This window comes from Oncorhynchus gorbuscha, linkage group LG04, assembly GCF_021184085.1.
Source record: "Oncorhynchus gorbuscha isolate QuinsamMale2020 ecotype Even-year linkage group LG04, OgorEven_v1.0, whole genome shotgun sequence".
Classification (NCBI taxonomy): Eukaryota; Metazoa; Chordata; class Actinopteri; order Salmoniformes; family Salmonidae; genus Oncorhynchus; species Oncorhynchus gorbuscha.
This window is the reverse complement of record NC_060176.1, coordinates 71,942,834-72,014,922: the sequence shown is the minus strand read 5'-3', so window position 1 is coordinate 72,014,922 and position 72,089 is coordinate 71,942,834. Positions and strand designations below refer to the sequence as shown.

The 72,089-nt window shown below is 41.0% G+C and overlaps 1 protein-coding gene across 3 annotated transcripts; it reads left to right on the top strand.

Annotated features, from left to right (window-relative positions):
* Positions 1-29,073: 29,073 nt before the first annotated feature.
* LOC124034601 (nuclear receptor subfamily 2 group F member 1-A) lies at positions 29,074-38,031 on the top strand. Of its 3 annotated transcripts, none has more exons than XM_046348004.1 (3): positions 29,074-29,381; positions 33,277-33,804; positions 36,860-38,031. In XM_046348004.1, the coding sequence occupies exons 2-3, from the start codon at positions 33,294-33,296 to the stop codon at positions 37,132-37,134; spliced, it is 786 nt and encodes a 261-aa protein (XP_046203960.1). In that variant the 5' UTR covers positions 29,074-29,381; positions 33,277-33,293; the 3' UTR covers positions 37,135-38,031. The 3 variants fall into 3 exon arrangements, with proteins under 3 accessions (XP_046203960.1, XP_046203959.1, XP_046203958.1); XM_046348003.1 differs by lacking the exon at positions 29,074-29,381 and adding an exon at positions 30,228-31,861 and having other exon boundaries at positions 33,280-33,804; XM_046348002.1 differs by lacking the exon at positions 29,074-29,381 and adding an exon at positions 30,233-31,861.
* Positions 38,032-72,089: the final 34,058 nt, after the last annotated feature.

Sequence of the window (72,089 nt, the reverse complement as noted above, 5' to 3'; positions counted from 1 at the left end):
TAATATGTTTAATATGTTTAATATGAGTCTGTTTAATATATGTTTAATATGTTTAATATGAGTCTGTTTAATATGTTTAATATGTTTAATATGAGTCTGTTTAATATGTTTAATATGTTTAATATGAGTCTGTTTAATATGTTTAATATGTTTAATATGTCTGTTTATGTTTAATATGTTTTTTGATATGTTTAATATGTTTAATATGTTTAATATGAGTCTGTTTAATATGTTTAATATGTTTAATATGTTTAATATGTTTAATATGTTTGTTTATATATGTTTAATATGTTTATATATGTTTAATATGTTTAATATGTTTGATATGTTTAATATGTTTAATATGTTTAATATGTTTAATATGAGTCTGTTTAATATGTTTAATATGTTTAATATGTTTAATATGAGTCTGTTTAATATGTTTAATATGTTTAATATGTTTAATATGAGTCTGTTTAATATGTTTAATATGTTTAATATGTTTAATATATGTTTAATATGTTTAATATGTTTAATATGAGTCTGTTTAATATGTTTAATATGAGTCTGTTTAATATGTTTAATATGAGTCTGTTTAATATGTTTAATATGAGTCTGTTTAATATGTTTAATATGTTTAATATGTTTAATATGAGTCTGTTTAATATGTTTAATATGAGTCTGTTTTTAATATGTTTAATATGTTTAATAGTCTGTTTAATATGTTTAATATGTTTAATATGAGTCTGTTTAATATAGTCTGTTTAATATGTTTAATATGAGTCTGTTTAATATGTTTGATATGTTTAATATGAGTCTGTTTAATATGTTTTTGTTTAATATGTTTAATATGAGTCTGTTTAATATGTTTAATATGTTTGATATGTTTGATATGTTTTAATAGTCTGTTTAATATGTTTAATATGTTTAATATGAGTCTGTTTAATATGTTTAATATGTTTAATATGAGTCTGTTTAATATGTTTTTATGAGTCTGTTTTTAATATGTTTAATATGAGTCTGTTTTAATATGTTTAATATGATGTTTAATATGTCTGTTTAATATGTTTATATGTTTAATATGAGTCTGTTTAATATGTTTAATATGTTTAATATGTTTAATATGTTTAATATAATATGTTTAATATGTTTAATATGAGTCTGTAATATGTTTAATATGTTTAATATGTTTAATATGAGTGTTTAATATGTTTAATATGTTTAATATGTTTAATATATGTTTAATATGTTTTATGTTTAATATGTTTAATAGTCTGTTTAATATGTTTAATATGTTTAATATGAGTCTGTTTAATATGTTTAATAGTCTGTTTAATATGATATATGTTTAATATGTTTAATATGTTTGATTGTTTAATAATGTTTAATATGTTTAATATTAGTCTGTTTAATATGTTTAATATGTTTAATATGAGTCTGTTTAATATGTTTAATATGTTTAATATGAGTCTGTTTAATATGTTTAATATGTTTAATATGAGTCTGTTTGTTTAATATGTTTAATATGTTTAATATGTTTAATATGTTTAATATGTTTAATATGTTTAATATGTTTATGAGTCTGTTTAAATATGTTTAATATGTTTAGTCTGTTTAATTGTTTGATATGTTTAATATGTTTAATATGAGTCTGTTTAATATGTTTATATATGTTTAATATGTTTATGTTTAATAGTCTGTTTAATATGTTTAATATGTTTAATATGTTTAATAGTCTGTTTGATATGTTTGATATGTTTAATATGAGTCTGTTCAATATGTTTAATATGTTTGATATGTTTAATATGTTTAATATGAGTCTGTTTAATATGTTTGATATGTTTAATATGAGTCTGTTTGTTTGATATGTTTAATATGTTTAGTCTGTTTAATATGTTTGATATGTTTAATATGAGTCTGTTTAATATGTTTAATATGAGTCTGTTTAATATGTTTAATATGAGTCTGTTTATATGTTTATATGAGTTGATATGTTTAATATGTTTAATATGAGTCTGTTTAATATGTTTATATGTTTAATATGTTTAATATGAGTCTGTTTAATATGTTTGATATGTTTAATATGTTTAATATGAGTCTGTTTAATATGTTTAATATGAGTCTGTTTGATATGTTTGATATGTTTAATATGAGTCTGTTTAATATGTTTAATATGAGTCTGTTTAATATGTTTAATATGAGTCTGTTTAATATGTTTAACATGTTTAATATGAGTCTGTTTAATATGTTTGATATGTTTAATATGAGTCTGTTTAATATGTTTGATATGTTTGATATGTTTTCAATATGAGTCTGTTCAATATGTTTAATATGTTTGATATGTTTAATATGTTTAATATGAGTCTGTTTAATATGTTTGATATATTTAATATGAGTCTGTTTCATATGTTTGCTATGTTTGATATGTTTGATATGTTTAATATGAGTCTGTTTAATATGTTTAATATGAGTCTGTTTAATATGTTTAATATGAGTCTGTTTAATATGTTTGATATGTTTAATATGTTTAATATGAGTCTGTTTAATATGTTTAATATGTTTAATATGAGTCTGTTTAATATGTTTGATATGTTTAATATGTTTAATATGAGTCTGTTTAATATGTTTAATATGAGTCTGTTTGATATGTTTGATATGTTTAATGAGTCTGTTTAATATGTTTAATATGAGTCTGTTTAATATGTTTAATATGAGTCTGTTTAATATGTTTAATATGAGTGTCATGCAGGTGAAAGAGGACCCAAAAGCGACTTGGCGAAAACAGAGTCTTTAATCCAGTAAAATGAATACAAACAAAAAAACACAACTTTCACTCGAAATGACGAGGACTAACTGGAGACTCGATCTTGAACAGCAGGTGAACAGCAGGTTGCCTCGGGAAGGCACTCGAACCAGACAGACTCAGACACCTGCTCACCACGCAGCATCTGAGGAAAACACGACACGACAGGGCGATACACAATCACAGCACGGTGAATTCTAAACAAGGAACCGACAGGACAGGAACGGAACACAAAGGAAGAAATAGGGACTCTAATCAGGGGAAAGGATCGGGAACAGGTGTGGGAAGACTAAATGATTGATTAGGGGAATAGGAACAGCTGGGAGCAGGAACGGAACGATAGAGAGAAGAGAGAGCGAGAGAGTGAGAGAGGGAGGGGAGAGTCTGTAGGGATAGAAAGAGGGAAAGAACCTAATAAGACCAGCAGAGGGAAACGAATAGAATGGGGAGCACAGGGACAAGACATGATAATAAATGACAAACATGACAGTACCCCCCACTCACCGAGCGCCTCCTGGCGCACTCGAGGAGGAATCCTGGCGGCAACGGAGGAAATCATCAATGAGTGAACGGTCCAGCACGTCCCGAGACGGAACCCAACTCCTCTCCTCAGGACCGTAACCCTCCCAATCCACTAAGTATTGGTGACCCCGTCCCCGAGAACGCATGTCCATGATCTTATGTACCTTGTAAATAGGTGCGCTCTCGACAAGGACGGGAGGGGGAGGGAAGACGAACGGGGGTGCGAAGAAAGGGCTTAACACAGGAGACATGGAAGACAGGATGGACGCGACGAAGATGTCGCGGAAGAAGCAGTCGCACAGCGACAGGATTGACGACCTGGGAAACACGGAACGGACCAATGAACCGCGGAGTCAACTTAATATGTTTAAAATGTCTTTAGAAGCTGTCGTAAGAGGAAGGTTCGAGTGGAAAGCCACACTCTCTGGCCGCAACAATACCTTGGACTCTTAATCCTGCGTTTATTGGCGGCTCTCACAGTCTGTGCCCTGTAACGGCAAAGTGCAGACCTCACCCTCCTCCAGGTGCGCTCACAACGTTGGACAAACGCTTGAGCGGAGGGAACGCTGGACTCGGCAAGCTGGGATGAGAACAGAGGAGGCTGGTAACCCAGACTACTCTGAAACGGAGATAACCCGGTAGCAGACGAAGGTTTAAAGCGTTTAATATGTGAGCGTATTCTGCCCAGGGGAGCTGTTCTGCCCAAGACGCAGGGTTTCTGAAAGAAAGGCTGCGTAGTATGCGACCAATCGTCTGATTGGCCCTCTCTGCTTGACCGTTAGACTGGGGATGAAACCCGGAAGAGAGACTGACGGACGCACCAATCAAACGACAGAACTCCCTCCAAAACTGTGACGTGAATTGTCGGGCCTCTGTCTGAAACGGCGTCTAACGGGAGGCCATGAATTCTGAATACATTCTCGATAATGATTTGTGCCGTCTCCTTAGCGGAAGGAAGTTTAGCGAGGGGAATGAAATGTGCCGCCTTAGAGAACCTATCGACAACCGTAAGAATCACAGTCTTCCCCGCAGACAAAGGCAGACCGGTAATGAAGTCTAGGGCGATGTGAGACCATGGTCGAGAAGGAATGGGGAGCGGTCTGAGACGACCGGCAGGAGGAGAGTTACCCGACTTAGTCTGCGCGCAGTCCGAACAAGCAGCCACGAAACGGCGCGTGTCACGCTCCTGAGTCGGCCACCAAAAGCGCTGGCGAATAGACGCAAGAGTGCCTCGAACACCGGGATGACCAGCTAACTTGGCAGAGTGAGCCCACTGAAGAACAGCCAGACGAGTGGAAACAGGAATGTTTGATAAAAGGAGGTTACTAGGACAAGCGCGCGGCTGCAGTGTGCGTGAGTGCTTGCTTAACCTGTCTCTCAATTCCCCAGACTGTTAACCCGACAACACGCCCATAAGGAAGAATCCCCTCGGGATCAGTAGAAGCCACAGAAGAACTAAACAGACGGGATAAGGCATCAGGCTTGGTGTTCTTGCTACCCGGACGGTAAGAAATCACAAACTCGAAACGAGCGTTTAAAAAACAACGCCCAACGAGCTTGACGGGCATTAAGTCGTTTGGCAGAACGGATGTACTCAAGGTTCTTATGGTCTGTCCAAACGACAAAAGGAACGTTTCATATGTTTCGCCCCCTCCAACCACTGTCGCCATTCGCCTAGGGCTAAGCGGATGGCGAGCAGTTCACGGTTACCCACATCATAGTTGCGTTTCAGATGGCGACAGGCGATGAGAAAAATAAGCGCAAGGATGAACCTTATCGTCAGACTGGAAGCGCTGGGATAGAATGGCTCCCACGCCTACCTCTGATATGCGTCAACCTCGACAATGAATTGTCTAGTGACGTCAGGAGTAACGAGGATAGGAGCGGACGTAAAACGTTCTTTTAGAAGATCAAAAGCCTGGGCGGAACCGGACCACTTAAAACACGTCTTGACAGAAGTAAGAGCTGTGAGAGGGGCAGCAACTTGACCGAAATTACGAATGAAACGCCGATAGAAATTAGCGAAACCTAAAAAGCGCTGCAACTCGACACGTGACCTTGGAACGGGCCAATCACTGACAGCTTGGACCTTAGCGGAATCCATCTGAATGCCTTCAGCGGAAATAACGGAACCGAGAAAAGTAACGGAGGAGACATGAAAAGAGCACTTCTCAGCCTTTACGTAGAGACAATTCTCTAAAAAGGCGCTGTAGAACACATCGAACGTGCTGAACATGAATCTCGAGTGACGGAGAAAAAATCAGGATATCGTCAAGATAGACAAAAACAAAGATGTTCAGCATGTCTCTCAGAACATCATTAACTAATGCCTGAAAAACAGCTGGCGCATTGGCGAGACCGAACGGCAGAACCCGGTACTCAAAATGCCCTAACGGAGTGTTAAACGCAGACGTTTTCCACTCGTCCCCCTCTCTGATGCGCACGAGATGGTAAGCGTTACGAAGGTCCAACTTAGTAAAGCACCTGGCTCCCTGCAGAATCTCGAAGGCTGATGACATAAGGGGAAGCGGATAACGATTCTTAACCGTTATGTCATTCAGCCTCGATAATCCACGCAGGGGCGCAGAGACGGAACCGTCCTTCTTCTTAACAAAAAAGAACCCCGCCCCGGCCGGAGAGGAAGAAGGCACTATGGTACCGGCGTCAAGAGACACAGACAAATAATCCTCGAGAGCCTTACGTTCGGGAGCCGACAGAGAGTATAGTCTACCCCGAGGAGGAGTGGTCCCCGGAAGGAGATCAATACTACAATCATACGACCGGTGAGGAGGAAGGGAGTTGGCTCGGGACCGACTGAAGACCGTGCGCAGATCATGATATTCCTCCGGCACTCCTGTCAAATCGCCAGGTTCCTCCTGAGAAGTAGGGACAGAAGAAACGGGAGGGATGGCAGACATTAAACACTTCACATGACAAGAAACGTTCCAGGATAGGATAGAATTACTAGACCAATTAATAGAAGGATTATGACATACTAGCCAGGGATGACCCAAAACAACAGGTGTAAACGGTGAACGGAAAATCAAAAAAGAAATAGTCTCACTGTGGTTACCAGATACTGTGAGGGTTAAAGGTAGTGTCTCAAATCTGATACTGGGAAGATGACTACCATCTAAGGCGAACATGGGCGTAGGCTTCTCTAACTCTCTGAAAGGAATGTCATGTTTCCGAACCCATGCTTCGTCCATGAAACAACCCTCAGCCCCAGAGTCTATCAAGGCACTACATGTAGCACCCGAACCGGTCCAGCGTAGATGGACCGACAAAGTAGTACAGGATTTTGATGGAGAGACTTGAGTAGTTGCGCTCACCTGTAGCCCTCCGCTTACAGATGAGCTCTGGCTTTTACTGGACATGAATTAACAAAATGTCCAGCAACTCCGCAATAGAGGCACAGGCGGTTGGTGATCCTCCGTTCCCTCTCCTTAGTCGAGATGCGAATCCCTCCCAGCTGCATGGGCTCAGTCTCTGAGCCAGAGGAGGGAGATGGTTGCGATGCGGAGCAGGGAAACACCGTTGATGCGAACTCTCTTCCACGAGCCCGGTGACGAAGATCTACCCGTCGTTCTATGCGGATGGCGAGAGCAATCAAAGAGTCCACATCTGAAGGAACCTCCCGGGAGAGAATCTCATCCTTAACCACTGCGTGGAGTCCCTCCAGAAAACGAGCGAGCAGCGCCGGCTCGTTCCACTCACTAGAGGCAGCAAGAGTGCGAAACTCAATAGAATAATCCGTTATGGACCGTTCACCTTGGCATAAGGAAGCCAGGGCCCTAGAAGCCTCCCTACCAAAAACTGAACGGTCAAAAACCCGAATCATCTCCTCTTTAAAGTTCTGGAACTTGTTAGAGCAATCAGCCCTTGCCTCCCAGATAGCTGTGCCCCATTCTCGAGCCCGGCCAGTAAGGAGTGAAATGACGTAAGCAACCCGAGCTCTCTCTCTAGAGTATGTGTTGGGTTGGAGAGAGAACACAATCTCACACTGCGTGAGAAAGGAGCGGCACTCAGTGGGCTGCCCGGAGTAGCAAGGTGGGTTATTAACCCTAGGTTCTGGAGGCTCGGCAGGCCAGGAAGTAACAGGTGGCACGAGACGTAGACTCTGGAACTGTCCAGAGAGGTCGGAAACCTGAGCGGCCAGGTTCTCCACGGCATGGCGAGCAGCAGACAATTCCTGCTCGTGTCTGCCGAGCATGGCTCCTTGGATCTCGACGGCAGTGTAACGAGCGTCTGAAGTCGCTGGGTCCATTCCTTGGTCGGTTCCTTCTGTCATGCAGGTGAAAGAGGACCCAAAAGCGACTTGGCGAAAACAGAGTCTTTAATCCAGTAAAATGAATACAAACAAAAAAACACAACTTTCACTCGAAATGACGAGGACTAACTGGAGACTCGATCTTGAACAGCAGGTGAACAGCAGGTTGCCTCGGGAAGGCACTCGAACCAGACAGACTCAGACACCTGCTCACCACGCAGCATCTGAGGAAAACACAACACGACAGGGCGATACACAATCACAGCACGGTGAATTCTAAACAAGGAACCGACAGGACAGGAACGGAACACAAAGGAAGAAATAGGGACTCTAATCAGGGGAAAGGATCGGGAACAGGTGTGGGAAGACTAAATGATTGATTAGGGGAATAGGAACAGCTGGGAGCAGGAACGGAACGATAGAGAGAAGAGAGAGCGAGAGAGTGAGAGAGGGAGGGGGAGAGAGAGGGATAGAAAGAGGGAAAGAACCTAATAAGACCAGCAGAGGGAAACGAATAGAATGGGGAGCACAGGGACAAGACATGATAATAAATGACAAACATGACAATGAGTCTGTTTAATATGTTTAATATGAGTCTGTTTAATATGTTTAATATGAGTCTGTTTAATATGTTTAATATGAGTCTGTTTAATATGTTTGATATGTTTAATATGTTTAATATGAGTCTGTTTAATATGTTTGATATGTTTAATATGTTTAATATGTTTAATATGAGTCTGTTTAATATGTTTAATATGTTTAATATGAGTCTGTTTAATATGTTTAACATGTTTAATCTGAGTCTGTTTAATATGTTTAACATGTTTAATATGTTTAATATGTTTGATATTTTTAATATGTTTAATATGTTTAATATGAGTCTGTTTAATTTGTAAGTCGCTCTGGATAAGAGCGTCTGCTAAATGACTTAAATGTAAATGTTAAATGTTTAATATGTTTGATATGTTTAATATGTTTAATATGTTTAATATGAGTCTGTTTAATATGTTTAACATGTTTAATATGAGTCTGTTTAATATGTTTAATATGTTTGATATGTTTAATATGTTTAATATGTTTAATATGTTTAACATGTTTAATATGTTTAATATGTTTGATATGTTTAATATGTTTAATATGTTTAATATGTTTAACATGTTTAATATGTTTAATATGTTTGATATGTTTAATATGTTTAATATGTTTGATATGTTTAATATGAGTCTGTTTAATATGTTTAATATGTTTGATATGTTTAATATGTTTAATATGAGTCTGTTTAATATGTTTAATATGTTTAATATGAGTCTGTTTAATATGTTTAATATGTTTGATATGTTTAACATGTTTAATATGAGTCTGTTTAATATGTTTAATATGTTTAATATGTTTAATATGAGTCTGTTTAATATGTTTAATATGTTTAATATGTTTAATATGAGTCTGTTTAATATGTTTAATATGTTTAATATGTTTAATATGAGTCTGTTTAATATGTTTAATATGAGTCTGTTTAATATGTTTAATATGAGTCTGTTTAATATGTTTAATATGAGTCTGTTTAATATGTTTAATATGAGTCTGTTTAATATGTTTAATATGAGTCTGTTTAATATGTTTGATGTGTTTAATATGTTTAATATGAGTCTGTTTAATATGTTTAATATGTTTAATATGTTTAATATGAGTCTGTTTAATATGTTTAATATGTTTAATATGTTTAATATGAGTCTGTTTAATATGTTTAATATGAGTCTGTTTAATATGTTTAATATGAGTCTGTTTAATATGTTTGATATGTTTAATATGTTTAATATGAGTCTGTTTAATATGTTTAATATGTTTAATATGTTTAATATGAGTCTGTTTAATATGTTTAATATGTTTAATATGTTTAATATGAGTCTGTTTAATATGTTTAATATGAGTCTGTTTAATATGTTTAATATGAGTCTGTTTAATATGTTTAATATGAGTCTGTTTAATATGTTTAATATGAGTCTGTTTAATATGTTTAATATGTTTAATATGTTTAATATGAGTCTGTTTAATATGTTTATTATGTTTAATATGTCTGTTTAATATGTTTAATATGTTTAATATGAGTCTGTTTAATATGTTCAATATGTTTAATATGAGTCTGTTTGATATGTTTAATATGTTTAATATGTTTAATCTGAGTCTGTTTAATATGTTTGATATGTTTAATATGTTTAATATGTTTAATATGAGTCTGTTTAATATGTTTAATATGTTTAATATGAGTCTGTTTAATATGTTTAATATGTTTAATATGTTTAATATGAGTCTGTTTAATATGTTTAATATGTTTAATATGTTTAATATGTTTAATATGTTTAACATGTTTAATATGAGTCTGTTTAATATGTTTAATATGTTTAATATGTTTAACATGTTTAATATGAGTCTGTTTAATATGTTTAATATGAGTCTGTTTAATATGTTTAATATGTTTAATATGTTTAACATGTTTAATATGAGTCTGTTTAATATGTTTAATATGAGTCTGTTTAATATGTTTAATATGAGTCTGTTTAATATGTTTAATATGAGTCTGTTTAATATGTTTAATATGAGTCTGTTTAATATGTTTAATATGAGTCTGTTTAATATGTTTAATATGTTTAATATGTTTAATGAGTCTGTTTAATATGTTTAATATGTTTAATATGAGTCTGTTTAATATGTTTATTATGTTTAATATGTCTGTTTAATATGTTTAATATGTTTAATATGAGTCTGTTTAATATGTTCAATATGTTTAATATGAGTCTGTTTGATATGTTTAATATGTTTAATCTGAGTCTGTTTAATATGTTTAATATGTTTAATATGAGTCTGTTTAATATGTTTAATATGTTTAATCTGAGTCTGTTTAATATGTTTAATATGTTTAATATGAGTCTGTTTAATATGTTTAATATGTTTAATCTGAGTCTGTTTAATATGTTTGATATGTTTAATATGTTTAACATGTTTGATATGTTTGATATGTTTAATATGTTTAATATGTTTAATTTGTTTAATATGAGTCTGTTTAATATGTTTAATATGTTTAATATGAGTCTGTTTAATATGTTTATTATGTTTAATATGTCTGTTTAATATGTTTAATATGTTTAATATGAGTCTGTTTAATATGTTTAATATGTTTAATATGTCTGTTTAATATGTTTAATATGTATGTTTAATATGTTTGATATGTTTAGTATGAGTCTGTTTAATATGTTTAATATGTTTAGTATGAGTCTGTTTAATATGTTTAATATGAGTCTGTTTAATAAGTTTAATATGTTTGATATGTTTAATATGTTTAATATGAGTCTGTTTAGTATATTTAATATGTTTAATATGAGTCTGTTTAATATGTTTAATATGTCTGTTTAATATGGTTAATATGTCTGTTTGATATGTTTAACATGCATGTTTAATATGTTTAATATGTCTGTTAAATATGTTAATTATGTTTAATATCTCTGTTTAATATGAGTCTGTTTAATATGTTTAATATGTTTAATATGAGTCTGTTTAATATGTTTAATATGTCTGTTTAATATTTTTAATATATATGTTTAATTAAGTCTGTTTAATATGTGAAATCATTAGAGAATAATCACACCAGTTGGTCATATCTACCAGACAATACCGGCAGAAGAAAGAAAAACATTCGTATCACAATTCCTGCTTTTGAAAATGCTAATATCAAGCCACAAAATGGCTACAATACCAGTTGTGTCGTCCCCTATGTAGAAAGGAGCTGGGGAATGAGACAAAGGCTGTTACTAATCTGGGCCGGAAGCATACAGTCAGTGGTGATTCAGTGTGACACAGTGATTGATATGAGTAAGTTGTGTATTTACACACGCATGGGAAAAGGAGCGTGTTTTCTTCCCATCCCTAAGTTTAACTCCAGCCATAAATCACTGCCAATGAGATGCATAAATGTGCCCAAGTCCCTTCGTATGGCTCCAACACAGGCAATTCCACTTTGACCTTTACATTTGGCATTGGTCACCCGTGCTAAATGAGTGCAGCAACCCCACTGACCTTGGCTATTCATATTTAATAGCCATACGGGCTGATGGTTCTTCACACAACATACACGCACACACACAGACACAAACACACACATAGGCCTAATGCCATGATTAAGATTGTCATGATGAGACGTGGTCACATTAGAAGTGTGCCTATTGATAAAGGTACAGGCTAAAGTGAGGAGAGGTCCATCTATTGTTACTGGTTAGTTCTTGTCCCTCTAGACGCAGCTCTTTGATTCCATTATGAGAGCCCAGCAGCACCTCATGTAGTCGTATGGGCATCTTAGCCTTTGACTTCACCGCTTTATAGCTTTAGCTATTTGTCTTCTCCCATTTGACCTGTCTGAAGTATACTGTACCTTAGTAATTGCAGCTATCGCTACCAAGTGCACATATGAGAGGACGGCAGGGTAAGGGCCAACGTCTGTCCAGTAACCTTTTGGCCTCTTGCTCTTCAATTGAGCCTGATGCAACCATGGGGTTTGTCCATCCCCCCTACTATTCCATGCTGTATTAGTCTGCATGTCACTGTTATTGATGGGCTGTTGGAAATATTTAATTGGTCAGAGTGACCTTTGTCTCGGGCCAACCAAACATACCCCCCCCCCCCCCCCCCCGCGCAAGCTGCTATTGACCTGAACATATTATCAGATAGATAGCTGGGAATTAGATTAGCGAAATGTACCCTGTAAAATAAATCCTGCTGTTTTTAGGGTAAATTACTGGCGAGCAGTTATCTGTAAGTTACTGTAAAAAATTTTTTTAAAGAACAGTATGTGAATGTCGACATTTGAATGTTGCACTTGTGGATGAAGCCGGTGACTGAGGTGGAATACTGGATGAATGCTAGTTGTACATTTATGAAACACAGACAGCTAGCACATAACAGTATAGGGCTAAAATGCTAATAGCGGTACCGCAATGCCGCTCGCGACAGAAACTGAACTGTAAATGAATGTTCCACCTCAGTCACCGGCTTCATCAATAAGTGCATTGACGACGTCGTCCCCACAGTGACCATATGTACATATCCCAACCAGAAGCCATGGATTACAGGCAACATCCACACCAAGCTAAAGGCTAGAGCTGCAGCTTTCAAGGATCGGGACACTAACTAGGACGCTTATAAGAAATCCCACTATGCCCTCAGACAAACCACCAAAAAGACAAAGGGTCAATACAGGAATAAGATTGAATCCTACTACACCGGGAGGGCTTGCAAATTATTACGGACTACAATAGGAAACCCAGTCATGAGCTGCCCAGTGAAGCGAGCCTAACAGATGAGCTAAATTCCTTTTATGCTCGCTTCGAGGCAAGCAACACTGAAGCATGCAAGAGAGCACCAGCTGTTCTGGACGAATATGTGATCACGCTCTCTCTAGCCGATGTGAACAAGACCTTTAAACAGGTCAACATTCACAAGGCCGCGGGGCCAGATGGATTACCAGGATGTGTACACAGAGCATGAGTGGGCCAACTGCAAGTGTCTTCACTGACATTTTCAACCTCTCCCTGACCGAGTCTGTAATAAGTACATTTCAAGCTGACCACCATAGAGTGGTACAGTGGTCTAAGGCACTACAGCAGTCTAAGCCACTGCATCTCACTGCTAGAGGCGTCACTTCAGACCCTGGTTTGATCCCAGGCTGTATCACAACCGGCCGTAAGAAAATAAGAATTTGTTCTTAACTGACTTGCTTAGTTAAAAAAGTTCAATAAAATTTGAATAGTCCCTGTGCCCAAGAATGCGATGGTAACCTACCTAAATGAGCACTCACGTCGGTAGCCATGAAGTGCTTTGAAAGGCTGGTCATGGTTCACATTAACACCATCATCCCGGAACCCTAGACCCACTCCAATTCGCATACTGCCCTAACAGTTCCACAGATGACACAATCTCAATCGCACTCTACACTGCCCTTTCCCACCTGGACAAAAGTAACACCTATGAGAGAATGTTGTTCATTGACTACAGTTCAACATTCAACACCATAGTGCCCACAAAGCTGATCACTAAGCTAAGGACCCTGGGATTAAACACTTCCCTCTGCAACTAAATCCTGGACTTCTTGACGGGCCGACCCCAGGTGGTAAGGGTAGGCAACAACACATCTGCAGCGCTGATCCTCAGCACCGGGGCCACTCAGGGGTGTGTGCTTAGTCCCCTCCTGTACTCCTTGTTCACCCACGACTGCGTGGCCAAGCATGACTCCAACACCATCATTAAGTGGGGCGGCAGCGTAGCCTAGTAGTTAGAGCGTTGGACTAGTAACCGGAAGGTTGCGAGTTCAAACCCCTGAGCTGACAAGGTACAAATCTGTCGTTCTGCCCCTGAACAGGCAGTTAACCCACTGTTCCCAGGCCGTCATTGAAAATAAGAATGTGTTCTTAACTGACTTGCCTGGTTAAATAAAGGTAAAATTAAAAAAAATAATAATAATAAAGTTTGCTGATGACACAACAGTGGTAGTCCTGATCACCGACAAAGATGAGACAGCTTACAGGGAGGAGGTCAGAGACCTGGCAGTGTGGTGCCAGGACAACAACCTAACCCTCAACGTGATCAAGACAAAGGAGATGATTGTGGACTGCAGGAAAGAAGGGCTGATCACTCTGTAGTAGAGCAGGTTGAGAGCTTCAAGTTCCTTAGTGTTCATATCACCAACAAACTATTGTGGTCCAAACATTTGGCATGGGTCCCCAGATCCTCAAAAAGTTCTACAGCTGCACCATTGAGAGCATCCTGACCAGTTGCGTCACCGCCTGGTATGGCAACTGCTCGGCATCTGACCATAAGGAGCTTCAGAGGGTAGTTTGTATGGCACAAAACATCACTGGGGCCAAGCTTCCTGCCATCAGGACCTACAGTGCCTTCAGAGAAATGTTCAAACCTCTTGATTTTTTCCACATTTTGTTACACAGCCTTATTCTAAAACGATTTTTTTTGCAAATGTATTAAAAAATAAAAACAGAAATAGCTTGTTTACATAAGTATTAAGCCCCTTTGCTATGAGACTCGAAATTGAGTTCAGGTGCATCCTGTTTCTATTGATCATTCTTGAGATGTTTCCACAACTTGATTGGAGTCCACCTGTGTTAAATTCAATTGATTGGACATGATTTGGAAAGGCACACATCTGTCTATACAAGGTCCCACAGTTGACAGTGCATTGTCTGTAGAGCTCCGAGACAGGATTGTGTAGATGCACAGATCTGGGGAAGGGTACCAAAACATTTCTGCAGCATTGAAGGTCCCCAGGAACACAGTGGCCTCCATCATCAGATGTTTGGAACCACCAAGACTATTAATAAAGCTGGCCACCTGGCAAAACTGAGTAATCAGGGGAAAAGGGCCTTCGTCAGGGAGGTGACCAAGAACCCGATGGTCACTCTAGAGTTCCTTTGTGGAGATGAGAGAACCTTCCAGAAGGACAACCATGTCTGCAGCACCACACCAATCAGGCCTTTATGGTAGAGTGGACCTCAGACTGGGGCGAAGGTTCACCTTCCAAGAGGACAATAACCTTAAGCACACAGCCAAGACAACACAGGAGTGGCTTCGGGACAAATCTCTGAATGTCCTGGAGTGGCCAAATCTCTGGAGAGATCTGAAAATAGCTGTGCAGCAACACTCCCCAACCAACCTTACAAAGCTTGAGAAGATCTGAAGAGAAGAATGGGAGAAACTCCCCAGATACAGGTGTACCAAGCTTGTAGCGTCATTCCCAAGAAGACTTGATGCTGTAATCTCTTCCAAAGGTTCTTCAACAAAGCACTGAGTAAAGGGTCTGAATACTTATGTACATGAGATATTTCCGTTTTTTATTTTTAAACAATCAGCTAAAAAAATAATTAACTGTTTTTGCTTTATGGGATATTGTGTGTAGAAATTGATGATCATTTATTTATATATTTTTACATTTTAGAATAAGGCTGTAATGTAACTAAATGTGGAAGAAGCCAAGAGGTCTGAATACTTTCCGAAGGCACAGTATATACTCAACGGTGTCAGTGGAAGGCCCAAAACATTGTTAAAGACTACAGTCACCCAAGTCGTTGACTGTTCTCTCTGCTACTACATGGCAAGAAGTACCAGAGCGCCAAGTCTAGGTCCAATAGGATCCTTAACATCTTCTACCCCCAGCTATAAGACTGCTGATCTATTCATAAAATGGCCACCCGGACTGTTTACATTGACCCACCCAAACTATTTACACTGCTACTACTCGCTGTTTATTATCTATTATATATTATACTTTACCCCAACCTACATGTTCAAAATACCTTGACTAATCTGTACCCCCATACATTGACTTGGTACCTCATACTCAAGTACAGCAAGATGTAAGATGTCTTTTGAATAATACACAATTTTGCAATGACAATGGAATACCTCTGCCCTAAAATGAGGTCCCTCCCACAAGATATGGGCCTAGTTCAACTGCAAGGTATGCTAGTCGCCATCAACACAAATGTAGCCTTATGTTGACATGTGTCGCTATGCATGTTTGTATGTTTTTATTGCTGAATGACTGACCATCAACATTTGTAGTGATGGTAATAACATTGGTGGACTTTGAAAACATTTTAAAAGATTGTGTTTAGGAGATATAATAAAAAATGATTGCAGAAATGATTGTATCAGGTTTTATACACCATTGGCTCAGAATCCTGTGTGACTGTTTTCAGGTAGATTTTTAGTTACATAATTTCTTCTCCAATAGTCTCAGTGTGACAGTTGCATCTACAAAATAGTTTAAATCGCCGTTGTCATATCATGGGGTCGTTAAAACCACAGTGTCAACCTAAAGAGCACTGTCATACCTACCAATGCTCAAAACATGTTATCCCTCTCTGCACCTCTCCATTCTCCTCCCTTCACTTGAAGTAAGCCTCTTCATCACAGGAAGTATAGCTTGTGTTGAAGCACCTACGATTAAGATAAGCCCGACCACAGCTGGACAATTACCTGCCAACTAACCTTTTCTGGAGGCACTTAAGGATGTAAGGACCCCTGAGGATAGCTCTGCCCTGAGTGGAACAGCCTGAGAGAGAGAGGGGTGAGTGACGGCAGGAGAGAGGTGAACCATGGAGAGAGAGAGAGAGAGAGAGAGAGAGAGAGAGAGAGAGAGAGAGAGAGAGAGAGAGAGAGAGAGAGAGAGAGAGAGGTGAACCATGGAGAGAGAGAGAGAGGGGTGAACCATGGAGAGAGAGAGAGAGAGAGAGAGAGAGAGAGAGAGAGAGAGAGAGAGAGAGAGAGAGAGAGAGAGAGAGAGAGAGAGAGAGAGATGAACCATGGAGAGAGAGAGAGGTTAGAAGGAACTGAGAGATGAGAGAGGAAGAGAGAGACGGTATCATGGTGAGATTACCTAATCCTCAGAGCATCCCAGTTGAAGGGCTTGTTCATGTCAGACGTGAAGGGGGCTTTGGCTAGGTTTACCCCAGAGAGGTGCACAGAGCACCAGTCTGTCTGTCCCATCCACATAACCTCACTGATGGCATGGTAAACTGTGTTAAATTGATTGCATGGAGCAGATGAGATTTCCAAGCACTTGCATTCATTAACAGAGTAGGTAGGGCCTTATTCCCCCACGCTGACTGCAGCATGGTCTGCCCTGGAGGTACTGCTCCCTCTGTGCACTGGATTAGGTTTCACAATGAAGGGTTATTGGAGAGGTAGACCTGAGGGGAAGCCACACAATCAGCAGTGAAATACCAGTTTTGTCAATGGTCAATCATCAAAAAGTGATGGATAACTATCACCTAGTAGCAGGATGCAGAATTGGTGAGGTTCCTTTCCTGGGCTGTCTAAGGCACTGCATCTCAGTGGAAAGGCGTCACTTCAGACTCTACTTAGATTCCAGGCTGTATCACAACCGGCGGTGATCGGGAGTCTCATAGGGCAGCGCACAATTGGCCCAGTGTCGTTAGGGGAGAGGTTGGCCAGGGTAGGCCGTCATTGTAAAATAAGAATATGTACTTAACTGACTTGCCTAGTTATAAAAAGGTTCAATAAAAAAATATAGAAATAGACATGGCACTGAGAGGGCACTGAGAGGGCACTGAGAGGCCACTGAGAGCATGACTGATGCTGCAGGGGCACAGGTACTTACACATAGTAAGTCAGATTGCTATGTTCCCAAAAGATTTCAGATTCGATGCTTTATATTCTGTGTTCTCTAACCACAACCATGTCCTACAGATCTCATTAGGAGGCAGATTTCTCTTTGATTGAGACATCGGTGAAAATCTCCCTTTGATTGGGACATCAGTGAAAATCTTCCTTTGATTGGGACATCCGTGAAGATCTTACTTTGATTGGGACATCAGTGAAGATCTTACTTTCATTGGGACATCAGGGAAGATCTTAATTTTATTGGGAAATCAGTGAAGATCTACCTTTAATTGTGACATCAGTGAAGATCTTACTTTGATTGGGACATCAGGCAAGATCTTACTTTGATTGTGACATCAGTGAAGATCTTACTTTGATTGTGACAACAGTGAAGATCTTACTTTGATTGTGACATCAGCGACACAGTCTCTTAGCCATATCACTAAATAGGTGTGTGCATATGCCGGAATTCAGGAAAACACTTTAATATAGAGTGTGAAATAACCTGAAATAACTTGAAATAACCCACTAAGAAGAATGTTGTTGTGAAGTGGTGTAGCAAGGCCTGCCATAGAGCATGTGGTTAGCAGTTAGCTGGTTCTACAGGTGTTTAGGGACTAGGGAAAAGCTGTAAATGCATCCATTACAGTAAGATTAGCCCACTCCCAGGGCCTCTCCAGACAGCCAGTCATTACCCATCCATTGTGAGACCTGAGATGGAGCTGTAAGTATGGAAGACTTATGGCTGTGAGAATGGGCCTGGATGATCTCCATGGGGTTAATACTACCAGGGTGTTGTGGCCAGCGCATAGAGCGGCTCTCCCCAATGTGCTCATGATTAGAGTCAGGGGTTATTTGGTGCTATTTTTACAAATATAGGGTTGATTTGTCTTAGGCCATTACCGTCTATTACAGCTAGAAGTCTTGGGGGAAAGGTGGGAAGCAGCAGACGCTGGCATTCTGCCTAAAGAGAAATCAATGAAACAAATTAATCCTTTGCAGGCTGCGGTGACACAGTCATCCATCATTCACGACCGCTTTTACACAGCGAATCAGGGAACAGGGAGAGAGCCCCAGGGGACGGGGCAGAAATCCACGCAATGCCAAGACCAGGGCAGCGGTGTTGTCTGTCTTCAGGGACCAGGGAGAGCAGAGAGCAGAGAGCAGAGCGCAGAGCGCAGAGCAGAGCAGAGCAGGGAGCAGAGCAGAGCAGGGATAAATACAGGAGGGCATTAGCATGAACAGCCATTATTACACAGTGTCTATCTCTCTTTCACAAACCAGTCTCTCCTCCTGTCTCCAGCTTGTTATGCCCCTCCAGGTTAATGGGAAGACTGATAGGTGATCTTGATCATTTATTTACGGTGGACATATAGCCTCTGTGTATTGCTAATTAATGCTAGGATAGAGCGGGCAGATTAGGGAGGGAGTGAGACAGGGAGGGAGGTAGGGAGGGCACATTGAGCACATTGAGCACATTGAGCACAACCTCACCATGTGACATCGCATTGTTCCAATTCCATCGGATTCTGTTGCATTGTTCCAATTCCATCGGATTCTGTTGCATTGTTCCAATTCCATCGGATTCTGTTGCATTGTTCCAATTCCATCGGATTCTGTTGCATTGTTCCAATGATGATGCATTCTGTTGCATTGTTCCAATGATGATGCATTCTGTTGCATTGTTCCAGTGATGATGCATTCTGTTGCATTGTTCCAATGATGATGCATTCTGTTGCATTGTTCCAATTCCATCGGATTCTGTTGCATTGTTCCAATGATGATGCATTCTGTTGCATTGTTCCAGTGATGATGCATTCTGTTGCATTGTTCCAATGATGATGCATTCTGTTGCATTGTTCCAATGATGATGCATTCTGTTGCATTGTTCCAATGATGATGCATTCTGTTGCATTGTTCCAATGATGATGCATTATGTTGCATTGTTCCAGTGATGATGCATTCTGTTGCATTGTTCCAGTGATGATGCATTCTGTTGCATTGTTCCAATGATGATGCATTCTGTTGCATTGTTCCAATGATGATGCATTCTGTTGCATTGTTCCAATGATGATGCATTCTGTTGCATTGTTCCAATGATGATGCATTCTGTTGCATTGTTCCAATGATGATGCATTCTGTTGCATTGTTCCAATGATGATGCATTCTGTTGCATTGTTCCAATGATGATGCATTCTGTTGCATTGTTCCAATGATGATGCATTCTGTTGCATTGTTCCAATGATGATGCATTCTGTTGCATTGTTCCAATGATGATGCATTCTGTTGCATTGTTCCAATGATGATGCATTCTGTTGCATTGTTCCAATGATGACGCATTCTGTTGCATTGCAGATTCCAATGGCTCGGTCCTAGGCCCACCCATGAAAAGGCCAGGTGTCACCACCCACAGAATTACAAGGACCCCCCCCCTCCACAAGTGAAAATGCAAACAACACTGCCATACAAAGATTAGAGCTCCATGCACATATGGCAGCTACAGTACATGTGCCATTGGTACACCTCAGTTCAGCCAACTAGAGACCTGAGATCAGGTCAAGCACATGACCCACACCAGGAATCATCCCTCCCTTCATAGATACATGCAGCTTTATTCTATTGCAGTGTGTAGCATCAGACAACAAAAGAAAATCTATTCAAATACCAACAAACAACAAAACATAGAAATAGAACTGATATTTATTGGTCCTTTTATTCAGACGTGTTGCTTTCTCTGACAGTAATGCTATTACACACAATCATGATTCATGTATCCCAGCACTGCATTGCATTAGTTCCTCTGTTCCCGTATGGATCTTCCTGTGACGTAGTGGTTCACCTGTGGCGACCTCATGTGTCCTTCAAAAATGTAGTGAGTAGTGGACATGACTGGGGTAGAGGAGATGGTAGGATAACTCCCTGGGGGACTCGCAAGACAAGAGGAACCTTTGCTCGCCTTGTCGTCGTAATGGGGGGTGCCACTTACCTTAATGAGCCTCTCAAAGAAGAATACCAATAGCCTGACACAGGTGACAGCAGCATGCTGGGAAATCAGAGAGAAACTGGGGAGAGAGCGAGAGATGGGGGGGGGTATGTTGCCAGAAATGCTACAGCCCTCACATCCTGTTTAAACACTACATCTTTTCTCAGCCTCTACATCACCGCCCACTTCTGAAGCCCCAAACACTGATAAAGAGTAGTTTAATACTAACATCCAATGGGTTTACTTTGCTTTTTTCGACTAACATCCCATTATTTTTCCTTATTCATTTGTAAACAAGACAGAACTTTGTAGAGCATTGCATAAAAGTAGTGCATTAAGGTTTGTCTTCCTCTGAAGTTCATGTTCTGGAACATTTCCACAACCTTCTGCCATCATGTTTACGTGTGATAAGCTCATTCTTACAACCTTTTGACGAGATAGATGTTCAGAGGAGAAGTATAGAGACAGATAGAGAGAAAGGGGGAGTTGTTGAGGAAGAACATGTTGTGGAATGTTTGCTGTTCTGCGCCTGAACTCATTTGTCAAGGCTTGACCTCCGCTGGGATGCCTCGGGTCAATGGGGGTCACCCGAGGTAAACTTGCCGTGTGGTCACACACACACAAACACAGAATCACAAACACATATACAAATGAAAAATCTAAGTGAAGGAGAGGCACAACTATGTCAAAATCATTTTGCCCAGCACAATATAATACAGCTGCACATTCATTTCTAAATATGACAATAAGAACATTGACAATAAAACACGAATGGCATCACAAATACATTAGGTCTTGAGAATGTTATTTCATGTATAGCTTCTTAAAAGCAACAACACCATCCTCATAATGAATCTACTCTGCTTCCACTGACCATCAGGGCTGTGTGAGCTGCTGGGTAGAAGGGGTCAAGGTTAACTGAGTGAGGTTAATACACTCTGTTAAGGATATGTCTTCTGGGTCCATACCAGTCCAGGGCAGTGAAGGCAGAAGAGCAGGCATAACTCATAACACAGTAGATATCTTCAACTGCAGACAGTACCTGTCTTTTAAGACCAAGACAGTCCAACGCAACTGTTGTCCATGTGCAGCTGGTGGCCTTCCTATCAGCTCTGACTACAGAACATCGGACATGTTCTGTTCATTTCAAGATGATTCTACATGTTGAATCGCCACTGTTCATTAACACCCAGCAGGTGATCTACCGCGCTCGGGCCGCTGTGCACGTTGGTCTGTCTAGCGCTTTACCTGCAGACACAAGCTACTACTAGCAATCCTTACCTTGTACACAATCCATAAATCACAGGTGTACCAACCTAACCTGGAGTTTTGATAAACAGTATTTTCTTCCTCTTTTATTATTTCTTAAGATGACATGAGGAGAAGACTTGTCGATTCTGACCGTGTGACACGGTGATGCTCTTTATTCCAAACGAAGGGGGACTTGCCACGACGTTCATTTAAATCTGAGAGAAAAAAAACAACACAGAGACGTTGATGATAAGAGCTAGCTGGAGGAAGTGTGGGAGCCTCTTGAGCAAACAGCCTTATCATTGGCCCTGCGTGATTCATGCTGCCTTTTGATTGGCTTCCTGAGTCTAAATGAGGACTGACTTTGGCCATGCCCTGTTCAAGGGATCAAGATGATATTACGGATCTAATTTCAGGGAGTGTTGAAGTTATACCAATATAATAAATGTATATTTTTGGTAAATTATTCCATCCATGAATCCATTAGTGCTAGTGAGATGTCTCAGTGAATTGGTGAACAGGGCCTGTGTAGCAGCAGTGGAACTTACATGGCACGATCATGTTGCACAGCCGCTCACTCCCTGTCAGGAAAAAACACAATTAGTTCCTTATTTGGTGATGAGAACACATACAGAAACATGCCGTATGACTAATGCAGTATAGTAATAACATATTGTCTGGTCCAAAGTTGACTTTGATTTTGAATTTAGATCTTTTCTTCATTTTGACCCCTCTGGCTTTCCTTGGGCAGAAACATCCAACAAACGTATTTTGAGTTTTATGGAGAGAGGGAACAACAGACGGTGAGCTTGAGAATAAAAAATATTGAGCAGCAAAGTTGTTTTTCAGTAGGTGTGTTCTGTATACAGCAGGCACTGGTCTGTTACGTTGCTTTAGTTATAATTAGTATTGAAGCGAAATGGTTAAACCCTTTTTACCCTATCTGTAAGGTGAGGAGATATCATGTTTAGATCAACAGCTGAGGTAAAACAGATTTATGTTCACCATCATTTGGCAGGAGAGACCTGACATTGGTTTTACTTGAGGCCAAAGGCCCTAGAAAGGGAAAGGGAGAGGGGGATACCTAGTACAACTGAATGCCTTCAACTGAAATGTGTCTTCTGCATTCAAGCCAACCCCTCTGAATCAGAGAGGTGCGGGGGGCTGCCTTTATCGACATCCATGTCTTGCTCAGAGTAGCAATATCAAAGATTCAATACAGTACAAGACAACTTTATTTTCCATTGGTTGCAGCAAACAACGTACATTTGTATTCTGCTCCCTTTTTAAGGATCGGAATACAGACATCACACATCACACATCACACAGCACACATCACACATCACACAGCACACATCACACAGCACACATCACACATCACACATCACACATCACACATCACACACAGCACACATCACACATCACACAGCACACATCACGCATCACACATCACACATCACACATCACACAGCACACATCACACAGCACACAGCACACATCACACATCACACAGCACACAGCACACATCACACATCACACAGCAGACAGCACACATCACACATCACACATCACACATCCAGTTGAGACGAGCAAAAGGTAAAACTGCCAAAACAGGCCAAAACAGTCTCTGTTTTGTGTCCTGCAAGCAATACAGCACTTGAAACAGGAATAGTACAGACTCTCTATCTTCATGTTCTTGATTCATCACTGGCCCAGCACTAGCCCATCACTGGCCCAGCACTAGCCCATCACTGGCCCAGCACTAGCCCATCACCTGCCCATCACTAGCCCATCACTGGCCCAGCACTAGCCCATCACTGGCCCAGCACTAGCCCATCACTGGCCCAGCACTAGCCCATCACCTGCCCATCCACTGGCCCAGCACTAGCCCATCACTGGCCCAGCACTAGCCCATCACTGGCCTAGCACTAGCCCATCACTGGCTCATCACTAGCCCATCACTGGCCTAGCACTAGCCCATTACTGGCCCACGACTATCCCATCACTAGCGCTGAACTTCAGGATGTTCAGATCCAGCTAACATCTCTGATCATTTCACAAACTTTGCAGGCATCCATTACTCTAATGATTACACCCCCCATATAAGATTCAAGATACCAAAGGCTGTGTGTGTGTGTGTGTGTGTGTGTGTGTGTGTGTGTGTGTGTGTGTGTGTGTGTGTGTGTGTGTGTGTGTGTGTGTGTGTGTGTGTGTGTGTGTGTGTGTGTGTGTGTGTGTGTGTGTGTGTGTGTGTGTGTGTGTGTGTGTGTGTTTGTGTTTGTGTGTGCGTGCGTGCGTGTCATATCTTGAGCCAGCTGGTGTGTGTGTGTGTGTGTGTGTGTGTGTGTGTGTGTGTGTGTGTGTGTGTGTGTGTGTGTGTGTGTGTGTGTGTGTGTGTGTGTGTGTGTGTGTGTGTGTGTGTGTGTGTGTGTGTGTGTGTGTGTGTGTGTGTGTGTGCGTGCGTGCGTGTCATATCTTGAGCCAGCTGGTGTGTGTGTGTGTGTGTGTGTGTGTGTGTGTGTGTGTGTGTGTGTGTGTGTGTGTGTGTGTGTGTGTGTGTGTGTGTGTGTGTGTGTGTGTGTGTGTGTGTGTGTGTGTGTGTGTGTGTGTGTGTGTGTGTGTGTGTGTGTGTGTGTGTGTGTGCTTGCGTGTGTTAAAAATACCTCAATGACATTATTTTAATATTATTATTATTTTTATTACACTCATCTGCATGATTAGTACATTCCCGCTGGGCACGGATGTCAATTCAACGTCTATTCCACGTTGGTTCGATGTAAATGGGGTGGGGTGTAATGATAGGTAGATACAGTCATCTTTTATACTGTTTGTGGATGCACTTTGCTATTTAACATGTCTCGTGTTCATACATGTTTGGTTTTCTAAAGGATATCGTTGATTTTCAAATTAATTTGTTCAGGATCTTACTTAACCTATGGCTCACTTAACGTTTACTGTTTGGAAACTGAATGTCTACATGCAAATTAGGCTATACACGCGTTTTAATACCGTGCCTTATAAAATATGAGAAATGATCACAATAAATGATATGTAACTAGAGAATGATTTTGTTCTGTCTTAATGTACCGTTAGTCTTAACGTGCTCAGTCACCCCCTATTAGGCTACAGCATGGTGGCGGTTCAGACAGACAACATTCTAATTGAGCGCGTGCTGTGTGTTGGTTTAAGAAAACCATTATGGATACTTGAGGTGATGCCACTCATTTAAATACAAAAGATGCGCAATGACGCAGGCAAGTTGGAGATGTCATGTTTTATTTCACCTCCCAGTTTCAGAGAGAACAAATGAGACACTTGAGCCACTTGTCTATGTTCTGTCTTTCCCTTTCTCTCTTTACTCCAGTTTCATAATAACCCTGCTCCTTAAACGGTTATGTGCGGATTGTATATTTGCACGGGAGATAATCTTGTTCTGACGTTTTGTCTTTGGTCTATCGACAGTGTGTTTTCGGATAATGTGGTGATAGGATGAAAAGTCATTCGCGTGCAGAAGCTCCTGTGTACTTGTTGAATTTCTCGAGAATTCCACCTTTGCCCTCCTGTTTCCCTGAAATAAATTACTGTTACAGGTGAAATGCTTTTATGCACTGCGTTTGGAACCTGTATTCGTGTTGCCTTGGTCCCTCTAGGTAGAATCGATGTAGTAGTCGAGTAGTAGAGAAAATTGAATTCTGCATTTAACCAGGCTAATTTCTAAAACTTTTAAGCACTTTAACGTGGGGTGAAGGGTTGTCCTCATATTATATGGATTGATGTGATTTAAAAAGTCTCAAGACATTGACAGTAGGCTATCACAAGTAGCCTATAAGTGCTTGGCCATTGGTTGCATTAGTTCATATGGTATCGTCTCCCATTCAAAATGATGATTTGGATGTGTTTTGCTAATGTCTTCTTTCTTCGCCACCATGGTATTAGGCGTATATAGGCGACCACATTAAGACACTATATGTGTTTTGAAGGATTTTGTCTGCCTTGAATGGCGTGATGCACACTTTATACTTCGTTATAGGCCTACCGTACGCATTCATTTGACCCCTTCTTATACAGAACCGCGTAATTCATGTCACTTTGACCGTCTTACCACGTTAACAGCTCAGAAAATGTGTTTACTTTGATGTCGCTACTGGTGCTTCCAGTTGGGTTTTTGGTGAACTACAATATTACAGCAGAAACATGAGTAGTTTCAGTGCTAATGGATTTATGATCTCGGTCTCTGACACCATTTAATGTAATTAGCACATATGCTCTAAATATATGATGGTTTTGTGAGCGATAAAGCCATTACCCATCGCATAAACTGACAGTCCCTCTAACTAAACTTCAACCACAAAGCTAATTGGAAAAGTCATTTCGGCTTCAATTGTCTACAATTCTAGCCGTGGCAGTAGCCTCAGAATCCTAGTGTGTGGTTCTTCATTCATCCTGGTGTATTTTGACCGGTGAACCAAACTCTGAAGAAACAATCCCAACTCAACCTGTTAGCTACTTTGATCTGTCTATAATGTTGTCGAAGCTGCCTGCGTTAAACATAGTGACCTTAAGTGGTGAGGCTCTAAAATATTTTCCCTATTTCTCACGAATAGCTTTTCCATTAAGAGCGATTAGATGATGTCTATTCAAAGTTGCTGATCCATAGAGAAAATGGCTGCGGATAAAATACGATTTCAAGTGACCTTTTCGTCCCTTTCACACCAATCTGAGCCCCCGAATAGTTAGGGATCAGATTGGGGAAAAACCTCCTCCTCCTCCTCTCTTTCAACCCGTAACGACTCAAAGCAGAGGGGGCTCTCAGCAAACCCTCCAACTCACACATTAAAGTATAACGCACAACTCGGGTCTGAAGAAAGCAGCAACACTGGCCATCTTCATTTTGTCTTTATGTAATTCATTATGCAACGTGTATTTTTCAAATGAATTTGTAAATGTGGTTCAAAGTTGAGAGCCAGTTATAACAAAACCAGGCTACACTGAACACATCAAAACAAATACAAATCTTACAATTAGCTATAGGCAATACTTGTTTCAAGTATACTATTGAATAGGTATATAGTAGTGATACACTATTGGGGAAAAGTTTGAATAGACGCAGATGAAGGATTTTTTGAACCATCTGCCTTCAGAGGTTTCTGTTATCTGTTAAAACATAGTTATGTTAATTTAAGTTATTTTCTCATTTGTAATTATTGGAACTCACTCAACAAATATATGTTTTGTTACATGTAGTTGCACATGTAATATTGGCTATTATGCATATTAAGTCAATAATTGACAGCAACACACCTCATTTGTTAATGAAACGTCTCTACACCTTTTCATAGTTATTTTACACTTGTATTTTTCTTGGTAGAAATATAGGCTAGTTATATATTTTTGGAACAACATACCACAGCCATTTCTTCTAGAAAGTTAGCTGTTCAGTTATGGGCAGATGCTCAAAGGTGCGCGTGGATGGGAAAAGCATAGATCGTTTCTTCCTCTCCTGAAGAAACGTAATACTTGTTTTTATAGGAGGCATTTCGACAGAGGCCTCTAAAAGCAATAGATGGAGCTGGAAGCTTTGAACGGTGTAGTGACTTTATAGATTCCCTATACTTATTAGCTTTTTCCTTCAACGTGTTTATTAATGATCTGAAATGCCGATGGGCTGATATTTGCCCCCGTGTTCACGAAGTAGGAGGTCAGACTATCATGGCCTTTTATTGGTTTCACAACTGGTCCAAGAATTCATAACGCTCGATTGACTGCTTGCAGAAGCGAAAACGTGTTTATGGGGTGCAGTTGCCCTGGCATGTATTTATTTATTTGTTATACAAACGGATAGAGAGAGACCGCATCACTTAGAAATTAGCCTAATTTAGCCTATGTTTTTAAATATATTTGAAGCCCACGTAGGCCTACATCTAATCTAGTTTAACCTCTAACTCACGGTAGATGCTCAGCAAACCATATGCATGATCTGATTCATATAGGCCACATGTGCAAATATAGCCTATACTGCACTGCGAATGGCATTTTATATTTTTGGTAATAACACATAATTATGTGACATACTTATATTTATATGCGTCTTGTTTTAGGGAATATGGGCTAACTCGAACTATAACATAGACATTAATAGTAAGTTCCTGCCATGTGGAACTTCAAGTGGCATTTATAGCATCAACTTAAAATCTGAGACACAAGGGAATCAAAGTTTAATATAGTCTCGCCAAAATCGTATTTCATATAGGCCTAGCCTATGCTTTTGTCAGTATTATCGCTCGATGTAAGTTGTGTGTATGCATCAATTACCTACAAAATAATCGTAAAAACTGCTTTTAAAATGACATAATATATTCTACTTATCTCACATGGTGGGGTTGTATCTGTATCTGCAAACTTTGCACTTAAATAATAATAATTTTGATTAAAATTCCCTACATTTTCATATGACTAAACAAAACAGCCAGAAAGTGTTCCAAGATCTATCGTCATGCCTGTACTATACCTCACCAGCTCGGTCGTATCGATGTCCTTTAATCCGTTGAAACTATCGATGAGAAACCGGCTGCTATCGATGTTTTCATTGTGTGATCATACAACAAATAGCCTTGCACAGGTGAGATGCTCATAACCTGGAAAGGGTTCCCTGAATTGCGGTAACAGCATCAACGATGTTCGTATATATTGCTGACGACCGTTTTAAACGGAGAAACGGGTTCCCAAATCAGTAAAGATGTCAAGGAAAGGATCCAAAGTTCGGTTCAAAAGTTTCGCCCTGGAATGTAGCCTAACAGTGGTTGACATTTAGACAGATAAACTAGATAACGGTTGCCTACATGGGTTGCATGGTAGTGTGGCGAGGCGAGAATGTATTGTTAATTTCTTTAGAGCTTCTTGTGAATAGGTGGAAGATAAATAAATGTTGTACTTGCCTGGCTGGTGATAGCCAAATTCAGGTACCGATGTTTCCCGTCCACTACAGCCTAATAGTTGTCGCTGAGTGCTTCTTCGTTTAATACCCTGCTGTCCACGTTCTCTTTTTCTCTCCTGTTTTCGTGCTATAGCCTTCTTCCCGCTGCCCTCATTCACTGTCACCCCTCTCTCTCTCTCTCTCTCTCCGTCCAGCTCTCTTCCCGATCTGTGGAGTCAAATCTTAATGATACACTTACAGAAAATGCTTTGTCCATTTTAATCTTATTCGTTTCACCTTTTCAAAGAGCTGGAAACATGACCGGGAGTCTCCGTGCAGTGTCCGAGACGGGGACGGGAAGAGTTCTGTTGTTGAATACTTAAAAACACCCATTCCTCCTATGCGTTAACAAGGGGGGTACTTGCATATTTGCGCTCCATTATCTTTAATAGCTGACTACACTCGGACAGACATAACAAAGGTAAACTATTCACTTTATTTTCACATACCCTACACTCTATTTAAGTTCGGCTATTATGTATGCATGTCGGCGCACCAGGCTTGTAAGCACACTGAATTACACTTCTGGTGGCTTTGGTTACCATGTGGGCGAAATGTTGTCATATTCAAACTACCCCGTGTCAATGTTATTTGTGCTAAGTTCCACTAATTTTTTAGTGATTTTACCCTGGAAGTTCTTTCCTAAATCTACAAAACAGGCACCAGCTGCTCCGTTTGAAATCTTCATCACAGGAACACAGTATCTGTAAAAATATAAATAAAAAGAAAGCAATTTTCATGAGATTATTTCTTGTCTTTATGATTATACACAGTTGATAAGAATACTACATGCATGATCACAGTGAGTTATGCATTACTATGTGGATGTAATTGTATACTGTACGCTAGATGGCAGACCGATCCAGACATTTTTGAGTTGGAGACGCATGCAGGCTTCAGTATCCACATACAAAAAGCCGGAATTCCCGTGCAATTTTCAAACAACTTGACATGATTTTGAATTATTGTCATTATAAAACATAATTTGACACCCGTTCAGTGATTGTGTGGGCCTTAAAACCTCAACTGTTATAGAGTATTTGTTATTTGTCGATGCAATTTTGAGATTCGCTGGCGCCATCGCACCCTGTCTGCCTATTCTAACACGAATGATCTATTATGCAGAATTTCTTACATTTTTTCCTAATTTGATCCAGTAACTTTGGACCCGAATTTTGACAATGTAAATGTAAAGTTGAAGCATATACAGTATTACACACCACCAAATGCTGTAGGCTATAATAAAACACACGATACATCAATAATAATGTCCCCCCGCATGTATAATGAATATGGTAGTCCCAAACAAACGATTTAAAACTTTGAGGAATTCTATGCCAGTCCCTTTCGCCTAGCACGTTTGTTTATTTCACGTGCACAAAGCTTTGTCCTCGCTTTTACCCTTATTTCGGCCATTCTATCCAGGGTTTCCTCATCTGTTTGTGACAATAGACTAATACTAATCAGGTTTCAAAGTAAATAGCAGCGCAGGGCGAGCTCAATGTAAATTGTGCTTGTCAGAGACCCCAGTCGTAGGTAGCAAGGAACGAGGACTCTAACCAATGGAGAGAAAGAGGCTTGGCTAACCTTAGCCTCCCATTTTCTCTCTCTCCCCTCAATGCAGGGCTCTGGCCAGTCAGTCGCCTTTGATTATCAGTTGCCAGCAGCCCCTCTCTTGGCTCCTTGACACGAGCACCATATAAGGCGTAGCGATCTCCATAGAAACGTGTCAGTTTCAATAGTAGTGTCAAAGTTCACTATATACAGACATTCGCGCAGATCCCCGTTTCGGAAACATTGCTCTGCTGGTCTTCCCGTTTAAACGCATTCAATTTTGGGTCTCTCCTTCTTGCATATTCTATTAGTTGTTGTTTGTTTTGTTTTTTTTATCTTTTCGCCTTCGCTCCATTGTACTGGAGAGGTGAAACTACACGGGCACTTCGGCGACGCGGTCTTTTTGCTGGTCGAAATGAAATGTATTTAAGAATATAGATGTAGAATTCCGCTCTTCAGTTTTTCCTCCCATCCAACAGCGAAGACGGGAGTAAGGAGCAAGGAAGAAAGGAGAAGGGAATTTATTTCTCGCAGTACTTTGGATCGCATCTATTTTATGTTCATTTCTACGCCCATGTGAATCGCTCCTGCCTCCTTTCTGGCTATTTTATAACGAACCGCATTTTTTTTGTTACGGCTGGCTCGCTTTTTCTTCAAGATTGGGTTCCTGAATGGCTGACTGTAATTTACATTGGAACTGGCCTCCCGATACTTGCATATCCTGATCGGGTGCCTATTCTATCGCCTCCTGTATTTTCAATGTATTGATCGTGTTCTGCTCCCTTCTTTCTCTTATGAGATTGTTTTCTTCCGATTTGACTTTGCACTGTTGTGTTTGAAATATTTTTGCTCCCCTTGCTTTATAAATCCCAGCGATCCGTTCGCTTTATAGCACTTTCCGGGCCCGAGATATGGCAATGGTAGTTAGCGTCTGGCGAGATCCGCAGGAAGACGTGGTCGGAGGACCTCCAAGCGGCCCCAACCCAGCAACTCAGCCGGCGAGGGAGCAACAGCAGGCGGCGTCGGCAGCACCGCACACTCCGCAGACCCCAAGTCAGCCAGGACCCCCGTCAACACCAGGGACTGCTGGAGACAAGGGGAGCCAGAATTCTGGACAGAGTGGCGCACAGCATATAGAATGTGTTGTTTGCGGAGACAAATCGAGCGGCAAGCACTATGGTCAGTTCACCTGCGAGGGATGCAAAAGTTTCTTCAAGAGGAGTGTCCGAAGGAACTTAACGTATACATGTCGTGCCAATAGGAACTGTCCCATTGACCAACACCACCGAAATCAGTGCCAATACTGCCGGCTGAAGAAATGTTTAAAAGTGGGAATGCGGCGGGAAGGTGAATATCTTTTTTTAATGGCACTTGGGATGATGCGTCCTACGTTTCATTGACAACTAGGGCTGCCATGATGCATAAAAGGTCACATACATACGGCTGAGCACATTGCACAACCATGTTTTTTGAGGGGATGTGTATGTGTGCGCATTTAGCTAATAGAGAGGGTCAAATGCAATGCAGCTACAAAAGATAGGGAACCGGTACGAGTCGTAGGCTAAAACAAAGCAGCTGTTTATTTGTGTGTGTGTGTGTGTGTGTGTGTGTGTGTGTGTGTGTGTGAGAGAGAGAGAGAGAGAGAGAGAGAGAGAGAGAGAGAGAGAGAGAGAGAGAGAGAGAGAGAGAGAGAGAGAGAGAGAGAGAGAGATAACATGCATGCTAATGCACGTCCTTACATGTGTAGTGATAGACTTGTGTTTGGTTTGTCTGTGCATTAAGACGAACAGACAACATAGCCACATCGTCTCCCTATTCCATATGCTGACTAGACAGATTAAGCAGCTTGAGCAGGCTGACGTTAATGCTAGAGAATTTGTGTGGTGCACATTTGTTTAGCCTCGTATTGTATGATAGGCCGTAACTTTCCCTCTCTTTGGAGCACAAATTATAGCAAAACACGTATTTTAAATTAACCACCAAATTACCATACATGTTATTTAATATTATCCCCCCAAAATATTGTCAACAAAAATACAATTAGACCAATTATACTTAATGCACATTGTTAAAAGATTCTTCCTCGACTGAACTATAGGCTTAGAAGGCGTTTACTCTTATTGTGCTTGATATATTTTCGCCACTCTTCTTCAATGCAGCATAACACATATGTAATGGAGGAATACATTAGACGAAATGAAACTGACACATGGGCTGCAGTGAACAACTACATGTAGCATAGGTCTAAATGGCATTGTAGGCCTGTATTAAAGCATCCGTTATGTTAGATATTTTAAGTGTGTGTGTGTGTGTGTGTGTGTGTGTGTGTGTGTGTGTGTGTGTGTGTGTGTGTGTGTGTGTGTGTGTGTGTGTGTGTGTGTGTGTGTGTGTGTGTGTGTGTGTGTGTGTGTGTGTGTGTGTGTGTGTGTGTGTGTGTGTGTGTGTGTGTGTGTGTGTGTGTGTGTGTGTGTGTGTTAATCTAGATGCGTGCCTAGTCGATACTTATGTAGAAAGTGCAACACTTAGCATGTAGGCTACGGTCACTCTTAGATATTGAAAATATTATTATTTATTTAAACAACACACAATCTTACACACTATGTAATGTACAGTTTGAACTAGATTGTGATGGGAAATGTTACTCCCTTATCTCAGAGCAGAAAACACTAGCTTGCCTAATGCTTCTGGGCATAGGTTGCACATGCAACAATGTTCCTCAGTTCTGGATGCACATTTCCTCTCCTTCTCTTTCTTTTTGTCAGCGGTTCAGCGAGGACGAATGCCTCCAACCCAGCCGAACCCAGGGCAGTACGGGCTGACGAACGGGGACCCTCTGAACGGCCATTGCTATCTCTCCGGATACATCTCGTTATTGCTTCGGGCCGAGCCTTACCCGACGTCCCGATATGGAAGCCAATGCATGCAGCCCAACAATATCATGGGTATTGAGAACATATGCGAGCTGGCAGCTCGCTTGCTCTTCAGCGCCGTGGAATGGGCGAGGAACATCCCTTTCTTTCCAGATCTGCAGATCACCGACCAGGTGTCCCTTCTCAGGCTGACGTGGAGCGAATTGTTTGTGCTAAACGCGGCTCAGTGCTCCATGCCTTTGCATGTGGCCCCTCTGCTCGCCGCGGCAGGCCTCCACGCTTCTCCAATGTCTGCGGACCGAGTCGTGGCTTTCATGGATCACATTCGAATCTTCCAGGAGCAGGTTGAGAAGCTCAAGGCCCTCCACGTTGACTCGGCAGAGTACAGCTGCATCAAGGCGATAGTACTCTTCACATCAGGTGAGTGTTTCCCATGCCGCTGCTGAGGCCTTCTCTCTAATAGGCGGGCAGTGAGGGGGTAGACAGGGAGAACAACACTGACACAGAGGCCATGGCTGTTTAGTGCAGGCTACTCCATGCTCTTTTGACAATGGCTTGCTGCAAATATCCACAGTGATACATTTCGTGTGTTACTCAGAGCGTAAGAGAAGTAAACAAACCGACTTTCAAAAACGTTATTTTTATGTGTATTTTACTCCCACGTAGGAATAGATTGAAAGACAATATACTATTTAATAACTGTGGGACAGTATAATAAGTGAATCGCATTACATTTTGTATAAGTCTGATAACTAGGTCTACAGAAGTGTTTGGTCCATGTAACAGGCGTTTTTTAAATACATATGATATGCATAAATAAAAGCAGAATTGCGGTGTGGCACCTGATGTAGGCTATGTACGAGTTGCGGCACATGTTTTCATGTTTTGTGCTCACAAATATGTGTCTTGGTAAAACAGGAAATAATCCCGAGCTGCCTATTCAAAGAAATACTGATTAAATAGCCTAATATGTCATTGTTTTACTCTGCTATACATTTATGTCAGAACAACGGTATGCTTGAGATATATTCGGAAAGTTTAAAGATATTTCCTCTCACAATTATTTTCTTGTAAAATATTAGAATCCCAAATTTGGAAAAGAAGGCATAGTCTACATATGACCGGTCATTACTAGATCTGGCAGAGCCAAGGTCACCGTTCCTGTCGCGTGTAATAATATAGATATTTTGGGTTTGATTGTGGACACTTGCTGCTATTACCATTTGCAAGCAGTCGCATAAGGATAATGGAGAATAAGTAGGCCTAGTGGATAAAGAAGCCTAAATCGACCGTGACTCAAAGAGCTCTTATGTGGCTCTTTTGAAGTGAACAAATTCTCATTAAATAGCATTATTTCAATCAATACATTTCACAATTAAGTACCATTTTGAACATCATTGTGTTTTGTAATATGTGTTTTTATCTTATTTTCTAGAACATATTTTCACTCTCGATGTTCTCAAAAAACACTATGCTTGATGACCACCTAAAGCCTAGCCTAAAGTAGCCTAGCATTAGCATCTTTACTGAATTATAGCCTATTAAATATATCCTATAGCCTACTCTGAATATCTAAATATATTTTCTTTCATATTATATTATATTATGCATATTATGTTATGTTATAGGCTATTATAATAATAGCCATATCCATATGAAGTATTTTGTACAGATTATTTTTTAAATCGTGAGGATTGTATAGCCTACAGACAGGTTGAGTGATCAGTAAACATGTTTTGACCATGGCCAATAAACCCCCTCTAGTCCTCTAGTTTGCCCTCCTTAGTGACATGAAGACTTTACCACTGCCTTTTCTGCCCGTGAGGACATTTATGTCCTTAGCATACAAACATTATATTCTCGTTTTGTAGGCCTACATGTGACTGTTCCCTTTTAGGCACATTTATATGACCTATCAAGCCCTCCTGGTTTACCTATAGCCTACCTTTAACCTTGGTTCTGTCCATTTTAGCAAGAGGCAACCATGCATAACAAACTATAGTTGTAGTCAAGGTTTACTGTGTTGACATTTATTTATTTATTTATTCAAAAATAAAACCCATAGGGGTAGCCTAGTTTAGGTCGTTGTGTTCTTATGATGAATATTATGTCCAGTTATGCATTGTATGATATCTTTCATAATCTGTTTTCACATACTTATTCAATGTGAATCTATGAAATAGATGTCTTTATGTGCAGATATTTTCAGGTTGTAGTATTATGACGCAAGGGTTAGTTCTATGTTTGGCGAACTATGGGGTGCCCTTTCACGAGCTTTCTTTTGGCTCATGCATTCGCTGCAGCTCAGTCGTCGATATGATTTGAACTTAATCATTGTATTTCACAAGTTTATATTTGCAAGATGTTTAAAACATAATTCATTTCGCCCTGATTAATTGTTTTATGTATTAAATATAGACTATCAAAGTTAATCCAAATGGATTTGCATACATGGGACTGTGTTGCCTCGTCTAAGATCATATAGTAAATCAACCCAAGATCTCGCGTTGGCCCCGCGCAGTCCGTGAGTTCATAAGGTTATTGTGTCTGGCCGTAGTGAGTTATCGCCCTGAGAAATCAAGATGAGGTTTAAAAGCCTCTCGGATACCATTGTCCGGTGTTTAATGTATTGTTACAAAGCAATGGCTTAATACAAAATCGTCAGGCCTATGCATAACGGTCCAAATGCTGTTATGCTTGGCCCTGCACAGCCGTTTAATGCAGATTTCTAGGCACAGCAGTATGCCGTGGCCTGTGCGATAAACACTTTCGCTTGTAGACTACTATGCACAAACATATCTGAAGACATTAACATTGAGTGCATTTCTCCATTTCGGCCAATGTGCAATGAACAACCCCCGACTATATAGGCTACGAACAAAACACATGTCGCATGTGTTGTTGTGCTGGCTCCTTTTCGTATTTTTACGTGTTTTTTGCGTGACTATTGACTTCACCCCTGCTAATACATTTGATTGCTTCCAGGGCCTTTACTAGGCTACATTGAAAAACAGGCCAAGCATGGTATATCAGCTTATCGAGAGTAACTTAACTAGGTCATATTATAACCATTGCAATTTCACTTTCATCAATGTATTTTATACGTTTCCATAGACTTGTTTCCCCTGAGTCAGAAAGCACGAGTGGGCCTACCTACCTTTCCCCCGCTCCCTCGATTGGAACTGCAAAACGCGATACAATAAATAGGCTTCTGTAGCACACCATTTCCCATGCCCGTTAGCTGCATATTCTCTGTTTTGATTGGTTTATGAACGTGTAGAGGTATCTGCCTTTATGTGGTGCGTTCCCCACTTCAACAGATCGCCCTTATTTATTCTATATGACAGTTCCTCTTACTCAAGGTGACGTAGCATGTTTGAGCAGTGTGTTTGTTAATTTCACTTTGTCAATAACACGTAACGTTGATGTTGAACGATAACCAGGGTTCTTTTGTGTTTCTCTTTTGCCTGCACAGACGCTTGCGGCCTGTCAGATGCGGCTCACATCGAAAGCCTGCAGGAGAAGTCTCAGTGCGCCCTGGAGGAATACGTGAGGAGCCAGTACCCTAACCAGCCCAGCCGCTTTGGCAAGCTCTTGCTGCGGCTTCCATCTCTCCGCACCGTCTCCTCGTCGGTAATTGAGCAGCTGTTCTTCGTCCGCTTGGTAGGTAAAACTCCTATTGAAACGCTCATCAGGGATATGCTATTATCCGGGAGCAGCTTCAACTGGCCTTACATGTCCATCCAATGATCCGAATGAGAGTGACAAAAAGAGAGAAAAAGGACCAAAATGCAGCATCCCGTACAAGAAGACTATATATAGGACATTTTCTGAACATATTGGAAGACATGACATGTTTTTTTTGATTTTTTTGTCTTCTGGGACTAAGATCTGAGATGGAATACGTTATGTACAGAAAATATGGAACTGGACTTACACCTGTTTAAATCCACTCTCATCTTCAAGAACAGTACTCTTCATTTTGTAAAATACTAGTCTTTATTTTCCTTTTTTGTAAAAAAAAAACCCAAACAAATAAAATTAAAAACAAGACTTAGCGGGAAAATAATGTTTCCAAGCAATTATAAGAAATGTCCTGTGTCTATGTACCCCTCTGTTTTGTATTTTTTTTCTGGTTCTAAACCAGCTTTTCTGTGATTCTATACTAATAATTTTTATATAACCTTTTGCTTCTTATTATGAGTGCGATATATATGTTGTCGAAGCTACATTCTCCGAGAATTAAAAGTTGAAGTGGGAATTTAAAACAGAAAAATAAAGAAATTTAGACAAATAAGATACAAGTCTAATCGCTATGACAATATCACTACTGATGGTTGAACTATGGACCTGCAACAGCAGACCGACCTCGTGGACATTTTGACGAGAGGACGTCTTGCTCCTGGTTATGAGTGTTTGAGGAGTCGATCATCAGTCAAAGAGGAGAGACGTGAAAATCAAAAGCACTTTTAATATATCATTTCAAATACATTTTCTTTGTTTAGTCTTGAAATTTTCATTGTTTCTTGAATTTTATTGGTTGTTGCCTTCAATTTGCTTACTTCATAATGCAGCTTTTGCAGAAGGGTCTGTTGATGAAGTTGTGTGATGGTGAGTGTACTATTAAAAAAGAAATAGGCAACAATGTCTCACTCTCAAGAATGTTCTTCTGAAGATCGAGATGCGCACTCATGCTTATTGTGTGGGATAGCATAATGCCACTCATCTTCATACACATGTTTAGGCTACGCTTGCCGTATATGTGCGTTTTCAAGTGTTGTCTTGCATACTACACTCCAAATTCTAATTCATTATAGGCATTTGGCCTCTATTCTTCCCAATGGAGCTTAGCGAACGATGGGAAAAGATAACAGTATCATGTTATGCTATAGGACAGGCGTTGTTTAGATTGGATGGCTGGTAGGCTACTCAATGCATACCTATATGTTACTGTTTCACCTAGTCGCTCACTCACGACTGAGTATAAACACAACGATGTGCGGAATTAGACAGTAGTGACGCTGCTCGCTGCCTGTGAGCGCATTAATGTTTCATACTTTCCCAGACAGCAATGAAAGCATGAGCTTCTCTTGCTTTCATTGCTTTCATTAAGCCACAAGCCTACCTTTTGTGGCTTAATCAAGGGGATTCTCAATTCAACTATGACTGTCTCCAAACATCTGCATTCGCCTGTTTAAAAACATGTACCCTTTGATAGAATTGTTTCAATATTGACATGCGTTTTAGCTAAGGATTGCACTCGCTGTAAAACAGATGTGATATGCATGATCAATCTGGAAAATGTGTTTTACAGCATGTAAGCCAGACGATAGAAACATCGAATGTGATGTATTGTGTTGGAATAGAGAGAGTGGAGGAGAGATAGAGAGACAGACGCGGAGTGCACAGTGACAAATGAGAGAGGAAATATGCGGAGGGAAATCAGTGTGTATGTAGCCTTGGCTTGCCTATAGCCTACATTTATAATGAATGCATCGACGAAGTCCTCAACGTGTTGGATTATGATGTTTGTCTGCACAGTGTATAGTAGCTTCGTGTACAGGGGCTGCATGTCTCTTGCGTGACAATGTCTGCTTACCCTTTACAAAGAATGTGGACCCGAGAGCAGATCTCTGACGTACAGAAATAACTCAGTATACTGTTCATATTCCTAATACGCATACTGTATCAGACTCAAATAAGGACATAAACTTGGGATATGTTGGGAGGAAGAAGACGGTGTCTTGTAGCCTTTGCCTTGCAGTCGATCTTGAGATAGTAGCATGATGAGGACATGTATAGACGTCCAATTTCTCGAACGATCTCCCTACGATGAAAGCTAGCGTGAGGATGGAAGCTGAACGGAGACAGCCACATGTCTTAATTGTATTTATATCACCATTTTCGGTTTGGGTGGGGGCATATCATGGCGGCGGTTGCTTTGATTGTATGTACCCTGATTAATTCATTTACGAGTAACTTGTTTTTTGCTTAAGCTAGTGATGTTGTGAAATGTCGTAAATGAGGGCCTATCTCTAATCGTCTTACAGATTTGAAAACAGGAGTAGAACTATTCGGTCTAGTTATCACGGTCTCATCTGGTCAAAAGATGAGCAGGCCTTAGTTGATCCCGGTCGACCTGTGGTCATGATTGAAGCAGTGTTCATCCCATAAAGCTTCTGGTAATACTTCAACACGGTATTTCTCAGATCAACGTAACCCTTAATTGTGTTATGTCCTCAATAATGTGTAATTAAATGGCATCAATAATTATGAACTAACAATGGCTTGAGCATGTTGGCCGGTTGGCAAGTTCACAGTTGGAGAATGAGCCCTTGTAGTTTTGCTTTAAATTAATAGGCTTAAACACATTTTTTTATATAGTTTAAACACTAATTCTAACACCTGCGAGCTAAATTGTACATATTATACCTTAGCATTTGACAAATGACCCATTTAATCTTATTGGAAAAAGAAATAGGCTTTTGGGCTCATTTGAAAGTTTAGCTCATATCCTAGGCCCACTCCACAACTTTTTCTTAGATTGTAGTCCCCCTAAATATTTTATTTTATAAATCTGGTTGTATGTGTTATATTTATTAGTTTTTTGGCTAATATCCTATATGTTTATGTTTACCCGCATATGAAGAGATGTTTAATTAGAAAAATATAACATTTACTGAAAATAGTGTCGTTGATGACGAGTCTCGATCAATTCCAGCCTATATGTACAGCCCTCGACTAAATTGTTTACCAGCATATTAAATGCAGCTTTTAACTGGTTGTTCTCACATAATGTATTCTAAACCCCTCTAGAATTCTAACTTTCATCCTTTGCTGAGCGCATTATGTTGTACAATCTCTACACTACGGGCTATATAAATCAATTCAAAATAACATAATTCGAGCCATGTGTTTCTAATTAATGAAGCAGTATGACTCACTACAAGCAGCAATGATAGGCTACAGTTTGGTAAACCTATAAGTGATATTTATTAATCGATGGTGTTGCTTTCATTTTCCAACAGTTAGGACAATTTAAAGAGGTTTGTTGTAATCCCACATATGCAACAATAAGATACAATCTCATACTAGTTTGGTATTCGGCTTTCCATTAACCCCATAGGTCTATAGTGTTTGGGATGATGTGTTTTCAGGCAGAAGTCTTTCATAGTTGTAGATCACTCAACGTTCAAATATGTTATACAAATGGTCTCTCTGGGTCTTGTATGCTGCTGGTATTTTAGCTGCTTTTCTGAAGAAGAAATAAACGTGTGACACGATTGGGATGTTCTATCATATCGTATTGTTGCACTTGACTGATGACAGTGGGTAAGGCAACGGGATCTGTAACACACTATAGGCCCCATTTGTGTCTCGGTCATTTCGGAAACTCTGGTTACCAAAGTGTTATTCCCAAATGAGTTAAATAACAATTTACCTTTGTCTGGTTTCATCCATCAAACCACAAGTGAATGACTCCTAACACGGGGCTATTTGTTTGCTTGCACAAGCAGCTGGGTGCGATTTCACGTTTGAGATATCTGTCTGAAAGCGAAACATTTATTATCCTAAGTTGTCAGCGACCCTATTTCCAAAACCTCATGCAACCAATGGTTCCACACGTCTTGAGCAGTCACACGGCAATAACAAGCTTGTGTGGGGTAACATCCGTTAATTTCGCCAATGTTAGGCCTACGTTAAGTCACTTTTGACAAACAGTTTGAGAAAATATTTTCAAATTGAATCTTTGGGATGCGTGAATGATCCTCTCAAGTATGGGCTATGACAATGTTATAAACTTCTATTTCAGGTATTGACTTATGCATAATGAATAGACATACACGATAATGGTCATCGCGTTTTTCATCATCGCTTGGCAATTCTAACACCTCTGGTGAATGGTTGAAAACAGCACAGTGGGAAATAGCCTAGCATTCTAAAAATAGTGCATGGATGTCTGCTTGTGTGTCATAAAATGGCTTGTTTGCTTTCTATGTGAAATGGTGATAATATGTTGTCGACCTGGAATGACGTACAATTGTTCCTAACAATCTCAATGATCGCAGTATAATTCTGCCGTCCGCAGACCTCATAGACAAGCTTTAAGCCATGGATCAAATCCAATACTACAGGGGTATAAAATATATACAGTTGTGAACGTAACATAAGGGGACGCCTGAGTGTGTGTGTGTGTGTGTGTGTGTGTGTGTGTGTGTGTGTGTGTGTGTGTGTGTGTGTGTGTGTGTGTGTGTGTGTGTGTGTGTGTGTGTGTGTGTGTGTGTGTGTGTGTGTGTGTGTGTGTGTGTGTGTGTGTGTGTGTGTGTGTGTGTGTGTGTGTGTGTGTGTGTGTGTGTGTGTGTGCAAGCTGGCGTGTGTGAGTGAGAGAGAGACAGCGAGGGAGTCGGTTGCGAGAACAGATCGCTGTGTAAGCGATCCCTTTGTGTTGATTTAGGAAGACGTTTGCTGTATATAACGTTCAAGGCTGATAATACCATTGCCTGGCCAGATAAATAAAGCATTGGCCAAACCATCAGGTCAGCTATCGATCCGCTGCTCTCCCCGAGCGAGAGAGAGCGAGAGGGAGCGAGGGGGGGTGGGAGCGAGCGAGCGAGCAAGGGAGGGGGTGAGACAGAGAGAGAGACCCTTTACTCATTAGCATTCCATACCCATGGACTAACGCTGACAACTAACAGAGATATCCAGCTCTACACCATGCACTCTCTCCTTTTGTCTCCATACCCTTCATTTCAACGGAAGGATTTCGTCACAGTGAACACATTCTAAGCATTTACCCTTGAACAGATTCCACATACAATAGAAGTCATTTTAACGATAGGCCTATAGAAAATAAGACGGTGAATTGTTATCTTTATCACTCATTAATGGGCCTAGTACTAAGGCATTTAATCTCTTGTAGCCTAGTTATAACCTATAAATCACAGCATTTGGATGTAGGCTAATTATGATTGTATAATTGTGTGCCTTTACAGTAACATGGTCAACTAAGTTGTCCAAACTCTCACATAGACTACTTTTGGTGTTTTTATAAGGAAACATATTTTTCTTGATTGGCACGTGAATTGTCAGAACGTTGAAGACAATTGTGGATTCACCAGGCTACGTCCTCAAGGGAAGATTCTACCCAGTTTTACGCAATGTAGGACATTGAGTTGCTGCTGAACATCAACCACCATGCATGGCACTGCTACAATGTATTGGGATTTTATATTATTAACTTATGCAAGCCTAATTGGCTAAACGTTGTGTTTACAACATGGTGGTGATATAAAGTGCCAATTATACGAAATAAAGGGTAATTGTGAAATACAAATATTGAAGCGTGAGATAAAAAATAATAATCGTCGAGGGGCAGTCGATGATAATTATTCGACATGGGCTTTGGGAATGTAGGCTATATCTTAATACCCGCTCGAGACCTGCCCAACAATGACAGCTGTTCATCAGATAGTAACTTCTTTCCGAGTTTTTTCCCCTCCCACCAGGAGCCCCGTCTCTATCTTGCTTTGTTGTTTTAAAATATGCATGTCCCTCCGGAATGCCAGTCACGAGTCCAAACTTTGTGTCCAACCTCCCACATGAAATGATCCTTTTAAAGCGGGCTCAATATGTCTCAATCTGCACTTCACTCTAAGCTTTTGGGTATAGTCTATGGGACAGAGCCCAGAAATATATTAATTAAAGCGAGATGTTGTGTCGAACTCAAATGTTTCAGACTTTACAGGCTGTGAAGAGAGACGGCTCAGAGAAGCTGGAACATCAAGGACTATGATGGAGATTCACGAAAAAAGTAAGACTTGTTTTGGTTTAGTCTCCCTTGCACAGTGTGTGTGTGTGTGTGTGTGTGTGCACGTTTGAGTGAAATGGATAAGCAAAGGGGAGAGGGGAGAAGGAGAGAGCGAGAGTGAGAGAAGGGGGAGGGATATGTGAGAAAGGGAAAGAGGAAAGGATGTGCCTATGCGTGTGTGTGTGTGACTCCAGCTGTCATTAACAACAAATTAATCAACACGTGACATTTAAACCCAAGAGTGCTATTTTTCAGTGTATGTATACGTTCCGGTAATCACAGTACCGGAAAAGAAACCCAGGAGATTGGAAAGGACAGTTTGATTTTGAAAGGGAAAGCGTACAACGAGTTAACCGAGTCGAGACAACGAGGAGAAGGGGCTGAGGTTTTGAGAAGAGAAGGCTATAGCTTAATTTCCTTTGAGAAGTTTATAGGGATGTTTGTGATTGTCAGTGGCAAATGTTGTCATTAAGGCCAAATTCAATTGTGTTTTGAGTCAGAGAAGAGTTAACCTGTTGCTTATGGACACTTAAAACTCTAGGTGCTGGCCGAAAAACTCCACAGTGGTCCAAACATAACGTCACCAGCATGCGTGCGCCAACTAATTCATTCCGTAATCCCTTCAAAAATGTTTACAAACAGAGTGACGTCAAGTCATCGGGAGATCTAGCCTACACCAACCAAATGAATGTAACTAATATGGTAATGTATTATTCTGAAATGTTTTAATGGACATCCCCACGGTGTAATATGTCAACATATGGGAGGCCAGCAAGGCCGGGCTTACCTGATAACACCCTGGCTTTTCACTAATATTTACGGCTTCTCTTTCTAATACACACCAGATGGTTTGTAACTGTGCCACCGCAGCCAGTGAGCTCCTCAATTTCACTCAGCTGCATTTTGTTGCAATTATACTTCATGCTGAGACCAAATTCATTGGTCACCTATATTTGCAGCATGTCTATGTAAATATAATTTTGATCACAACTAATGTTTCACTTCATCGTCAGGATTTTCACATTACCTTTATGAAGTAAATTTTTCGAATCGATTTTTTTGTTGTTGCTTAAATGCATATGTAGCCTATAGGCCTGGTACCCACGTTCAATGCATGGTGTATTAAAAATAAGAAAATACATAGCACTTCTTGAAGCTTTACCAAACTGGGTTGATAGTCCGCTCACTGCACGTTTCAGCCAATCACTCAATCAATCACAATGCTTATGAAGCAATTGATATTTTATCTAACTAGTCTCTATTTGTAGGCCTATATGCTACGTCTTCAAAATATTAAACTGGCCAGACGTAAAACAATATGTATTTATAGGCTATATGCCTATGCAATCGATATACACTCATTTGGGGAAAGAAAGGCCAGTTAGTCTCCTAGCTGAGTTTGAGTCGATTTGTTTCATTTCTGCTATGTTTATGAACAAACGAATAGGTCTATGTCTGAGCTATAATAGCCGTAATAACAGCCATTCTGGAGACGTTCCAACGTTATGTAGACCATGAATACATGAAAATGTTACGTCTGTTTTCTTGCTGTGAAGCGTGCCATAATATTTTTATGATCCAGGACTGTATTTGTGTTACACAAGCTCTTTAGTATTTATTTATGTAGTTGTTTATTTTGTTGCAATTTAGCCGTTATTTACCTAGCTGGCGCATGGGCTATGTTCTTGATAGACTGAAACGTTTCATAAAGGGCTTAAAAAAATCTATGCCATTGGTCAGAGGTATTGACAGTGGCAGGGCTTCCCCAAGGTTGGTGCATTCTCTCTCTCTCTCTCTCTCTCTCTCTCTCTCTCTCTCTCTCTCTCTCTCTCTCTCTCTCTCTCTCTCTCTCTCTCTCTCTCTCTCTCTCTCTCTCTCTCTCTCTCTCTCTCTCTCTCTCTCTCTCTCTCTCTCTCTCTCTCTCTCTCTCTCCAGCCTAGAGGAAAGGCAGACTGTTGATAAATACACGTCTTTTTTCGATCTTACTCAGCATCACCCATCAATATGTATGTCTCTGCTGTAGCATTGGTCTAAGCGAAGATAAGCTGCCAATAGCGATGTAACCACTGTAAAGTCGAGCGAGGATGAAACGCGAGACTGTCTTCACGTTAGACAATGACTAACATTTCTAATAGTGTCCATTATTATCCATTCTAATAGTGTCCATTATTACCTATATATTGCCTATATAGGCAGACATCACTTTTGAGATAGGCTGTACATGCATAAGTAGACTTATCTTTTGAAATGTCCAAAATATATTCTCTTTTAATAACGTATTGTGCTTTGATGATTGTAAAGCATTCGAGAAAACGTTTTGCTGCTCGCCTAAAGCGCTTGGACTGCTCCTCTCGCTATAGCTAGCTGCTAACACTTTGTGGCCTAGGCTACATACCTCCACTGTGATTACAGAAGTGCCTCCTCCTCTACTTGCTAGAGAAGCAAAGCTCTAATCTACCATCTGTGTAGCCTTAAACCCGCGTGATAGGCTATAGTCAAATTGTGTGCGCGCGCTCAGGTCTGTGCTAAGAAAAGGTGGGGCTCGGTCTGTGGGAGGGAGGGAGAGGGAGGAGTGTAAAGGGAAGGGTTAACGGAGTGGCCTTTCCTCGCTGACTGACTCGACCCCTCTCTCTTCAAAGGCCATGCAGAAATAAACGCATCTTATCTGAATGGCGAATTGGTTGGTGATATTTCAAAGTGCGAAATTCAGAAATTGGAAGGTCTATTTTCTCTGCAATTTTGAATTCAAGGTGGTTCGAACCATCCGATATTGGTGGGTATTCAATTATTCCATCCACACACGCGCATTCTCAACTAGTGTGGTATTTGTCCATGACTACCCACCCTCCTTCTCAGTGGTGGAAACAGTACCCAATTATCACACTTGAGTAAAAGTAAAGAATTTACTCAAGTAAAATTGAAAGTCACCCAGTAAAATATTATTTGAAGTCTAAAAGTCTTAAAGTATTGGGTTTTAAATATACTTAAGTAACAAAAGTAAAAGTGTAAATAATTTCAAATTCCTTATATTAAGCAAACCAGACGGCACAATTTGTGTTTTTTAAATTGATTTATGGATAGCCAGGGACACACTCCAACACTCAGGCATATTTTACAAACGAGGCATTTGTGTTTAGTGAGTCCGTCACATCAGAGGCAGTAGAGATGTCCAGGGAAGTTTTCTTGATAAGAGTGTAAATTGGACCACTGCCCTGTCCTGCTAAGCATTCAAAATGTAGCGAGTAAAAAGTACATTATTTCTTTCAGAATCTAGTGAAGTAAACGTTTAAAAAAAAAAAAATGTTAAGTACGGATTCCGTAAAATACGACTTAAGTAGTACTTTAAAGTATGTTTACTTAAGTACTATACACCACTACTCCTTCTCCTTCCATGCAGTCCCCCACGTCCAAATGATTTGCATTCGTTGATGATATCAGTGAAATATAGCTGGCATCCTAGATGAGGCAGGGTGGGGGAAGGAGGCTTATTTGGATAAAACTGGACGGAGAGTGGACACGGCCCGAAAGGTCAGCCGCCCATTCATGTCAAGGTGGCAGGGGGTGGCTGGGAGGCTTATTTGAAAGAGTATTTGAGGCAGGGGAATAAAAAGGAGTTGACCACAAAGCTCGTCATACTTCAAATACGCCCCGTCACATCTTCACTCTTTCCACTGCACGCATACGCGCCAAAAGGGGGGCTATCTCGTTTACCACAGAGCAGTCGACAGAAAATAGAGATGTGCCTGAAAATAATCAATACAGGGGTTCGAGCACGACATGGAACAGGACACTTTATCCTGAAAAAGAATAGCATAACATGTTAAGTGTTTAAAAAAAACTATAGCCTATATATTAATGACGAGTAGCCTACGACCACATTTGACAAAAATGCCTTCTCTTTGGAGAGACCATGTCTACAACAGGTTCATCGCATTTATAAATTGATTAGCAGGAGATTCAGGAATCTGGTTAGCCTACGCATCATATTTGATTAATTTTACGAGGATAACATTGGACTCTTTAGGTAATTGTTCACATAATAAATCAGCATTACTAGATTGACTGCATAGCATAGCCATAAGGGATATATCTGAGTTTTATATGAAATTACTTGACACTGCTCTGGATTATTTTGATGAGAAGATGCCCTACACACACGCGCGCACACACACACACCTGCAATGAGAACCATGATAAGTGTGTCTGTCATAAAAGCACAGTCACAAAAAAAGAGTAGCATATGCGCAAATGTTTTATCATTAATATCGATGTGTAGCACCCTATATGCATGAAACCAAAACCCATATATATATTTCGTACACCTTACTTTTAATCTAGAATGTTATTTTTTAAGTCCCTTGCAATTTGACATTAGCGCACGCGGCTCAATGAAAATGGTGACGTATTGCGGTTTGCGTTGAAGAAAGCAATAGCATCCGATTGTGCTATGTCTCCCTCTGAAAGCATATTGGTGCATATGTTCTCATCTAACGTCGACTCATTACAATTAATACAATTACTAATATTCCACTTGGACATCAGGATATATTGAAAGCATTAGAGAAAATTATTATTACAAATATTCTGATATTAATATTCTAGCATTCATAATAGGCCTATTTCTAATTATGTTAAATGTCCTTCCCAAATCAGAAAGGTCTTCTGTCTCTGTAGGCAGTGGCATGCACAGAAGGCTAGAGGCGTATATGGGTTGGTTATGAATTGAACTAAGACGCTGTAGTATTTGTCTTCATTTTAGATTAGGACTATACGCTTCGACTGCAATACTAATCATGGTTATTAGGCTATATAGTCTTATGATTATTAAGACAATCTCAATTAAGGTGGTTATGACGATGACTACTTGCTAAATGTTATTGCTACCACTATCATTGTTAGCAGTGGTACACAGAGGCGTTAGTGATAGTGTTAGGATACAGGATATGATCTTGGATTCGTCATATTTGTTGGTGTTTGAAGTAATGGCAGTGGAGATGAGGAGGACAAGGAATAGTGAGGGTGAAGAGTGGTAACGTGGGAGCCTATATGATGACTTGAGAGCGTGGTCATTAACACCGGTGCTGTGGTGTAGCCTAGCTTACTCATGCTGTCAGTGGCTTGGAGAGAGCGCATGACAGACAGCACAGCTCACTAGCCCTCCTTATCCCACAACCTACATTTGAGACCTTTCAATTGATTCGAAACCACACCCGACAGAAGATGTGTTGTGTGCTTGTGTGGTACACACAGTGAAGTAAAACACCGTTACGGGACGAGCGGATGATAGTAGGCCTATCGATTTTGTCAAGTTGATATTCGCCAGATCTCCGTCAGCCAGTTTGACATTAGAAGTTTCTAGACATATAGCTTGAACACTGATGACATGATCAGTTTATTTAGCATCTTGACCCTTCAAGGTTAATTAAAATGAGATAATTTTTAAAACGCACATTGCTTCGTTTTCATTAATTGATTATTTGACTACTATTTCAGGGTGGTTTATTTATGGAAAGCATCAATCGTGAACAAAGAGCAGTCTACTGCTGAATGAAGAAAGTGCAGGGTGTAGAAAGTTTGTCTGAATACCTTGGTGGCGCTCCTAAGCGGCTTTGTTATGGTGCTCTCGTGCTTCAGTGCAGTGCATGGAGGCTGCCTCGCGCTGTTTGTTTCTACTTTTGTTTGCTAGATGGCGCTCTGCGTACTGGGACCCTCAGACCGAGGAACAGCACAAAACCCCCTCTATCCACGCTCAGCCTTAACCACCCCACTCGTCTGCAGCCATATCACTATACTTTCCGCGACTGTAAATGCTCCTAATTTAATTTCGTTGGTGTGTGTAAATGAGACAAAGTTTTTTAATGGTTTTATGTTTCAGATGGGTTTTGCATTTTGATAAAATCCGATTGATTAAACACATAAACCAAATTAGAGTACTAATGCATGTTTTTTAAATATAAACTGATAATAAGATATTTGTTTTGATTATTGTGCATTGCTTATAAGCTTAGGTATTCTAATAACTCATTACGTTTCATTTAATTGTATTTTAGGTGAAGTTTCCATAAATTGTATATTACATAAGCATACTCCGAATTCGAATCCTCCAAAATGAATAGTAGGCTCAACATTGTTCAAAATTAAATTTGATTTTAATTCATTCAAACAACTGAAATGTGGATACAGTGATAAACTGCTGTTAACGAGCATGTTTGTAACATATATATAAATATTGTAATATAATTTAGAACATTATATTTTTTTCAACACTGATTTAAAAACAAGGCTAATTCCATGAGATACAGCTATTTAAATACATTTTGTCAGTCTATATATTCTACGCAATAGCGGAATAGCCTATCGATTTTTTACGTAGTCAAGACAATACAATACTTTTAAGAAGATATAAATATGCCCTTGTTTAATAGGCCTTTGCAGTTGAGGGAAAACGTGCATTGTTTGCAGTGAGTGGCCCAGTCTCTGTCAAGATATACTCCTGCAGTTACAAATTCACTAAATAGCGTCTTGTCCATGTCTGACGTTGATGAATGTGCTGGAGACATAGAGAACTCTTTACAGCTGTCTTAAAAGCGCGAGCCCAGACCCAGGCACTTGCGATCAGGTGCAGAGGCCGCAACCGCGCTACATTATAAAATAAACAGGTTACAGAGACTCATGGGACAGGAATATGTCATGTTATGAATAAATACTGCCCATATCTAATGTTTTAACAGGCTTTCATTGCAATAGTGACTGGTACAGTAAGGGAGAATGCGTTTTGTGTGCAGTTTCAAACCGCTCATTTGTTTAGATGTATTTCTAGATTCTGTTGGTTTGGATATTAATACAATGCTGTTACAAAATACTTGTTCAATGGACTGTGTTGATTATGCCATTGAAATATTAGGCACTAGAATTAGTCTAGTCTAGTCATGGGCTATAGGGTGAGGCTATAACGTGCACAGTGCAGGCGTGACAAAGACTGGTGGAATGGTGGTCGTTATTGTGAAAGTAATCTTTTAGCAGGTGAGATGTTGAGATGTTTTCTCCGCTAGTTCACGTCAACCCCTGTTCGATCCTGGGTGCATGGTATCTCACAGCAGGTGAGCGTGTTCATAGTCCATCCACCTGGACTAAAAGAGCTGCATCAAAGAGTCACTGCTAGCACTGCTCGCTTTCATTCCTCACAATCAAGAGGGCGTAGCCGCAAGCACTAAGAACGATAACTATTCTACAATATAGGTGTATTTACATTAGTAGCATACGCTTGGTCAACACATTCAAGTCTACATTAAGAAATAACTAATTTAAATGAATTTTTCTTGAATGGCCATGAAGTCATCCTCCGTTTGAGTGTTAAAATAAGGCTCTCTGTATTTGTTTTTCACGATTTAACAAGCCATCATCTCATATATGCATATTAAAATGAAATGACGCACAGATCCCGCAGACAAAGGGTGGGTGCCAGTTCAGTTAAGATGGAATAATGCATATAAGACAAAGCGTGTAATGACCTCGCCGAAATTGATCACATAATATCCCATTCGTTCTCATCTAACATACGTACGTTTTTATTCACTTTTTATTGTTTCTTTATTTCATAAGGTAAACCCCAAAACTCAGAAGTGCTTTCAATTTTTATTTATAAATGTTTTCATTTGGTCAAAGTGATTATGAATATTAGGTTCTTAGACCTCCCAGCCAAGACGTTCTTTCATTACTCTTTCACACGCATTTTTAAGCTGGCATGGGTGGATTTGAGAGTATAGGAGCAGTCATTTGGACCATTTTCCACGAATAAAACAGTAGAAAAAAAACATATTTCACCGTCACAGTGGGATTTTAACGAATTAAATTATCGCACTGCTAGCATGTGCTAAAAGGTGGGATTGAAGAGCGAGTACAAAGCTGCCCGCGCGCCTGATTGGTATAACTTGCTGTCAGGATATTTAGCAGTGTTCTGATATGGACGGTGGCTTCAGAGGCTCATCTCGTGGGGTTTTAATTAACAAGCTGTCTCAAAGCTGTAGAGCTCCATCAAATAGCTTCTCTCGCCCCACCAGCAAATCCGCTATCAGCCAGCGCCTTCGTTTCCGATTCCAACTTTAGAAATGAGCCAATCCGGCTCTCAACTCAACTTTTTCTCACAACACGTGCGCATGACATGGGTGTGGCGGGTTTCAATGTTTTTCTGTATCTATCTATCTATCTATCTATCTATCTATCTATCTATCTATCTATCTATCTATCTATCTATCTATCTATCTATCTATCTATCTATCTATCTATCTATCTATCTATCTATCTATCTATCTATCTATCTATCTATCTATCTATCTATCTATGCACACATGTGCATGATGTGTGTATGAATGTACATACATACTTCAATTGACTTATATTTGGCTAAAGGCAGGTGTTTATCCATAAAAACATGTCTATAATTGACCGATTAACTTCAGGAGATATGAAACTATACTGAACGTAATTTGTATGCATGACATTTATACTTTTCAATACGATCCCACCATACTCGATGGGGGTATGTTAGAAATTATATGATTAGTCCATTTACAATTAGAAATGGTATATGTATTGCTTGTATTCAGGCACGGTACACCTTTAGGGACAGAGCATCAGTAAAGTAGTGTATCTTATCAGTAGATAGTGCCAGACTGACAGTCATGGAGAGAGAGATATCATGATGGGAGGGAGCTGTGAGATCAGTGTTGAGGGAAAAAAAGAACCCGTTCTCTCTCCAATCTTTGTCGTGCAAACTTGGTGTTGGTCTCCGACCGTGGCCCAGGCGGGGGTAATTTGATAGCAAGGCAAGGTCAGGAAAGAGCGCTGTCCATGGTGCTATTCGAGGGTAGCTGGATGCCATCATCAAATTAGACAGGACAAGTTTCAAATCGATGCCACCGTGAGCGTCTGGAGACCGCCAACAGTTTGAGTTAAATTCTTAACAAGTATCCCCTGACAGGTCAACGTATTGGTACAAACACACCTGATAGCTTATACAGTAGGCTAGTACATCAGCATTGGGTTCGTTAGATATCAACCTATTTAAGGTCCAATGTTAATTGTAGTGAGGTGGGGTGTGTTCTGGTTTCTTTTTATTCATTCACAATATTTCAAAATGATTGTTTAGTGTGATATTGTAACGGACATAAATGCCAACCACAATATATATATATATATATATATATATATATATATATATATATATATATATATATATATATATATATATATATATATATATATATATATATATATATATATATATATATATATATATATATATATATATATAAAGTTGATGATATCGAAATCGAAGGTAAGGGGAACTTTGTATGTTGACATTGCACGGAGATATAATTTATTAAGCAAACGTAATAGCAACTGAACAAGCTGATGAAGGTATGTAAAAAGTACCCCGAAGAAGGCACTGCGTTGCCGAAACGTTGACAGTTCTATTTACTCATTACATTGTTGGGAGCATATATAGAGTGTGCGACTTTCTTTCTTTCTCTTTAAAAATATTTAAAGTGTAAGGTTTGAACAAGGTATGTTCTGTGAATGCTACAGGACTCTTTTTTAAAAAGTAATATAGTCTTACTCCATCCATATTCAGATGAAACACGTTTTAATATAAACAGCACATTATAGTGTTTTATATGCTTTAATTGCAAGACTATAGTTTTCACAAATTAATCTACACAGCATTTTTTGCAATCATCCAAATAACACTGATTGAATATTTACAAAGATAATTAACAAAGACTGTGTATCAAAATACAATGCAGGCCTATATTCCAAGCTTACGTTTTATTGTAGGCTACTAAATGTATACATTTTCAATAGCCATATACCAAAGCACATGGTAACCACCCTAAATAGCCTACCTACATGGCGACAATTATTTGATTACCAAAAGGAATATAAACGAATGCAATCAACTTCACTAAACATTCTAAGTATTTATGTTGTTTAATAATAGTGCACAGAGTAAACGAATATGTTCTTCTGCATAATTTAGGCTATTTGAATGTATTTTTGAATTGCTCAATAAGGTTGAGCTGAGAAGGTATCTCAGGTAGGGCAGGTGTCGATGGGAGGAGGAAGACTGATATATTTGCTTTAGGGATAAACAGTAGTCTAAGAAAGTGCAGTTGGTTGCTCTGTTTTTGACTTCACAGACCGAAGCATCCCAACCACCAGATCTCAAATACACACTCCTTTCAGGCGTTTCTGCCGCCATCACCACTCACCCCCTCTCCTGACAAATATCAGGCATACTTCCCTATTTCGTCAAAAATCCGCTTTTCATCCTTCCTGCTGCTGCTGACTCAGGTAGCAAACACAATAACGATTTGAGCGCTCAGAGAGAGAGACGCTTGTCAGACAGGGAGAGAAGAGATACGTCCTATTCCATTTGAATGGCTGATAAAGAAATGAAATAGGACGGAACAAAGTAGACCCATCGAAAAGGGAGAAAGGGAGCCGCATCAAAGAGAGCGCGGGAAGGTGCCGTTAATAGCGCGAGCTGTAATAAGTAGGCTACCAATGAGTTTCCAATTGGGCCCAAATTAACCAAGGGTCTAGAAACCATGAAATGTACATACAAAACACACCTGCCAATCTGTGCCCCCCCCCTCTCTCCACCTTACTGCCTGTCAGGGTGTTTCAAAACGAGCGGCCATCTCTGCGGCCTATCTAATCTGAGTTCATTGGATGGCAATAACTTAATTTAGAGCTTCATCTTTTGGGGCGTCCGTAATGAGGATGCACGTTGGAGCCGATGAGGACTGCTCGACAGTAATAACTCGTCTCTTACACTGGGGGGATGAAAGGCCAACCTACCACGCAGCCTACGGGTGTGTTGAGCCTCGGCTCGAAGGGCCGCGTTCAGCTCATGAAACTCGTTTATAATGTGTGATTTAATATCACGTTGCGCTCTCTTTTTTAACATATCAAGCCAAAAGTGATGAACACCGGGTTCCGGAGTGTTAGAGTATGGGCCTTCGTCTGTCTCCCGCATTGATCTCACTTCCCCCCTCCGATCGCCATCGATTTGAGACTCGAGGTCTTTGTGGGCTCGAGAAACTACCTGAAAATAGGTTGTGTTCGGAGGGGGAAGCCAATTGTTTGGCCCATGTTCATATAAACAATCAGTATACGCTAGCATCATCTTCTATGGTTAAATGATTGTTGTTATGAAGTTGGGAAACACTTGATTTTCCCTTTATATCATCCCACAAAGAGAGAGAAGTTGCTGCACACGTTTTGATTGGACTTCCTCATAGCCCACAATAAAACATTCAAACATTCAGATAGGCAATAAGCCCCACCCTGCTTGCTAGAGGTTTTAAATAACAACAGAAAAAGCCTGAATGCACAAACCCGTGAAATAACAGCAACAGCTTTTTCACCAGTGTCATTGTCAATTTTTAAATGGTATTTAAGTCCAATCAAACTTGACATATAATTCCCTTAAATCATATAAAACTAAATAACCTTTCAATTTTCGTTCCATATATCATTATCACTGTATTGTTATTGTTGATTATCATAGGCAGTCATTCGTATTATTATTTGAAATGCGTGAGAGCGTCTACTAAACAACTACAACGTAAATGTATTGCAAATGTGTTTTCATGTTACAACTATACTAAAACTAACTGGAAATCATTTGTGTTGTGATAGTTATCCATTCAACAAAACTCTGTTAACTAACAATTATGTAGATAACGACTTAAATGGCACAGTTTCCTCAATAAGTTAACAATAATTATCAACGAAAAGGCCAGTGCAGAGTTGAACAAAATAGCCTTATTTTGCTTAAGGCTAAAGGCAGGTGTTTATCCATAAAAACATGTCTATAATTGACCGATTAACTTCAGGAGATATGAAACTATACTGAACTATGAAACTCTTCCATGTTTTTCAGTGAAACTACATCTGGGCCTTACTTGCATATCTAACGAAATTGCATTTAAAATATACAAATATACAAACTCATTCAATATTATAATATACCTAATGTTTTAAGCTATTTAATAATGATTAATGTTTCAATGTTATTTATTGTTCCATTTTGGATGAGACTTTTAGCCTGTAAAACCTAGCCAGTCTGATTCGTGCATATTGCAGTTTACAATTTTTTTATCACGTTTAAATAATTAGTCCTCTGTTAGATCAAACTAGGTACCGTGCCTTCAGAAACTATTCACACCCCTTGACTTTGACCACATTTTGTTGTGTTACAAGGTGGGATTAAAATCGATGTAATTATTTTTTGTTGTTGTCAATGATCTATACAAAATACTCTGTAATATCAAAGTGGAAGAAACATTCTATCATTTGTAAAAATACAAATAATAATAATAATGAAAAATAAAACACAAATATATCTTGGTTACATATGTATTCAACCCCCTGGGTAAATACATGGTAGAATCCCTTTTGCAAGGATTACAGCTCTGAGTCTTTCTGGATAAGTCTCTAAAAGCTTTGCACTCCTGGATTGTACAATATTGGCACATTCTTCACGCTCTGTTAAATTGGTTGTTGATCATTGTTACACTCTTTAAAAAAAGGTGCTGTGGAGAACCTAAAATGGTTCTTCGGCTGTCCCCATGGGAGAACCCTTTGAAGAACAATATTTGGTTCCAGGTAGAACCCTATTTGGTTCCATGTAAAACCCTTTGCACAGAGGGTTCTACATGGGACCCATAAGAGTTCTACCTGGAACCAAAAAGGGTTCTAAACTGGAAACAAAAGGGTTATCCTATGGGGACACAACCGAAGAACCATTTTGGAACCCTTTTACTCTAAGAGTGTAGACAGCTATATTCAAGTCTTGCCATAGATTTTCAAGCTGATTTAAGTCAAAAGGACACACAGAAACATCCAATGTCATCTTGGTAAGTAACTCCAGTGTATATTTGGCCTTGTGTTTTAGGTGAGTGTCCTGCTGAAAGCTGAATTTGTCTCCCATTGTCTGTTGGAAAGCAGACTGAACCAGGTTTTCCTCTAGGATTTTGCCTGTGCTTAGATCTATTCCATTCTTTTTATCCTGAAAAACTCTGTAGTCCTTGCCGATGACAAGCACATCCATAACATGATGCAGCCACCACTATGCTTGACAATATGGAGAGTGGTACTCAGTAACGTGTTGTATTGGATTTGTATTGGATTTGTATTGGATTTGCCCCAAATATAATATATATATATATATATATATATATATATATATATATATATATATATTTTATAACACTTTGGATTCAGGACAAAAAGTGAATTGCTTTGTCACATTTTTTGCAGTATTACTTTAGTGCCTTTTTTTGCAAATAGGATGCAAAAACATAATTCCACTTTGACACGATGGGGTATTGTGTGTAGGCCAGTGACACAAAATCTAAATGTAATCCATTTCAAATGTGGGCTGTTACACAACGAAACGTCACTGTATACCTTTCAGACAACATAGTTAAATGGTAACTGCCCATCATCGAATGTGCAATCATAAAATGAACTATTAAGTTGTATAGTAATATGTAAGATAAGATGTAATATATTGTCCATTAACATACAGAGAATGTAAATGTGTTTATGCACAACCCAACCATTGCACCATTCATTTCCACCACCATCTCTTGTTGACTGCCATGCTTTTTGACTGGCATTGAGTTTTCCAACTTAGAATTGTGGGATGTGAATGTAGTGTTCCAGGTCAGCTGGTTGTGAAATATTTCAGTTCTTTTTTTGATAGAGTAAAGTTGGACGAAGGACCCAAATCCCTTGTATATGCTCGTCATGTGTTCCTTATTTGAATTTCAATGCAAATGTTGTAGTTGAAATGGGTTGTGAAAAAACAACTGTTAGACTGCATTTCCACATGATTTAACAGAACGTTAAAATCACAATTCATAACCTAGGAATATCCCAAATTACAGACCCCACTTCAAACATTCACATTGTCAATCATTCATCACATCGAAATGGCCAATTTCCTCCAACAGGCAGTCGGTGGGCTCTTAATAAGCACTACGCTAATTTACTCTTTCTTTACTTGATCTCTACTCGAATAATACACAGTGTCGTCACTAAAGTGTTAGAAAGTATAATGTTAAAATTCGGAGCCCATTCTTCAAATGTATTCCATTTCAGAGGCGGGCTTTTACTAGCGGAGTCTGTGCGACCCGAGACTAGTAATTGAGGGGGCGGTAAGGGTATGGAGTAGCGTCCGAGTGAAAGATATACTATTATAGCCAAATGGACTGCAAACCATAAAACGTCTCTGCCTGCCAGCAAACAGCTGGGCACGATCGGTGCACTATGTTTCAGGCTCATACAAACACATCGCACACATAGGCTGTGGTGACCATGGTTATGTCACATTGTCAGATTATCAGACAGGTGAGGCCCAATTCATCGCAACGAGAGGCCAGTGTGTGTGTGTGTGTGTGTGTGTGTGTGTGTGTGTGTGTGTGTGTGTGTGTGTGTGTGTGTGTGTGTGTGTGTGTGTGTGTGTGTGTGTGTGTGTGTGTGTGTGTGTGTGTGTGTGTGTGTGTGTGTGTGTGTGTGTGTGTGTGTGTGTGTGTGTGTGTGTGTGTGTGCACGCGCGCATTCGTGTGATGCCTAAACCTATTATCAACATGGGACCTCTATTGGTAACATAGTTTATCTGTTTGTCACCGGGATGTGAGTATGGTTATGTTTGGCCAAAGATTTTTGAGAACCGGCCCAGTGAATTTTGGGAGTTCTACACTTTTAGAACCAAGAAGGGTTCTATTGCTTGCTTCATAGATTACTCCCCTAAAGATTCTATATAGGAACTTTTTATAGGGTTATTTGGTCAGAAGCCCAGGGGTTCTTATTCACTGAACCAAAAACGCTTCCATATAGAACTATTGGGTTCCATATTGGGTTCTATATGGAACCAACTTCGAACCTTAAGGGGTGTCAAATATGAAGCACCCATATAACCCTTTTGTGTTCTATATAGAACCTTTTTTTCCTTAAGAGTGCACCCTACTTGTCCTACACATAGCCCAGAATATACCGCCTGCCAGGCCTTCTCTCAGCTGGATATAGCAAACACCTGTCGATATTTTGAACAGCCTGTTGGGAAAATGGCCTACATTGTATCTATAATTAAGAAATATCCTATTGGATAGGCAACGTGCAACTTCCAGCGGCATGTAAAACTATAACCTCATTGGGTTTAGGCCTATTCCTTGTTGTGCGGTAGCATGCATGTAAGGCAGGCTTCTGAATGATTCCACCGAACCGTATTTCTGTGGTTTCTGAATGACCATCTGACGTGCTAGTTTTGTGTGTGTGTGTGTGTGTGTATGAAGGGCTTCGCTGGATAGAGAGGGTTAGTGATTGAAGTGATGTGGTTTCCACTGGATCACGGTTTGGTTAATCAATGAATATGTAATGACGACGTTACATTCGAACCCAATACTGGGTAGTGTTTTCTTTGGGTGGGAGACTTATTTTGCATAGAAAATACACAGTATACTCTGGAAAAAAACACGAGGAAAGGAGGGTGAACAAACAAGCTTAAGCTACACATTCCTCTTCCGTCAATAGATGAAAAACTATTTGCTCTCCTACTTAGAGAGGGAGAGAGAGAGAGAGAGAGAAATAGAGAGACTTGAATGGCTGTTAAGACCGTTTTTTAGTATAGACCTACACGATAAAACATTGATTGTTGCAGTTTGTTGACCCGTAAAATGTGGGGGTTAGTTTTCTCTTCAGAGCGGAGCATATAATTATGCAAATAGAGATCTGACAGTGATCTGGTGGAGTGCTCAAGAAGACAAGGAGCTGGTGGGGGTGACATTCCAACTTTGCTTAATGCCTATCCTTCTTTGGAAATAGTTCATATTTAGCCGTGCTGGCGAGCATGGAAGAGGATAGTGAGAGTAGGCTACGCGTGACAATACTAGTCTCCTGGAAAATTGAAATATCATTTTGGGATCTCATTGCTATTTGACACGAGAGACCAGGCTTTTGAAGTTTCAAGAGGGAAGACACTACTGGCCAATGTGAGGGAATGATAATGTACTCATGAATATGTAGGCATGTATACTTCAAATAATTAAACAGGAGTGGGAACTGGAATTCTATTTTATGTTGTTAAGTGTGACATGACTGATAAAAAATATGTAATTAGTCTAGGCAGATATTTCTGACGCGTGCTAAGCAAAATTATATTAAACTTATCCCCAATGTTAAAAATGTATCTTCATTATGGTGAATAATGTAACATGGGACTACATCGATATACTGTTCGAGCATTGCTGGGAAACCAGATGTTTTGTTGTTGATAAGTTTCATGTCTATTGTGTGATTATGTGCCAACCCTCGCCTCTACTTGACTATTACATTTAAGTGTGTTAAGACTTTTTACGTGTCAGAAAAGTGAGGCCAATTCTCAATAGAGATGGGTGATTGAATGTTTTTAAAATATTTTTACGAGGAACCTGACATGGTGTGAGAGATCTTGGCTGGTTCCACTCGCTGGCACTTGTTGTTCGAAGGTTAATGGAAAGATTTCTAAAGATTTATTGAGGGGGCGTTTAATGACCTTATCGGTTTTCACCATGTGAAAACAAATTATCCTGTAAACCGTGCTGGCATACAGCTCTCTCTTTGCAAAGATGAATCGCAATTTTGAGGAGTTTTAGCCCAATTGATGTTTAACTGTCGTCATGTTTAAAACACGTTTAACCTGTTGTAATTGGAGATTGTAGTTTGAAAGCATATTTTCTCCGTTAGATGTGCAGGCTAATAAACCTTATGCAGTCAAAAACTTGAAACCAAACAACGTAACTTAATATAGCTATAGGGGCAAGGAATGGTATTTTGCAGTCCTATCAGCGTTCCTTGAAGCGACAATGTTATTAATACTAAAAAAAATCATTACACTTTTTAAGAAAGAATTTACTTTGGCTAACACTAGTCCAATTGTTGAGGACTGGTCTCCTCCGTCCTGAGTGATGGACCGGACCGTCTTCCTCGGTCAGGTTTCATAGCTGTTGTTATGTGAGACGATGACTCGGATCACTTTTCCTCGAGGCTCAATTTCCCCACTTCGTGAGCCGATGCGGCAGCTCAACAGGCTACAGAGTTCCCAAGGTCGACCTTCTCTCAACGTTCACCTTCTTTCCTTCCCTCTTGAGCAAACCTGCCCCTATGACTTGGGTAGTGTAGCCTATATGAACATGTTATGTGTGGTAAAATAAAGAAAAAACGATTCTATTACCGGATTATGTAATCTAATCTATGGGTTACCTCGCCGATGCCTTTTGTTGGTTTATAAAGAAATATATAACATAGCCTAAATGAAGAACAAATAGAACTGTTAGATTGATCATTGGTAATACAAAAAACAGGGCCAGGCAGCCTAGCGGATCGTTGGACCAGTAAGTGAAAAGTCACTGGTTCGAATCCCCGAGCCTACTAGGTGAAAAATCAGTCAACGTGCGCTTGAGCAAGGCACTTAACCTTAATTGTTTCTGGATCAGAGCGTCTGCTAAACGACGTAAATGTAAAATTATAAATATGTATCAGGGTATTTGAAAAAAAATCCCCATGGGCCACGTGGTAGTTGGAAACTCCATCGACTCTACAACTTTTTAATAACATTTTAGCAACTGACATATTTACAAAAAAAGATGTAATCGATGGGAATGGAAACACATGCCGATTGGTGAATGATTAAAGTTAACTTGACATTCAAATAATTACATTTTAATAGGCAATAGTTGAAACTAAGTTACATCAAAGTCAATGTAAAAATTGGAAAAACAAAAGGTACAAAATGTTTTTCAAACGCTATTTTTAATCACAAAGCATGGAGATCTTAATAGTGAGCATGACTTATTGGATCAATAAAACGGATACAATCTGAAACAATAACATATTCAAGAGCAATTGTTAGAATTAGTCACAATTGACATCTCCACTGTGCTTTAGATTTGGTTTAAGGCTGCTCCCATTACTTTTCATCCATTCACATATGGCCTGTTGGTCTTTATTAAAAATACCAGTCAACATAGTGTCTTCTTTATTCCTAAGGCAACAATATATGCATAATGAAGTAAAATAGCAACAGTTTTTTCCTTCGTGTGAAGGGAACACACACGTCAACAGTATCCTGAAATGAAACTCCTCCGTTAATATGCATATTCCCCAAATCAAACAAGTTAACTTCTTGAGTGACATCCAGAGTCATTAATAAAAATTATATGAAAATTACAACTGCCCAGACTACGCTCTCATTACTAACAAAAGCAATTAATTGTTTAATAACCCACAAAAGCCTCAGCATATCACCAGTGGCTGTTATTCACAGCGAAATAAAAAGGTCAAATGTATACCAAAACATGTCTTATCTCCCCTCATAAATACCTCAACACATGAAGCCGGGGAAAGGTAACGCACGTCTGGGTAGACCGTGGGTGTGTCGGGAGGTGTATCGCAGGGCTTTTTGTCTCGTTTAGACTAATATCTGGGCATATTAGAAGGCTATTCTATTAAACTCTGAGTGATTTATAACTCACCAAAACGTCGTGGAAATATACTGTATTTTTGATCTTGTTTATGTCCCAGCAGACTGAAATTACGCAAGGCTGAGCCAGTGCTGATTTCTTTGTCACTTTTCCGTTTGCACGTGAGGAAAGTGTTTTGGAAAATAAATGTGTTACATTTCTTCCAACATATATAAACACATATATCATCTAGGTGTAGGAGAATATTGAAATCTTGGCTTTCCCGACAGTGCAAGGGGATATATTGAAGTTGACTTCTTGTTTCTATTAAAATGAGATATACCTAAAAACTCATTTTGATGCTGGGCTTTAAATGATTTTAAATGTGCTCAGTGTCTTGCATTCTTCATTTCTAGCACAGGTTATGGGTGTTTATTTGTTTAATCAGATGCAATCATCCAGGGACATACATTTCATGGATCTCAAACAGGGGAAAAACGTACAGTAAAACATGTCATTTTTACAAATTAAAAATCATAGACAATCACTCTGTCACCTTTCACCCATCACCTTATTTGGTCTGATGCAAAAAGTTATTAGGGCGCATTAAAATCCAGCTAAACACTGAGAGAAAGTAAGATAAAAAACCAAGCAAAAGAAAACCGAACCCCAATAGTATATCAGCTGTCATAAACAGTGCAGTGCAACCTTCCAAAGTAAGGTATAAACAGGACCACACTTGACAGAAAATGTGTCAATATAAAAAGTGTGTGTATTTGGGGAAGGTAATGGTAAAGGAAGGAGACATAAAAACAACACATTTGTTTTACATTAAAATTATAATGTTAATGGAGCATGTTTACAACTGTTAAAACCATTGTTTGTGGTGAGGGTATGTGTTTGGTTGAGGTGAAGGAGGAGGGTTGGGTTGAGGTGAAGGAGGGGGGTTGGGTTGAGAGTGTGTGTTGGGTTGAGGGTAGGGGTTGGGGTTGGGTTGAGGTGAAGGAGGGGGTTGGGTTGAGGTGAAGGAGGGGGTTGGGTTGAGGGTGGAGGGGTTGGGTTGAGGTGAAGGAGGGGGTGGGGGGTTGAGGGTGGGGGTTGGGTTGAGGTGAAGGAGGGGGTTGTGTTGAGGGTTGGGTTGAGTTGAGGGAGGGGGTTTGGGTTGAGGGTGGGTGGGGTTAGGTTGAGGTGAAGGAGGGGGTTGGGTTGAGGGTTTGTGTTGGGTTGAGGGTGGGGGTTGGGTTGAAGTGAGAGAGGGAGGGGGGTTGGGTTGAGGGAGGGAGATATTCTATGTGTATGAGTGGTGTTTATTGAGGAGGACTGTGAGACCCGTGGGTCAGGCAGGTTTTAGGACCTCGGGGAGTGGTGGACAGGGCTGCTGGGGCATTAGCTCATTCAGGGTGATGTCAGGACAGTTGGAGGTGCACCACGGCGCACTGTGCACAGCGCCTGTCAGCCTTAATCTGAGCCGCTGCCGCTGCTCCGTGGCCCAGACCACAGCCAAGCGCCACAGCCCACAGCCCATGGTAAGCGCAAACACTCAGACCATATTGCTTTGACAGTTGCACTCATCTAGAAATAATGCAAAGCGCTATTGCGATGTATACACCACCACCGCCAACCCGCACTCTGCCAGTAAAACAATGCATCTGCGACCTGGGAGATGGGCTCAGCTGGAAGGGAAAGATCACACAAAGATGAGGGAGGAAGGAAGGAGGGTAAATAGAGAGGATTTGACCCTCCCCCCGTGTTTCCCTCCTGTTGGTGTAGTTCTAGTCGTCGTGGTTATGTTCATGTTTGGTCCTGTGGGAGCTGCGTGTGGTGACCGTGTTGGAGGACTCCTCGTACTCATTCCCAGTCTGTAGAGCCTTGCTGAAGAACTGGAAGATGGAGTTTAAACTCCTCCATGATGTCAGCTCGTGTCGCTCTGTACCTACACAATACATAGGCACAAAGAGATGGAGTTTAAACTCCTCCATGATGTCAGCTCGTGTCGCTCTGTACCTACACAATACATAGGCACAAAGAGATGGAGTTTAAACTCCTCCATGATGTCAGCTCGTGTCGCTCTGTACCTACACAATACATAGGCACAAAGAGATGGAGTTTAAACTCCTCCATGATGTCAGCTCGTGTCGCTCTGTACCTACACAATACATAGGCACAAAGAGATGGAGTTTAAACTCCTCCATGATGTCAGCTCGTGTCGCTCTGTACCTACACAATACATAGGCACAAAGAGATGGAGTTTAAACTCCTCCATGATGTCAGCTCGTGTCGCTCTGTACCTACACAATACATAGGCACAAAGAGATGGAGTTTAAACTCCTCCATGATGTCAGCTCGTGTCGCTCTGTACCTACACAATACATAGGCACAAAGAGATGGGTTTAACACTCCGTACACTGTGAAACAAAAGAGGGAGGATAGTCACATAAAGCATAATATACACTACAGTTACAGCACACACACTTAACAGGCTAGAGAGAAATCATTTTGTAAATAGAGAACGTAAATCCCCTCTAAACCTGGATACTGTAGCTAAGCGTGTATCCACTGCAAGCAACAAGCTTATTGGACATTACATCCATTTTAACTTCTGACCCAGCAGTCCAACAGGATAGTCTTAATATTTGATCCAACTTGATTCATGATAGTGCACACCACATACTCTCCCGTGTCTGTCTCTTAATGTAATGCAAGTTATGCACAATGGATGCACTAAGCAAAACCAGTGGACCGTTATTCATTCATTGTCGGGGTGCTTGAAAGAGGCGGTGGTGAGAAGGCACTAAGGCAGCCAGCGTATCAGGTGATCTGAGGGGGGGCTCGGTTTCCCCTCTCCAGGTGAGCCAGTTCCCATGTTGGGGTCACGGGGAGCCTGAAATCTGGTACACACGCCTCGGGTTCCTCTCGGCTCTCCGAGGTCAGGGGTTGGCTGTTTCGCTGCGAAAGCTGCTACACAACACCCCTGTTATTGCAGCTGCTCCACCGCCAGCTCCTTACCAACCAATCACAACCAGTGAGTGGCTTATTTCTAGGACTGGGAATTGCCAGGGACCTCACAATATGATATCTCAATACTTAGTTCCTGATACGATATGTATTGTGATTCTCACAATTTTACAAGTATTTTGATTCGATACCGTCATTTTTTTAACGGTTCAATGTTCCAAACATATTGCTCAATATATGTTGGCTGCAGGGGGGCAAGAGAGCATGATAAATTATGAACATTGCTCACTATTTAAAAAAGATGGACAACACGGTATGAAGGAAAAATAGTTGCATTTTCATGCAGGCACAGCTGATTTGCGCAAAACTAATATTGCGATATATTGTCAAAAACAATATCCCAATATGTAACTATCGATTTTTCTCCCTACCACTACTTATTTCCCTACTAGCAGGTGGCTAGGCTGCTTAGAAACATACTGTAATGTGTTGTGAAGCAGTACCCAGACACCATCTTCGAGAAAAACCGGTATAGAGTGTGATACAATGGTGTTATACTCAATTATAGGACAGATACATAGTTTGGGGTAGTGAGCACATAGTAGGGAGAGACAGGTTGATGCTTAGGGACTGCTTGTAGGTTTATGCATTTGGGGGTATACACTGAGTGGACAAAACATTAAGAACACCTGCTCTTTCCAAGACAGATTGACCAGGTGAAAGATATGATCCCTTATTGTCACTTGTTAAATCTACTCCAATCAGTGTAGATGAAGGGGAGGAGACAGGTTAAAGAAGGATTTTGCCTTGAGACAATTGAGACATGGATTGTGTATGTGCGCCATTCAGAGCGTGAATGGGCAAGACCAAAAATGTGATTGCCTTTGAAAGGGGTATGGAATGCTTTCAACACCTTGTAGAGTCCATGCCCGACGAAATGAGGCTGGGGGTACAACTCAATATTAGGAAGGTGTTCTTAATATTTTGTCCACTCAGTGAATATCCAGACATCATAGCAGTGTTATTCCTCTGTATTAGCCATCTAATAGACTCCCAGATCAGCAGGCTTATGTCCCTGTTTCCAATACAGCTTCATAAGATCAGTTCATGGGGCCCTTGCTACTTTGTTGATGGGTCAGGATACCAGTTCAGTGAGCCCTCTCCTCCTCTTCTCATCCTGTTCTCTCCTCTCCTCCCTTCTACATGCACCAGGCCGGAGGGATACAATTAAAAATAACCTTTAAGGTCTCCTCCAAAGAGGGTCCTCTGATGGCCGCTACATTGACCCCATGTTTATTAGATTGACCACCTGGCTGGCTGTGATAATGGAGATGAGGGGTGAGGGCCCAGGCTGTTCTGGGCTGGGCTGGTCTTGTCTGGTTTGTTCTGGGCTGGGCGGTCACTGTACATGGTTTACCAGACTAGTCTATGATCACTGCCTCAGGACAGATTGACTAGCCTAGCAATCAGTGAGTCAACAACCCGCAGACCCACAGTGTGTTACCTGTGTAGGGCTTAACACAACAACACACTCCCCTGGAAAACAAAGTCAGCCATGCTCGCACCTCACATCTATCATTTATATCCAATTTGAAGCACAGGAATCTCTCCTCTTCTTTTTTTCCGTCTCATCGCTCCTTAACAAGTTGTTTTTTCTTTCTTTCTTCAGGAGCGATCGATTCCAAGGCTCTCCTTTCTTCACCTCAAACCGGCACTGAACTCCGGAGTGCCACAAGCTGCTATGCCCGATCCCAGTGCCGGGGTCAGCGGGAATGCGTCTCCGTGCCGATATGCTGATGAGCCAGGCCACTCCGGTGACTCCAGTTTGAGCTCCGCCCACTCTACTCCTTCTTTAATAGGCAGTGTGTGGACGCTAATGGATTGTTGACAGTGGTGTGTTCTGAACGCTGTTTCAGAGAAGGACCCTCACCAGCCTACTGGTTTCTCTCAGAGCTAACCTGACCACCAAACTTTCAGCTTGCTGGCTTCTCTCAGAGCTAACCTGAAATTCGAACTTTCAGCTTGCTGGTTTCTCTCAGAGCTAACCTGACCACCGGACTTCCAGCCTACTGGTTTCTCTCAGAGCTAACCTGACCACCGGACATCCAGCCTACTGGGTTCTCTCAGAGCTAACCTGACCGCCAGACTTCCAGCCCACTGGTTTCTCTCAGAGCTAACCTGACCGCCAGACTTCCAGCCTACTGGTTTCTCTCAGAGCCAACCTGACCGCCAGACTTCCAGTCTACTGGTTTCTCTCAGAGCTAACCTGACCGCCAGACTTCCAGTCTACTGGTTTCTCTCAGAGCCAACCTGACCGCCGGACTTACAGCCTACTGGTTTCTCTCAGAGCTAACAGACTTCCAGCCTACTGGTTTCTCTCAGAGCTAACAGTCTTCCAGCCTACTGGTTTCTCTCAGAGCTAACAGACTTCCAGCCTACTGGTTTCTCTCAGAGCTAACAGTCTTCCAGCCTACTGGTTTCTCTCAGAGCTAACAGACTTCCAGCCTACTGGTTTCTCTCAGAGATAACTTGACCACCAGACTTCCAGCCTACTGGTTTCTCTCAGAGCTAACCTGACCGCCAGACTTCCAGCCTACTGGTTTCTCTCAGAGATAACCTGACCGCCAGACTTCCAGCCTACTGGTTTCTCTCAGAGCTAACCTGACCGCCAGACTCGCAGGGTGAGCAGAGGGAGAGAAGACAGTTTGTTCACTCATGCTACAAATCAATGTAATATCCTTAAAATATGTAGGGATGGATTAAATGCCATGGTGCTTTGTGGAAAGTGAATTCTGTCCTATAAACAATCTGAGTGGATTGAGCTTCACCCTTCCTCCCCCAGTCTCTCATATAAACAGTCTGAGTGGATCAGGATACACCCTTCCTCCCCCAGTCTCTCCTATAAACAGTCTGAGTGGATTGAGCTTCACCCTTCCTCCCCAGTCTCTCCTATAAACAGTCTGAGTGGATTGAGCTTCACCCTTCCTCCCCCAGTCTCTCCTATAAACAGTCTGAGTGGATTGAGCTTCACCTTTCCTCCCCCAGTCTCTCCTATAAACAGTCTGAGTGGATCGGGATACACCCTTCCTCCACCAGTCTCTCCTATAAACAGTCTGAGTGGATCGGGATACACCCTTCCTCCCCCAGTCTCTCCTATAAACAGTCTGAGTGGATCGGGATACACCCTTCCTCCCCCAGTCTCTCATATAAACAGTCTGAGTGGATTGGGCTTCACCCTTCCTCCCCCAGTCTCTCCTATAAACAGTCTGAGTGGATCAGGATACACCCTTCCTCCCCCAGTCTCTCCTATAAACAGTCTGAGTGGATTGGGCTTCACCCTTCCTCCCCCAATGTCTCCTATAAACAGTCTGAGTGGATTGGGCTTCACCCTTCCTCCCCCAGTCTCTCCTATAAACAGTCTGAGTGGATCAGGATACACCCTTCCTCCCCCAGTCTCTCCTATAAACAGTCTGAGTGGATCGGGATACACCCTTCCTCCCCCAGTCTCTCCCATAAACAGTCTGAGTGGATCGGGATACACCCTTCCTCCCCCAGTCTCTCCTATAAACAGTCTGAGTGGATCAGGATACACCCTTCCTCCCCCAGTCTCTCCTATAAACAGTTTGAGTGGATTGGGCTACACCCTTCCTCCCCCAGTCTCTCCTATAAACAGTCTGAGTGGATCGGGATACACCCTTCCTCCCCCAGTCTCTCCTATAAACATTCTGAGTGGATCAGGATACCCTTCCTCCCCCAGTCTCTCCTATAAACATTCTGAGTGGATCGGGATACACCCTTCCTCCCCCAGTCTCTCCTATAAACATTCTGAGTGGATCGGGATACACCCTTCCTCCCCCAGTCTCTCCTATAAACATTCTGAGTGGATCGGGATACACCCTTCCTCCCCCAGTCTCTCCTATAAACAGTCTGAGTGGATTGGGCTTCACTCTTCCTCCTCAGTCTCTCCTATAAACAGTCTGAGTGGATTGTGCTTCACCCTTCCTCCCCCAGTCTCTCCTATAAACAGTCTGAGTGGATCAGGATACACCCTTCCTCCCCCAGTCTCTCCTATAAACAGTCTGAGTGGATTGGGCTTCACCCTTCCTCCCCCAGTCTCTCCTATAAACATTCTGAGTGGATCGGGATACACCCTTCCTCCCCCAGTCTCTCCTATAAACATTCTGAGTGGATCGGGATACACCCTTCCTCCCCCAGTCTCTCCTATAAACAGTCTGAGTGGATTGAGCTTCACCCTTCCTCCCCAGTCTCTCCTATAAACAGTCTGAGTGGATTGAGCTTCACCCTTCCTCCCCCAGTCTCTCCTATAAACAGTCTGAGTGGATTGAGCTTCACCCTTCCTCCCCCAGTCTCTCCTATAAACAGTCTGAGTGGATCGGGATACACCCTTCCTCCACCAGTCTCTCCTATAAACAGTCTGAGTGGATCGGGATACACCCTTCCTCCCCCAGTCTCTCCTATAAACAGTCTGAGTGGATCGGGATACACCCTTCCTCCCCCAGTCTCTCATATAAACAGTCTGAGTGGATTGGGCTTCACCCTTCCTCCCCCAGTCTCTCCTATAAACAGTCTGAGTGGATCAGGATACACCCTTCCTCCCCCAGTCTCTCCTATAAACAGTCTGAGTGGATTGGGCTTCACCCTTCCTCCCCCAGTCTCTCCTATAAACAGTCTGAGTGGATTGGGCTTCACCCTTCCTCCCCCAGTCTCTCCTATAAACAGTCTGAGTGGATCAGGATACACCCTTCCTCCCCCAGTCTCTCCTATAAACAGTCTGAGTGGATCGGGATACACCCTTCCTCCCCCAGTCTCTCCCATAAACAGTCTGAGTGGATCGGGATACACCCTTCCTCCCCCAGTCTCTCCTATAAACAGTCTGAGTGGATCAGGATACACCCTTCCTCCCCCAGTCTCTCCTATAAACAGTCTGAGTGGATCGGGATACACCCTTCCTCCCCCAGTCTCTCCTATAAACAGTCTGAGTGGATCAGGATACACCCTTCCTCCCCCAGTCTCTCCTATAAACAGTCTGAGTGGATTGGGCTTCACCCTTCCTCCCCCAGTCTCTCCTATAAACAGTCTGAGTGGATTGGGCTTCACCTTTCCTCCCCCAGTCTCTCCTATAAACAGTCTGAGTGGATCAGGATACACCCTTCCTCCCCCAGTCTCTCCTATAAACAGTCTGAGTGGATCGGGATACACCCTTCCTCCCCAGTCTCTCCCATAAACAGTCTGAGTGGATCGGGATACACCCTTCCTCCCCCAGTCTCTCCTATAAACAGTCTGAGTGGATCAGGATACACCCTTCCTCCCCCAGTCTCTCCTATAAACAGTTTGAGTGGATTGGGCTACACCCTTCCTCCCCCAGTCTCTCCTATAAACAGTCTGAGTGGATCGGGATACACCCTTCCTCCCCCAGTCTCTCCTATAAACATTCTGAGTGGATCAGGATACCCTTCCTCCCCCAGTCTCTCCTATAAACATTCTGAGTGGATCGGGATACACCCTTCCTCCCCCAGTCTCTCCTATAAACATTCTGAGTGGATCGGGATACACCCTTCCTCCCCCAGTCTCTCCTATAAACATTCTGAGTGGATCGGGATACACCCTTCCTCCCCCAGTCTCTCCTATAAACAGTCTGAGTGGATTGGGCTTCACTCTTCCTCCTCAGTCTCTCCTATAAACAGTCTGAGTGGATTGGGCTTCACCCTTCCTCCCCCAGTCTCTCCTATAAACAGTCTGAGTGGATCGGGATACACCCTTCCTCCCCCAGTCTCTCCTATAAACAGTCTGAGTGGATCGGGATACACCCTTCCTTCCCCAGTCTCTCCTATAAACAGTCTGAGTGGATCAGGATACACCCTTCCTCCCCCAGTCTCTCCTATAAACAGTCTGAGTGGATCGGGATACACCCTTCCTCCCCAGTCTCTCCCATAAACAGTCTGAGTGGATCGGGATACACCCTTCCTCCCCAGTCTCTCCCATAAACAGTCTGAGTGGATCCTCCCCCAGTCTCTCCTATAAACAGTCTGAGTGGATCAGGATACACCCTTCCTCCCCCAGTCTCTCCTATAAACAGTTTGAGTGGATTGGGCTACACCCTTCCTCCCCCAGTCTCTCCTATAAACAGTCTGAGTGGATCGGGATACACCCTTCCTCCCCCAGTCTCTCCTATAAACATTCTGAGTGGATCAGGATACCCTTCCTCCCCCAGTCTCTCCTATAAACATTCTGAGTGGATCGGGATACACCCTTCCTCCCCCAGTCTCTCCTATAAACATTCTGAGTGGATCGGGATACACCCTTCCTCCCCCAGTCTCTCCTATAAACATTCTGAGTGGATCGGGATACACCCTTCCTCCCCCAGTCTCTCCTATAAACAGTCTGAGTGGATTGGGCTTCACTCTTCCTCCTCAGTCTCTCCTATAAACAGTCTGAGTGGATTGGGCTTCACCCTTCCTCCCCCAGTCTCTCCTATAAACAGTCTGAGTGGATCGGGATACACCCTTCCTCCCCCAGTCTCTCCTATAAACAGTCTGAGTGGATCGGGATACACCCTTCCTTCCCCAGTCTCTCCTATAAACAGTCTGAGTGGATTGGGATCATTATCTCAGGTAGTAATTAATTGTATACAATTAGAGATATAACTTTAATGTCATCTGTTTCCTGCCAATAAAGCAACCATCATAATGTGTACCTGAATAAAACACCTGTGTACACCACATATTTTTTCAATTAAAAGTTATGTAAGATTCAGGGGTCACCCTCCTCTCCAATTTCCACAAATCAAGGACTGGACCCCATAACCCATCTGTAAAACCTCTCTGTTGGTTAACCTGTGTTCCCTCACCCCTCCAAGCCTCTCTATTGGTTAACCTGTGTTCCTTCACCCCTCCAAGCCTCTCTATTGGTTAACCTGTGTTCCTTAACCCCTCCAAGCCTCTCTATTGGTTAACCTGTGTTCCCTCACCTCTCCAAGCCTCTCTATTGGTTAACCTGTGTTCCCTCACCCCTCCAAGCCTCTCTATTGGTTAACCTGTGTTCGTTCACCACTCCAAGCCTCTCTATTGGTTAACCTGTGTTCGTTCACCCCTCCAAGCCTCTCTATTGGTTAACCTGTGTTCCCTCACCTCTCCATGCCTCTCTATTGGTTAACCTGTGTTCCTTCACCCTTCCAAGCCTCTCTATTGGTTAACCTGTGTTCCTTCACCACTCCAAGCCTCTCTATTGGTTAACCTGTGTTCCCTCACCTCTCCAAGCCTCTCTATTGGTTAACCTGTGTTCCTTCACCCCTCCAAGCCTCTCTATTGGTTAACCTGTGTTCCCTCACCCCTCCAAGCCTCTCTATTGGTTAACCTGTGTTCCTTCACCCCTCCAAGCCTCTCTATTGGTTAACCTGTGTTCCTTCACCC

Coding starts and splice junctions, on each gene's coding strand:
- LOC124034601 (XM_046348002.1), top strand. CDS start 31,426: ATGGCAATGGTAGTTAGCGTCTGGCGAGATCCGCAGGAAGACGTGGTC. Junction 31,862..33,276: donor AGTGGGAATGCGGCGGGAAG/GTGAATATCTTT, acceptor TCTTTTTGTCAG/CGGTTCAGCGAGGACGAATG. Junction 33,805..36,859: donor GATAGTACTCTTCACATCAG/GTGAGTGTTTCC, acceptor TTGCCTGCACAG/ACGCTTGCGGCCTGTCAGAT.